General features: G+C 46.4%; 2 pseudogenes; one reads left to right on the top strand and one right to left on the bottom strand.

Annotated features, from left to right (window-relative positions):
- The first annotated feature begins 26,254 nt into the window (after nt 1-26,254).
- On the top strand, nt 26,255-26,866 carry LOC115318960 (annotated as a pseudogene).
- A 2,262-nt stretch (nt 26,867-29,128) lies between these two features.
- LOC115318961 lies at nt 29,129-32,795 on the bottom strand (annotated as a pseudogene).
- Between the last annotated feature and the right edge of the window lie 39,294 nt (nt 32,796-72,089).

Below are 72,089 nucleotides of genomic sequence, written 5' to 3'. Positions count from 1 at the left end.
TAAAAAGTTAGACACCCACTCACCCTCGCCCTCACGACCGCAGTCACCTTCAAGTCCTCACTCAGGAACTCAGGAACTTGCGGAACTCATGAAACTCACCGAACGCACGCCCCTCACCGAGCTTATGAACTCACAAACTCATGCCTTGCACCAAACACACTCACAGAACTCATGAGCTCACCGAACTTATGAACTTACGCCCCTCATTGAACTCGTGAACTCACCCACTCCTCAGTCACTCATAAGTAATTCTCGCCCTCACCGCAGGGGGGGGGGGGGGGGGGGGGGCGCCTGTGCTTTCGTTCCGCACAGGTTGCGCGGCTTTTACGACTTCGCCACGTTAGCTGTTGTCTTCCGCCGCTCTGGCACACGTCGTCACATCGCCAAGTGAAGAAAAGTTTTGTATTTTTGTAGGGCTGGGCGTCGATTAAAATTTTTAACCCGCTTAATCGCCACCCTTTAGTCGATTAATTAATTGATTAATCGGGTGCGTTGATTTGTATGAATAATATATTAAAAAGAATGCAACAACTCATCTTGCCTTTGAAGACTCTCTCTGCTGCACGGAGCAAAGGACATTTACGATTGAGGATACATACAGTTCAACGATTCAAAGACACATATTTTTGCTCCAGCTTCGAAGACAAAGAAATTTGTCCACATTCTCCGACAGGAAGACAAGTCAGGGCTTGGGCGATGCTTTCTTCTTTTTTCAGAGAAAGGGGCCTCGACGAGAAGGCGTTGATTGTTGTCTGCGTTTTGGCGGATCGTCCTTGCTGCAGCGGCGTACATGGGTGCTTCGCTCGTAGTTGATACTGAAGCGAACGTACGCTTCAAATTGGGTTATGGGGATATTTTTACAGCGTTTAGTTGGTCAGCAATTAAAGTTGCGACGAGTCACACGCTGTAGATGAGCAATTTAGCCAGTGCAGTACAACCGCTAGCCTGTGGTCTTTAACGTGCACCACGCAGTAGTGATACACGACCGCACGCCGGTACGATGCTCATCCAGATCGAAACGGGCCTGGGTGGGGCTCGAACCCAGGATCCTTGGGTTCTGCAGCGCGAGCTTTCGCTCCACGCGCGTCGAGCTGGGTGTGCGCTTTACCCCACTCGGCCACCGATCCCCCGAACGTACGCTTCCACTGTACGAAAACGGCTTTTTGCAGATGATGCAGGGGACTTCTTTCGAGTTAAAGACTTCACCACTAGAGTTTACTTTAAACCCCAAATTTCCAGCGAGATACCTTTCATACTCGTAAACTCGTCTATTTGTACGGGCCGAATACTGGAACAAGTAACCATGGCGTTGCTATAGCTTCCCAGCTTGTTTTCCTGCTTGTTTGTCTTGCCTCGCCAGGATGTGTAAGAGATCCTTAACACGTGAAGTTTCGTTGTCGTAAAGGGATCAATTGCGGGCCCGGCTTGTTCGTCTGGCCCCGGTAGAACTGTAATGTATATCCTCGAACACGTGACGCTTCGCGAGCGCGAGAATTGAAGCTTGCTCATATTCGTAGCACCTGGCCGGGAACAGAAAACCGCTCAAGACAACGTCCGGAGGCACGCCACGCAGCGTTTTCCTTAAGGGGGGGGGGGGGGGGGGGGGGGGGGGGGGGGGAGCATGAGTCACTTTTAGTTCGGGCAGGTCGTCCAGGATAGAGCCATGTCTGCGTCCAGTTGACTTCTTTTTGAGTACCGATTAAAAAAAAAACGATTAACCGGTTAAAAATTTAGATCGCGATTAAAGCCTTAATTGATTAATCGGAAGGTTAATCGATCAATTGCCCAGCCCTATATTTTTGTTTTCCCTTCGACTCCTTCGGTGGGCCGGCCAAGCGCTTGAGCAAGGACTGATGAAGTATTGTTTACGGTGTTCACTGTTTGTTTCAAGCATTCGCGACAACATCGTGCATGGAGTGAGAGTCTGCGTCGCTGTTCATTGAGGCGTGAATTATTATTATTCCAACACGCACCACCGGGGGTGTGTATTTTGTCTCATTCATTGTCTGCCGCACTACCCTTTCATTTTTGGCGGCCATGTCTCGTGGTGATCTGCCATGCTTTGTCAGTATTGGCGACGTGCGCGATCAAAAGCGTCGCTGTGGTCGGCCTTCCACGATTGGCCGAATGCCGCCTATGACGTCGGCAAAGGATTTCTCATCGACGGAAATAAAAGTAATGTAAGAACTTTAATTTTGACGCTGCTGGCAGTGTTGGTTTCAGGGCGCTATAATTTTGAGCTTCCACCATGCTCATTAGAAACACCATCGAACTTGTTGGTCGCAAGGTAATGACGTCACGAAAGGTAACCATACGAGGGCGCCAACAAAAGATCTCGCGGCTAATAAAGGAGGATATGCCATGGGCACGGTGGCCCTGGTTTATGCAGCGCGAGCTTTCGCTCCACGTGCTCAAAGCTGGTGCTCGTCGTCACTATAGGAAACAGCCCCGTCTCCTTGGTTCCATTTACTAGAAAAGGACGTGAACGAAATGAGAAAATGTTGTCGCCCAGTATCGCAGACCCTTCTTCTCTTGTGAGTATCGCAGCTTGCCGCACAATTTACGTTGTTTTTGGGGAAGTTCAATTTAACTGATAGGTACAGATTGTTGTGCGAGTTTGTACTGGGTATTGAAAAACATGGTAGCGCTTGAGCCGAGGGTCAGTGTAGAGGAGACTGGACAGTACAGAGCGCTTACTTCAACTGTTTAATCATCGTGGTTTGGGAAGGATATACACTACGATCATTACACTTTCAGCCAATCCCTGGCCTCGCGGCCGCTCGCAAGAACGCTATAGTCCGTTTCACTTGAAGTGTGAGCGTAGCAGAAGCTACAACAGCAAGCTCCGGGCTTTCAGCGTCCCTGTCAAGCACGAGCGCTCGTGCAATGCAAGCACTGTTCACGGCCACATGTTCGCGTTTGTAACATCGACTGCGTCTGGATTTAAGGTGAAACGAGGTCTATCTCCTTATCAGGTCCATGGAGGCAACGCTGACACAGCCTGCACCTGAGGCCAGATTCACAAACAGCTTTTTAGGCTACAAAAACTTAGCTAAGAAGTTCGTAACTTACGAACATCGTAAGATGAGAAAATAGTATTCACGAACGCGTTCTTAAGGGAGAGGAGAAAAGCGACGTTCTCGTACGGAAAAACTAGAACTTCCGCTGTCCCGCAAGCTCCCGATCCCCGCGAGAGCGGGCTGCTGCTATGGCGACAGCGTCTTCGGCAACACGAATAACCAATCGGAGAGGTCGGCATAGTTCGGAGCACGTGGATTTTTATTAACAACAAACACACAAGCGACCTTTCCGCTAACGGGTATCTGGGGATCGTGTCCATGCAGTGAAATGTCGACCAGAATTTAAACGTGCCCGAATGCCAAGGCCAGTATAACAGCCTTTGTCAATCGCTACGAGCTCGATCTCTACGAAGTGAACACAACTGTTACAGTTGCTAAAAGAAGACGGCCGTGCCGCTCGTTTGCAAAGTGACATTCGTAAAAACAAATCGCCGCGGCGTTTCTCGCGGCCTCGACGACGCAAGAGCGAGTCGATGTCCAAGAAGATACGTTTGAGCCGCGCGTGTGTCAGCAAGAGCCACGTAAATATCTGTTCACACTTGGAGCGGAAGCGCGCGTTTGATCGAAGCACTGGATTCGCGCTGCGGGACCGCGTCTTGCTAACCGCTTCGAAACCGACCTTTTACGATTGGAACTCGATGTTGACGTGACACTCGGCACAGAAAAGTTGGAACGGCATCGAGTAGCTTCCACGAAGCGCTCTATAGCTCGACAGTGTTGGCGTACACTGCCGTGTTGGAATAATAAGGACACACTAATACAAAGTGTACATGCCATATGTTGCGAATGTAATCCATAGGCGTTTATTCAAGCTGTATTTCGCACAAAACAATAGCATAAAATCGATGAGGCTCTTTTCGACGACAGCGTTGGTCACCGCTGCCTTAGAAAGCAAGAGTACGGCAAGGGAAAGAGACTGACCTCTTAATCTGAAATTGAAGTCAGCGACCAAACTCTTCGTACGGGAAGGGTTCACAAAGGTCAGCGTGGACCATTTCCGTATTCCATTCAGCACATCAGCGGGTCGTGGGCAGACGGCCTTGGCCAGGGTCCGTCGGAGCGACGCTGCGTCGTAGCAGGACGGAGTGCCTCAAAGTGAAAGCTACAAAGGGCGGACACCTTGGCGTTTTCTTCTCGGCCAAAACACATAAGGTAGGGGTAAGCTTTGGTGCCATTGTCTCCGACAAGAAAACCTGGCAAGCTCATGTGTCAACCTACCTTGCAAAGTACCTGTCCATGATGCTATGCGATGATCCGTACAGAATTCCAAACTCAGAAGAGCTTATTTCCTATCTTGAGGAACATGGGTCCCAGGTAGTATCTGGATTTTCCATCGACATCCAGGACATGTACCATTTTATTCCTCACACCAGCCTCATGCCAATTTTACGAGAGACCATCGAGGAACACGGCGTAACGCCTTTTCAAACCGCAGCAGGGATTAGCATAGACGCCTTCTTGGAACTACTCGGGTATATTTAAAGGCGACCGTGATCCCGTATGAAGGTCTAGACTACGTCCAAAAAGGTGAGATCTGCATTGGTTTTAGGGTGGCGCCACAACTATGCGATCTGTTCTTAGCGGCGTGTGGTAGGCACATCCACTCCATACTGAACGATGCTAGAGTCAAAGCCATCTTTAGGTGCGTCGTCGATTTCAAGTTCTTCTTTCTTTTTTCTTGCTGCTTGACGTCGGGACGCGCGTGAAGAGCATGTAGAAAAATAAATGTTCATTGGGCGTCGCGACGAAGCAACTGAGCGACGCTATCGGCCATTATGATTTGATCGTAAAAAAAGTGCGTAAGACACCGAGATCTTGTAGGATTTCATCGTAATACTTGCGATAATTTGGTTTCGTGAAAGCGAATTTGTTCTTAGGTTTTGTCGTACGCCCATTTTTGGCGTAGATCGTTTTGTGAATCTGGCCTCAGAACTTTTGACCACGTCTGATTCGATTATCTCTCTTACGGTCTTATCCTTATGTTTGGCAAGAAGAGTGCACGTGTTGAACAGAGCCCTGCAGCCAAAGTCTTGACACTGAATTAAGAGATGGCCGTCTCGATAGCTGTTAACGTTTGGGCTGTGCTCGCGTACCCAATCATTTAAACAACTGCTTTTTTGTCCAACGTACTTCTTTCCGCATGAGAACGCAATCTGTAACACGACCCCCCCTGCGCGTGCAACAAACGGGTTTCTGCGTTTCTTCACACAGCACAGCGAGCCTTTGTGGAAAGGGTTCATCCATTACACCACTTGGCGAGCTTTTCTTGTGCAGAAAGAATGACCTTCGTGTTTATAGGATTAGCTATATTCTTAAGATTATGCGCAATCTTGTGCATATATGGCACAACTGCTATGTTTTCTTTTGGTTTTACCCGGACTAGAGTACTTTTCCTCGCAGCCCCTTCAGACTACTTCTGCAACCGATATCACAGCCTCCGGAAACCCGGCAGATAACAGACGTTCAGACCAGTCCATGAGACTCAAATGTATCAGATGGCGGCCTGACCTAGTAAGGGCGTTCATGAAACACAAATCTGCAATCCCGCTTTTAATCATTTTAGAATGGGGTGTGTTATATGGTAACAGGGGCTTATGGCTCTAGACTGGCAAGTCCAACATTCATGATGCTTATGAAGGTGAGCATGATGTCGAGAAACTGCATTATATGATCTACTAATACCTCACGCGAAAGTTGCAGAAAAAAAAAGGGGCATCACCAAAAACGGTCAAGAGATTGCAGGTCCCTAGCCGAGTGGAAGTGGGGCGTATCATCAACAAACCTAAAAGCCTTGCTTACAATGATAGCTTCAAGCGTTCCGAAATGGCTTTGTCATGGTGGGTTAAAAATATATCACTTAAAATCGGCCCTAAACACGAGACGATACAGGCCCTCAGTTTTTGATGATAGATGCCGTTGTTCCATTCCGCAAAGGTTGAGTTAAGATAAAAGAGCAATTCTAAAATATCATTCACTGTCATGCCAGCCATATTTTGAAGAGCTATTATCCCGGAACTATCAATACATTCCTCCACACAACTTAGTAGTTTGTCATATGAAAAAGACTACAGATCTTTTAAGTCCAATGAATGGGCTAAAGCCTTTGCCGGTGCTCGTCTTCAGAAAATCTATAACCTCGTTACTTTTTCTTGTTCATGTTAACAATATCGTGAACATGTATGGCTCTTCAGAATTAATAATGTATGCGGACGGCACTAATATTTTAGTGAATCTGCACTACAATGTCTAGAAGAAGAAGCAAATTTTTATCATTTGAAGCCTTCCGAATAACTGCGGCTTAAAAGATTACCGTTAAATCCAAGCAAAACAAACTATGTGAATTTTAAAAGAGCAACAAAACTGTTTTCTAGACACGATCAATATTATATATCAAACTGAAATATTAGAGCAAGCAACAGAGCAAATATTTCTGGACGTATGGTTTAATAAAGAGTTTAAATTGATTACACATATAAATAAACTGAAGACTAAATTATCCAAAACTTTTTGGGGCAGAATTAATAAAGTAGAAACCCTGGTTCCTAGGTGGCTCGCCGTGAGGTGAAGGTGGGGTGCGTTTCTTCTTTTTCTTATTCCTTTGTTTTGTCTGATCCCCCCAAGGTCAGCCTGGTGGGTATTTCCACCGGCCCGGTGATGGCTGCAGAAATACAGACGGAAGAAAATCAAAAGGAGGGGGGGGGGGGGGGGGGGGGAGGTATAAAGATAGCTTACGCTAGGTGGCGCAAGCTACCACCCGATACAAAGGGTACATCCACTGACATCCATCTATACTTCCGTTAAAACCTTGTATTACTCTTATTTTTCTCAAAAGCGTGCTATGGAAGCCTTGTTTTGGTTAGAACATCTAATTATATCAAATTACTAACTCCACAAGGAAGTGCTATTAATAATGTAATAGACCCTTTCCGAAATTCAGTATGGCCACTTTGATCACTATCATCATCATCATCTGGAAAATGGCGTGTGTACCGTACTAATGGCGGTCTTTTGTTTACTGATGAAGGAATAAGTTGAAAATACTCCTAAGGTAAGGATTCGAGACCTATACATTCGAGACGTTCGCACGTTCCGAAGCAGGTATTTTATGAAAGAGATGCGCTAGCGTTCATTTCTATAAATCGGGCCCGGTCAATCTGTTAGTAGCACAGAATCGTCTTCAAGCCCCTTGATGTATAGAACTTTTTGAAGGCGTCTATCTGGGTTGGCGCTTCGTTCTGACTGGTTGCATCTTTGTGGCCATCGACACGGAAAGAGATGATCGAGAAATAATTCTACACAGAAGAGCAGATTCTCGTTTGCCGTTGACTTGCGAAAGTGACGATGCCCGATAAAATGCAGGAGGCTACAGGTTCATTGCCGCCATTGGCACGGCAAAAGTTAAACCAGCATTTCAGCCACCAGATGGCATCTAACTTCGGAAAGGGTCTATTAACGCAAAGGTGCAAGCGAGCTGGACAAGAATGACGATAATAATAGGTGGAGGAGGGAAAAATGGGGAGGTCCTTGGTTCTAAACCAGGACCAGGCGGATTTTTTCGGTCCTGCACCAGTCACCTAGCTGTGTTTGGAGATTTGTCTTTGCCCTTTGTCCCCCTTGTTCCCTTTTTCTAGGGAGTAGTATCGTCATTCTTGTCCAGCTCGCTTGCACTTTTGCGTTATCATCATAACGTTAAAATGCAGGCCGTTCACCCTTGTTGGTGTTAGACTGGTGGCAGCTGATAAAACCCGCTTGCTCTAGTGACGTCTAACTCCTGGTTAGCTCAGTTGGTAAAGCACTCCAATGGAAATGAAGACTTACCTGGTTAGGTACCAGGACAAGGCGGACTTTTTCGGTCGTGGACCAGCCACCTAGCTATTTTGGAGGCTCGTGTTTGTCCTTTGTCCCCCTTGTTTCTCTTCTCCATGGACTATTATCGTCATGTTATTAATACTTAAAATTATAGAGGAAACATAGATAATTGCGCACTCACTTATTAAATATAATATCTTCAGAGAAAGTCAAGCATATTATTTTAAATGACTATAATTAACTCATGTAAAAAGGATTGTATATTACTGCCGGCGAAATAAAAAAAATCGTCGTATACGTTGCGTCATACTGCACGAAGGACATCTCATACTTGGACTAAATACAGAAGGCAGAGTACACAAGATAAACAAATTAACTTCACTAATAGCACACCCAATATAAGCTAGGCACAATCACTTGCTATATTTCAAAAGGAATGCAGAACACTACTGGTAGGAAGCGATAAGAAATTTCAATACAATACGAACCGCGCTGTATTGTAAATAAGAACATCTAACGTATAAGCATTTTGTTCTAGATGTTGTTAGGTGTTTTCCGTTGTCTGTTTACCATCATATATTCCATCGCTCCTTTGTCTTGTGTACCTTGCATTGTTTTGTTCTCTTGTCGTTTATACTACATTTGTAAGTTATTGGGAAGATGCCAATTAGTTTGTTTGGTTTGTAACTTTCGACTGAATGCACTTTTTCTGTTCATTTATGTAACTATGTGAACTGTAAGGGACCAGTGCCTCGTCAGGCTTCCAACCTTTTGTATTAACATCCTGTCCGAAAGAAAATGAACTTAATAAAAAAGCATAATCTGTCATAAAGCTGGATGTCGCAATCCCGACGGTTGGGTGCAGAAGTTCTGGCAAAACGGACGAGCGAATGCAAATGCGCTGTCGTCGCTGCGACCCAACCCCGTGCTGCTGTAGCTCCCGTCAACTGTCAAGGTGAAGAGCGACTTGCAGCAGAGCAGGCGTCTCTGGTGGTGATCCCCGCCGCTGTGCCACCGCTAGCTGCAGCGTCAGGCAACAACACGAGCTAAGAGTGGTGGGATCATGTAAAATCAAGGAACCACAAATGATTGCATGGTATCCAGTCGGAAACGCGTTCCAGGCACCCTACTTCTTGTCGCGTTTCCCGAAAGCACTGTCCTTAAGGGGATACTTCAACGAAATTCAAAATATACCCGTCGTGTTCAAAAGTGGGTTGAATATGATCCACAATATCTGTAAATGACAATCGCACGTTTGTATTTTGAGCCTGGTGGCTGTATTTTTCGTTATAAACGGCCCATTCTGGCAAGCACTTGGAAAGCAGCCAGTGGAAACCACGCGACGTCTGCCGCAATCGTGGCGTAGTTCGTCTTGGGACGAGCAAAGCTGCGGCGAGGCTGGCGTCGAGAGGATGTCCAAGTCGTTCCAGCCACCAAAGCGGCTGCTTTCGTACGAGTATTGAGTGATGGTTTAATCTTCTATAATCTTGTAGAGGGGCAATAGTGACTTGTGGGCACACAAAAGAGATTTTCGGGGAGAGGAGAGTTCCTCCTTCCCCTGTTCTCTCGTGGTGGCCAGAAGCGAGACAGTTACCGTCACTACCTGTCAAGGTGCCTAGACGGATATTACAAACGAGGCGTTAGCGATATCCACCAGGTGCTCAGTGCTGATCGTTTAATTCGTAACTGCTCCTTTGAAAACATATAGACCAAAATATAAGCGCGAAAATGCAGTTGTAGTATGCTTTAAAAGGGATACTACAACTGAATATCCCTTTAAAGGTATACTATAACGAAATTTGGCGCTCATTGTTAAATGAAAAATACAGCCACCAGGCTCAAAATACCAATGCGCGATTGTCATTTACGAATATTGCGGATGATATTCAACCTAGTTTTGAACACGACTGCTATATTTCGAATTTCGTCGAAGTATTATGAAGTTATTGAATGTACAATTTCGGTCCTCACCGTGTTTTTCATACTGAAAGTTTACTGGCAACAACTAAAAGTGAAGCCAGTGGAACGCATGGGTTCACTCTGGGCTGTAGATTTTGTTCCTAACTGATTACAAACAGTTTCATGGTGTCAAACGAATGCTCTGTCAGCTCGCTCCAGTACCCGCGCACCAGCACGGAACAAATGCTTGGCATAGTCCATTTTTTATTCTGTTTGCTCGACTGGAAAGCCAACTAGACTGAAAGCTGGACTGACGTCACGGCACTGAAAAGTGTACGTTGACTTTTATTGTCAATTTCACAATAGGTATTATGAATTTCGCGAAACTAAGTAGCATAACGAAAAGGGTAAACACCGAAAATTAAAAAAAAAAATAAAAAATATATACATATATATATAAGTTAGTTTAGGTACCTTAAGAAATTGCCGGACTACCTCACCAGAGGAGGCATGAAATGAATTCCGGGCTGGGATAAATTATTTAGATGGAGATTTCACCAATCGCATATCGTTTAACGACCAAAAAAAAAAAAAAGAGGGTAGAAAGTCAAAAGCCTGCTTTTCGGTAAGAAAGGTTCAAAATGTAGCGGACTGTTTCGCACCCCCTTTCCTTCGAAAGCTCTCCGCCTTTTCACTGTGATACATCTGTGGTACCCAAAGCACGTCAGCTGACGCTACTCACGGATTAGATACGGGCACTGCGTCACTCGGACGTTCGCGCTCGTCAACAATAAATCCGTCAAGGAATATTTGGATTCACTTTCGGGGCCCATGAGTGCCGCGATGGCACTTATCACATGCGAATGACAAGTTTCATAATGTGCTTAAAAAGCGTGCTGGAAGCATGGTTGAAGCTTGGAGTCATCGGGCCGATGCTCAAGAAAATCTGAAGAAGAAGTTGAAAGATCATTTCATGGCTTCTTTAACTAAGACTGTCTGAAAGGGAGTTAAGGTCTGTTCACACGATGCATCTTTTAGGCGCGCAACAGTTTCGCGACACTCAAGTTTCGCGAAATGTGCGCGTTCACACGTACCGCTTCACGTGCAACAACAATGACGTTTAGACTCGCGAAAATAGTTTGGGTGTTGACCATAAAGTGGCGCTTTAGTTGAAAGCCAACATCATCATCATCACCATTAGCCATTCAGCGTCGTGTTCTCCATCTCCCGCCTTATACTAAGAGTCGAAACGCAGGCGAGCTGGTGAACAATTATAATTAAGAAATAAAACCTTAAGGCAAGGAAACAAAAAGGGACATACAAACCACCGTCTTAAAACCAGCACAGCATACAGCTGTCATTTACTTCCATTTACTTAATTTACTCTTGAATTGTCATTTACTAGTTGTTGAATTGTCATTTACTGCAATTTACTTTATTTACTGTTGAATATGTATAATTTGGATGGAGGGTGACAAAGAAGAAGACTGTTGTGGAAGTAAATGAGAGTTGTACGCTGTGCTGGTTTGGAGACGGTAGTGTACGCCCATTTTTGTTTCCTTGTCTCAAGGTTTTATTTCTTAATTATAACTAAAAATAGACGCGAATTATCATCATCACCAATTACGTCTTCGTACATCGGTGGATTTTTTTCCGATATGCTACTCACTTTTCCTTCAGTGGTGCTTGCGGAAGCGCCGGCAGTATCCATCGTTCGCGGTTTCCGTTTTTTTCGGATTTGGCTCGGCTACAACGCCGGCAGTGAAGTGGTCTTTTCAAACAGCTCGCTCCCCCCTCAAAGGCCACGTGAGAGCGTTTCTGAGCGGCCATTGGCGGCGCCCTCAGAGTGATTGACAGGACTCGGCAAAGTTTCAGCAAAAGCTCACTCCAGAAGCGAGGTGTGCGCGCAACTTTTTTTAGATGCGCGCGTCCTTTTCGGACTCGTTCAGACGGCGCAACCATTTCGCGAAACTACGTTTCGCGACACTAGATGCGCGAGAAAAATGCATCGTGTGAACGGGCCTTTAGCGAAGACTATGATCATATCAAGTCGACATTGACCACTGAATGAATTCTGACGCAGCCGGAGAGGCAGCCTGACCAGAGGCCTGCCCTGCTGGTCGCTGAAGAAGACCAGCCGCCCCTTCGCAAGGCCCTAAGGCCACTGTTCTTGGCCATCGTGGTCTTCCTGTTCATTGCCTTGTTCATGGCCTTCCTGTACCGCAAGGAACTGGCACAAGCCTACCGCGAGAAATTGCCGACCCGCCGCGTCCGTGTCGTGCCCGAACCGACGTTCACGATGAACGCGACCTCTGTACCATAGCAGTTAAGGTGAGCCCTGAGACGAACACACTGGCTGTCTGAAGCAAGTCGCCACCTAATTCAAAAAGCTCAATCGTATTCATTGATGTATCCATCCATCGGGTGCGCCTCTTTTAAACATCATATCAAACTCTGCGTGGCGCAGCTTGCGCTTTTGACATTGGTTGGAGGCGTTCAAACTAAAACGATTTGGTGCAGTTTAGATTTATTTATTTCAAATACCACAGCAGCAGCGCTGCCCAGGCAGGAAGTGGTTACATCAGGTGTGACAAAACAAGACGCTCAAATGCAGGTCCGTATATTGAGAACGTTTGGCTATGGTGCCTGGAACGCGTCTCCGACTGGTGTGTTTACCGCCTCCAAAAAAAAGTGGTCCCTCGATTTCCGCCTGATGACGTCATAGAAGTGTCATGCTGTCGCCGATCGCGATCCTGGCGGTGTCTGAACAGTTGCGGTGTATGTGTCAGACGCGTGTCCTGCTGTAGGTCGCCCTCCACTTTGACAGTCCACGGAAGTTAAAGCAGCCGGAAGTTGGGACGCCTGGGACGCCGTGACGACAGCGACACTCACGTTCGCTCGTGCTTTTCACCAACATTTCTACGGCCAAAAGCCAGGATCGCGACAGGAAACCGCATGACACTCCGGCTTCTGGGACGTCATTTGTAGCCAGTTGGGGACAACTTTTGATGTATGCGCGGGATAGGACGCTGAACACACCAGTCGAAGACGCGCTCCAGGCACCATAGTTTGGCCATTCATTGGGAAGTATAGGAAGCAAATGAGGAGGCGTCAGTGGCCGAGAGTGGGCTGGGCGTGTTCCAGGGCGTCTTCACAGGTTCGAATCTGGCCAGCCAGAAGCCGCGAATAATCCCCTGGCGGTGGTCGCGAGAAACAAAATAAGTACGTTAGAGTAAGTCTCGATGACTGAAAATATGGTGCACCTGATTTCCCAATCACAGCCATGCAAAATCAGATTCTAGGAGAACGATCGACGTGATCCGTACCCAGGCACCGAAGACCGAGAGAATGCTGTCCAAGCCGTCAGGCTCCGACCGAACAAAAGAGAGTTCGAGCGACACATTCGACTCTTACATCTTCTAGCATGATCATAACCGAAATATCATGTGAACTATATTTTCAACCATGAAGAGTTGCTCCATTTAACTCTTATTCCCTTATTTAAATTGTTTCTCGCTACCACCGCTAGGGAATGGTTTTCGGCTTCTGGTTGTTGAAGAGAGAAAGTCACACCTTATATCTGTCTTGTGCACGCCCTGGCTCTGCCCGTTCCTCCTATTGCCAAGACTCTCACTATATACGGCTCTGTTAAATTTTATTCACATCTATGCTTTCAACAAGCAATGTCGGCGAGCAATTTCACTGTTCGATTGTGTTGGAAAAGAACGCTTTTTGTAATAGGTTAGTTCTGGCAAGGTATGGTCAAATCACTTTAGAGTGATTTAGTTTTGTTGATCTGTGATGAGCAGGGAATAATTATGTTGCACTTGATAAGCCAGATCTGTTGTGAACGAGTAAATAAAGAAATTCTAGACTGGCGACTTGTCGGCGTAGGAGTAGCGGGTGCAGTTCCAGCTGTTCTAGCACATAAGTTACTGATGATAAAGGTGATAGTCTGATGAGATAACACGAGCAGCAAAACGTTGGAAACGCTCCACCTCCGTAATGTCTTTAATGAAATACGGATCCCACACAATTGTGGCGTATTGTCGGACTAGGAACTAGATTGGTATGCTTGAAGATTGGTATTTGAGGGACACCCCTTTAATTTTCTTCGTAAAAAGCACAGTTTCTTGAATGCCCTAGAGCATATGTTATTTAGATGCTCGTCCCACTTAACTGAAAAAAAAAACAGTCTGAATGCAAGGATGCCCAATGTGTTAGGTGTACGATACTGGATTTTTATTCGTTGATACGGTCATCGCGACTATTATGGTAAAGTTAATTTTTATACTTTGCAGTTCGCTCTAGTCCGCAAGTTTACAAATATTGCCATTCAGCAGTGTCTGACAGGAAGCCTTCGTGATAACAGAATAAATGACACAGTCATCAGCAAACAATTTTTGGGAATACTTTCATTGATATATTTGGCAACATATTTTATATAAACTTTAAAAAAAAACGTAAAGGCGCAAATAAAGGCCGCGGCACTCCAGACAAAACCTGCAGGTCATCAAATTTAGACCCGTTATATTCAACGAATTGCGTTCTATTTGTGCAGATATGCTTGTATTCAACAAACAAGCCCATCAGAAAGTCCTGACGTTTTTAGTCGATAACCAGCAAGTCCTGAGGCACACTATCGAACGCATTTGAAGGATCTAAAACAAAAATAGCATCAGTCTGTTGGCGGTTGCCAATCACTTCGACGAAGTCGTGGACCACAGATCTTAATTGCTTTGTTGTATAAACATTTCTCCGATATCCGTGTTTATTATGGTCAAAAAAGTTAATTGACTCCAAGTAGTTGAAAACATGATTACCAATTATGTGCTCAAGAAGATTGCAGCATGTACGTGTTAAAAATATAGGTCTGCAATTCACAAAGGCTAATTCGTCACCCGTTTTAAATAGAAAGACTACTCTAGCCAATCGTTTGACAGACGACTCTGGTTGAGGGAGGCCTTCAAGAGCACGTAAAGGTACTCAGAAATCATATCAGAGTAGCGCAGTACAATAGCGCTAGGTATACCGTCAGCACAAGGTGATTCCTTGACTTTGATATTCAACAGAAGTAAAATAGGCTCTCACGACTTAGCATCACGCCAGGTACAGAACCACGACCTGATGAAGCTACATACTTTGCATTTTGAATGGCAAGAAATTTTGCCAATTAAAATAACAAAATGTTTGAATGACAAGAGATGTCGACGATCGGCGTTTATTTACCTGTCCAGGGTAAAATGATAGCAAAATAACGTATGGCTCGTTGCTCCAACACAATAAGTATGTTTCCATAACTTAATTTCGGTCATATTAATCAGACTAAAAACCATTACTATTTGCAGAGATGTTTCGGTCGCTTCCTTTTATGGTCACAATATGTGACTTCATGACCGGGATTATTATTTGCCATCGACAATTTCAATGGAGTATGTAAACACCACGGTGCTTGTAATTATCGCGCTCTAAAAGGAACACTGACAGCCCCGAAACATTTTTTCATTTTTTTTTCATGCGATTTAATATGGTGTAAGATGGCTACCCAATCAATATCTTGCTACAGTGGCACGCATATTTTAAATAAAGTAAAAGAAAACGCAACTGCATGAAACCGATACCTAAACTGAACTGGGGAGGAAGGAGAAACGTGGAGGCGGAGGGAGTCGCCCGAAGTCACAACCTTTATTAATTTGTTCCCTTCGTGTTTTTCCTTCTTTTTTTTTTTTTTTTTTTTTGGGGGGGGGGGGGAGGGGAGGGGGGTGGGGGGAGTGGGGAGGAGACGAGAAACTCGCACGTCGCATGTTGCGCGTTTTTCATGTTCGAAACACGAGCGATGTCTTCAGCCAGCAGAAGGGGCGATAACTCGGCGACGTCTTCGTGCTAATCAGCTTGCTGGTCGGGCGTGTTGTGCGGAATAAATCCTAATTGCTTTGATCGGTAAATGATTTCCCTTTCGACACTAGACAGAATCGCCAGTACCGCGTCAGCAGCTCTGAAGTAGAGGTCCCACGCCCGTCGTCCGCTGCCATCGCTTAGTCTGCTTCGTTCAGCCGTCCAGCCCGTGACTCCCGCAATACGACGGCATGTTGAGAACTTCGAAGATAATGCACAGAGAACTTCGGGTTCTCAGCGCGAACTTTTTTTTTAATCAGCGTATTTTGCGGTTTTTTAGAAACCAAAAATTGGATATCATAATTTTTTTTTTAAATATTCAGGTGTGGCTTTGATGACCCATGACTTTGATTATATTTGGTGGTTATGTCTAGACCACCGTGGTCTAAACCACAAAGAACGGCACGTGATCAAGGAGAAGAGAGTGAGCGCGACTCAAACCGGCCAGTTCTCAATCGGCGGTTTTCGTGCGAAAAGAAAACGAATTTCGAGCCGCAAAATGCTTTTTGGTAGTTGGGCTCTCGTATGTCATGTACAAATAAAAACCTTGGCAAGCATAAATTCTCTGTCACTGTCTCTTTAAAGCGAAACCGTCAGAGTCGTTATTCCTCGTATTTATATTAACGAAAGTAAACTCATCATATTTCAGGAGTCAAGACGTCATTGTGAGCGTTTAACCAATGATGGAAGGCCGACCACAGCGATGCTTTTGGTAGCAGACGTCGCAATAAACTGATGAGAGTGATGGCAAAAGAGAATAATGTTCGAGTCATCGCCAAAGGCAAAACGGTCCTTATTACTTCGGGCGGGGGGGGGGGGGGGGGGGGGGGGGGAGAATGAAGAAGAGCTATAATAGAAGAAAAAATGGTAAAATGAAGCGTGGAAAATAAAGTGATATTGCAATTAATCTTAAAGAGAAGCTGAAACGTATTTTTTTATGAGTTTGCTTTTTTTGGCACAGTTTAAGAGAGAGAATCTTTGAAGAATCTAAATGTCACTATCATTTTTCCTCACGACAGTAAACAGGAAAAAAATCAAAAAACAAGCAGCCCCTCGCCGCCGCCGAATGTCATTGGTTGGTCAGGCAGTGGCGTAATAAAATGACCAGTCGCGGTTCTAATTGCATCTTCCGCACAACGATCAACTGGCAGTCCTTAGCTCGCTTCGTCTGCGCTTCGCCTAAGCTCCTCGGATTCGCTGAGGCGCCTGCATTTTCTTTAGAAAGATGCTCGCAACTGCTAGACTAGCAGCCATTTACTGAAGATAAATCTTTTCTTCTTCCGGATTTATTAGTTCACTGATATAAAACTAATGGGTATGGAGAAATCTTCAGTAACTGTTTGCCTGTCCAAGAGTAGCCGCGTTTACATGAATGCGACTACGGCGCATCGACTTCAATCGTCAGTGGACTAAAGGCGACGCGCCCTCTTTACATGGACGATGCGTTCCCGTTTACATGGAAGCGCATGAAGTCCTGCGCGAAGGTAGCGCCACGCCGTGTCACATCTGAAAATTAAAGCTGCATTTCTGGGATTTCCGGCACCCGCTGCACCACGCGACAAGTAGGGTTCCGATGTTTGGCGTCGGACGGGGAAATATGGCGGCCGTGATCGTTCCCAACGGCTCGTTGAAAACCGCCTCGTCTCGCAAATCCATGCCTGTACCCCGAGGTGGAAGTGTTCCTGCGCAAAAAGGAACAAAAAACGCTCGACACCGCGGAACGAATAGTGCCTACGTCGGCGACCCCTTCGAGATACACAAGTCGAGATCCTCAAGGCCAAGACGGGCGCCGCCCTTATAACTAGGGTGTGTATTTTCCGGTTTTAACCGAAAAACACCGATAAACATCCGTCGGTGACGAAAATATAAAATCGGCTAAAACCGAAAAACACCGGTGGTTGGATATTTTTGCCCTGGTTAAAACCGAAAAACACCGGCCGTTGCTAGTTTCCGACCTAGCGCAACTCTTTCCCCGTAGAGGTTCGTCAAACGTGTTATCTCGTGGATCCTGCGTTCGTCCAGTGTTTATACATGGCTTGCAGGTGGCGTCAGTCCGCCCTCCTTTCTGGGGGTCAAAAGCGTCTGGTGAACGCAGTGGAAGCTAAGCTCTCATACGCCTTTCCCTTATTGTGTCTCCCATGGCCCCCTTTTGTGAAAAAATTAACACAGTGGAGGGTAGGTTCTCACGTGCCTTTTCCATATTGTGTCTGACCAAGTGATGTCGGTGCAAGCCATATATTCAGAGGTTGCTGTGGTTCCTGGAAGACACTGCCAACGTCCGTGTCGCACTGGAGCATGCGTTTTCATAATTGCGGGTTGCGAACCGCAAGGATGCTGCGCAAGCGTGCTTGCGTGTAGATGCAAGCATGAAAGTATGCTTGCATCTACTATAATAACCAAGTGTGAGAAATAGTTGCTTCCTAGAGAAGAAGTGTATGAACTATGTGAATTAAGTTGGAACTCTCTGTCTGTGATCAATCGCTTTTTTTTTTCACCGATATTCACCGATTTTAGCATCGTCGCGAGACGTTTCATCGAAATACACCGGTGTTTTGAAAATTAATAAACACCGAAAAACATCCGCCGATTTTCCTCACAAGTAAACACCGGAAAGTACACACCCTACTTATAACGACGACTTGTTCGCCGAATTGCGGGCCTACACCTTCAAGAAGCGCCACAACCGGCCACCGAATGACAGCGAGCAGGAGGAGCCGCCTTCGGACCCCACCCCAGCGAACGTGACGTGCAATAGGTGCGAAACCGGGGCCCGCCCCACGGTCCAACATCTCGCGCGACTGGCCCGGTCTCGAACCCCGAGGAGCCGGCATGGACCACACCACGGACTGGAGCGCGCCGAACATGAAGCCGGTGTAACCGTTGTGCTAACCCCTTCCCTAACCTTTTCCCTTCTCCTGCACCAACATTGTTTAATAAATGCATTCTGTCTCTGTATTTGTCTCGTGTAGACATGAACGCGACTGTCCGTTTGCACGTGTTGCTGCTTTTGTCGGCGTGGACTAATATCCACCTACTCTTCTTCGCTACGGCACTCGTGCAGTATCAGCAGCGTTGCCGTCAAATACGGTCGGTTTACAGTCAAACGTTGCTCCACAATTCCGGTGGAATTGCAAGTTCTCTCGATGAATATGCTCTCATGCAAGGTGAGAGCATCTGAATGAAGTTTTTAGTAATAAAAAAGTTGTTCTTGAGCGCTGCGCACGCTCCTATAAGCTGAAGCTTGTAACTAGGATGTATATTTTCTTGTGTTTATAAGAAAAATCGGCAGGTGTTCTCTTGAATGGGCAGATACTAATTGCAACAAAACAAACATTCCAGCATTACTTAGATTAGCAACATGTATTGCATTTCTCCAACAAGCGCTTCAGCAGCAAACGAACGACGCAGGAAAAACCTGTGAAGACTCGATTAAATGACTGGTGGAGCCGGATAGTTTTAACCCAGTTCACCGACGACGACCTTCAGCGAACTGGTGTCACATGTCGCACTTTTTAAGTCTCCTAAGCCGGACTGTGCGAGAGCCCCCGTGCCCTTAGAAAAGAGAGTGGCTATCGCTCTCTACAAAATGGCTAGCTGTTGTGAATACCGGGTAGTAGGAAATCAGCTCGGTGTTCACAAGAGCACCGTAAAGAAATGCGTCTGCATGTTCTGCCGCACCATCGTGAAGTATTACCTGCGGGAATACATACGACTGTCTCCGACAAAAAAAGCAGAAATCATTTCCCGAAATTTTGAAGCGAGGTGCCACCTTCCACAAATTTTTGGAGTCATTGATGGCACTCATGTCCCAATCCTGGCACCCAAGGAGGGATATCGTGATTTCTTCAACAGAGAGCTGTGGACTGCCTTCAACGTTTAAGCTATAGCGGATGATTGTGTCAAGTAAGTTTGATTTCAGGGATTTTTTCACATGTGCAGCAAGATTTCTATACAAAGTTGCTGTAACCTAGCGAGTGCTTGCTCCATTGACCACTAAGCTGACAGAGCGGTTGAAGCTACATGCTGACCGGAATGCAAGGCGCAAAATCTACAAACAAAGAAGACACACACACAGGCACGTGTGCGTGACTTCTGCCATGTTTCCAATGTTTTTGAGCCTTACACCTTGCTTCATAACGTTGATTGATTATTGGGGGTTTAATGGCGCAAGAGCAACTTAGGCCATATTGCGCCAAAACAGAGGTTTTTATAGGGAGCTTAGAGATGCAATCCAAAAGAACTGCAGGCTACAGCTGGTGTAAAAGGCCAGTTTTATGCAGGAAATTTATAACTCGATTGAACGGCACCAAGGGTTGGTCGCCAAGTAGAAAATAGGAATGGAAAGGAAGGTGATCTCGGAAAAGTTCTGGAAAACATAATCGGCGCTGTTGATTTAAAGATTTACAATGCCACAGGATATGTAAGACAGTCACAGCTTTACCACAGTTGTCGCAAAGCTTAACATCCTCATCGCAGAGCAGGTGCAGGTGAGTCAAACGGGTATGCCCAATTCTTAAACGGCAAAGAAGAACTTCAACGTGACGATCTTTAAGAAAAGAGCTCTCCCATACCCCCAGAAGGGGCTTGATAACGTGGAGCTTGTTCTCGTTTTCCATATCCCAATCCAGCTGCCATGACTTCATAATCAGTTTCTGTATGAACAGTTTCAGGTCTTGGTGTGGCAGGCCAAAGGGCAGTTTTGGGCATTCGTTTGCAGAGGCAGCAAGCAAGTCTGCTTTCTCATTGCCAGGAATACCCACGTGGCTTGGGACCCAGCAGAATTTGATCAGGTGTCCTTGTTGAAGCGCTTGATTTAACCAAACCCGAAGACGTTGCACAAGAGGGTTCTTGCTGTCCGTTAAGGACAAAATTGCTACAAGAACGCTCTGAGAATCAACAAACAAAATTGCTTTCATGATATTGTTCTCTAATAAATACTCCACAGTCATTAAAATGCCATACAATTCAGCTGTAAAAATACTTGCAAGAGTGTTGAGTTGTCGAACTTTCCTGAAAGCAATGGAATAAACCGCACATCCCGCAAAAGTTGATGTTTTAGACCCATCAGTGTAAAAGTGCAAATAGTCCTTGTATTTCTGTTCCAATTCGAAAAACTCCTGTTGCAGAACAAATGGAGAAACAGCTCTCTTTCTGTACTTGGACAGTGACCAGTCACAGGAGATTGGTAGAAGGTCCCAAGGTGCAACTCTCTCATTGCTCCTCAGCAAAGCAGCCTCACTAAAGGGAAGATGGAGCAATGTTGCCATGCTCTGCACTCTGAAACTCAGGGGCCGAACAATGCTCGGCCTGTTTTCAAAGAGTCGGAAGGATCTAGAAGGTTGGAGGGCATCAAAAGTAGGATGTTGAGGATAGCTGTATATCTTGTAAGCATAACAAAGACTCAAATATTGCCTTCGTCTTTCCAGGGACATTTGATGTGTATCAGCATACAAGCTCTACACAGGTGATGTTCGAAATGCCCCCGTGGCAAGTCGGAGCCCCAGATGATGGACCGGGTCCAACATCTTTAGGGCGGACGAACGTGCCGACCCATAAACAATCGCGCCATAGTCCAGGCGAGACCGCACCAAGGAGTTATAAAGTCGCAAGAGGCACTGTCTGTCAGACCCCCAGGACGTATGCGACTGGACTTTGAGGATGTTTGATGAACGTAGGCATTTCTGCTTCAACTCTTTCAAGTGGGGTATAAAGGTGAGCTTTTTATCAAATATTATCCCTAAAAACTTGTGTTCCTTCTTTACAGATATAGCAATGTCATTCAAGTGCAACAATGGATCTGGAGACAAGCCACGGCGGAGTGGAAAGGGAACACAGATTGTCTTTTCGGGAGAGAACTTGAAGCCATTTTGATCAGCCCATTTGCTCATCTTATTGATTGTGAGCTGCAATTGCCGTTCACAACTGGACAAGTTGCAAGCAGAAAACGATATCTGCACATCGTCAACATACATTGAATAAAATACAGATGGTGGTATAACTTTAGCCAGACTATTAATCTTCACTGCAAAAAGTGTAACACTTAATACTCCACCCTGAGGGACGCCATTCTCCTGGAGAAAAACATCCGACAGGATGGAGCCCAAACGCACTTGGAAGGTCCAACCCGTCAAGAAGCTTTGAATACAGCGAAGCATGCGACCTTTGACACCATATGAGTGCAAGTCTCGAAGTATCCCATATCTCCAAGTAGTATCATAAGCCTTTTGGAGATCAAAAAAGACAGAAACACAATGCTGGCGATGGACAAATGCTTCCCGAATAGAAGTTTCCAGGCGGACAAGGTGGTCAACCGTAGAACGACCCGCTCGGAAGCCACACTGATTCCTATCGAACACACCCTCTGCCTCTAAAAAGTGTACAAGACGGCGATTAACGAGTCTCTCATAGGTTTTGCCCAGGCAGCTTGTCAATGCAATTGGGCGATAGCTCGTCGGTAAAGAGGGGTCTTTGCTGGGTTTCAGAAGAGGAATTATGTGTGCCATTTTCCAACAGTCAGGAAAACAGGCAGCATCCCACAATAAATTAAAAAAGGTGAGCAAACTGTTTAGAGATTCAGACGACAGTCTCCTTAGCATCTCGTATTGAATTCTATCCGGCCCAGCCGCAGAGTCTTTTTTGACGCCAAGAGCCAGTTCAAGCTGACACCGTGTAAATGGCTTGTTATAAGGAGCACCCTGACCACCAGACAAAGGAATAGTTTGTTTTTCTGCTACTGATCGAAACTTCTTAAAAGATTCACTATAATTGGCCGAGTTAGACACTTCCTGGAAGTGTTTACCAAGAACATTTGCTTGTTCCTGAAGTGATGTTGCTGATGGAAAAAGGGGTATCCTAAAAGACCGATAGTCTCCCCTGATCTTCCTAAGACGATCCCACACTTCCTTTGAAGAAACAAAACTACTCAAAGAGGTCACATACTTTCTCCAAGAACTGCCTTTGGCTCGCCTTCGCGTCCAGCGAGCTTTGCCTCTTCTTCTCTTGAATTCAAGTAAATTCCTAGGAGTGGGATAACGTCTGAAGATGCACCATGCCTTGTTTTGCGACTTGCGTGTTGTGGAGCAGTCCTTGTTCCACCATGGCTTGCATCTCTTGGGGAGTCGTCCAAAGGTCTGGGGGATACTGTGTGATGCAGCATTTATAATCGCTTCAGTAACATACAGCGTGGCATCTTCAGGGCTCATGTTTACAAGAACAGACGAATCGATAAAAGCCTCCAAACAAAAAATAGACCAGTCAGCCTTTTCCAATTTCCACCTTGGGAGTCGTGTCGGAATAGAAGGAATTGGCATTGTACTTTCTAAAACAATAGGGAAATGATCACTTCCAAAAGGATTATTTAAAACTTTCCATGAAAAGCATGGAAGTAAAATTGGTGATGCAATGGAAAGGTCAATAGATGTAAATGATTTATGTGCTGCACTAAAAAATGTGGGATCTCTCCCATTAAAAAGACACAACCCAGATGATAATAAAAAACGCTCTATGATGCCTCCACGTGAATCCTGGCGAACACTACCCCACAAAGGGTGGTGGGCATTAAAATCGCCCAAAATTAAAAAAGGTTGAGGTAATTGTTTTACAAGTGATTCAAGTTCACACATATGCAGTGCAGAGTTAGGTGGCAAGTAGAGAGAAACAACTGTGATCAAGCGGTCAACAAGAAGGCGTACCGCTACAGCCTCTAAGGGCGTAGAAAGGTGTACCTCCGAGCAAGCAACACCACTCTGCACCACCAGTGCCACACCCCCCGACGTATTTGGGGAGAGTCTATCTTTCCTAAAAACTTGGTGCCGACGTAAAATCTGTGTATGAGTGTCATTTAAATGTGTTTCTTGCAGGCTGAGGGTGATTGGTCTCAACTCGTCCATAAAATAATTTACATCATCTATATTTCTGATAAGGCCACGGCAGTTCCACTGCATAAAATGGAAATTGGTCATTGTTTAAAAAATGAGATTAAAATATGAATAAAGAAGAAACACTGGGCGAATAAATGAAAGTTCTAAAGCTGCTGCATGTGGCATAAATTAATTTACAATCTCACGTTGGAGGGATCACATTTTTTTTGCTTTTGTGTTTGGTTTTAGATGTCTGCCACTCCATGTCGTCTTGGTCAGACGCATGAGTGGAGACTTCTCCACACTCATCCATGGCTTCACTTTCCTGAGGCGGGGCTTTTCCTGCAGGTTTCTTCAGTTTCGGGGAACGGGGCGCCATGCGCCGCCCGCGACCAGGCCCAGCCAAGGCGGCAGAGGAGGTGCTGGGCGAAGCGTCGCCCAAGTCCACCCGTTCCTGTCCCTTTGGCGCTCCAGGAGCGGCACGAGAGCCATGCCGCTCTTTTGATGATGCTCTCTCCAGGGAGTGTGGGCGAGAGTGTCTACCCATCTCCCTGGAAGGAGACTGTGGAGGAGGGACGGTTGCGGCAGCCACCGGCCCATCCTGGGTTTGGGAAGCAGCCTGAGAAGATACAGGCTGTTGCCCTGTTGGAGTGCGAGGGTTCGCACTCTGGCTGGGAAGGTCGGAGGACCGCCCAGCCGAGATTGCACGCCCCGGAAGCTGAATCTTCAGCTGGGGCGTGGGGGACTGCATTGGCCTCCCATAGTCCAGAAAGGATGTCTGGGTGGCCACTGCTACCATCAGTGGTGCAAGTCCCCGCTGCACCACCTGCGCAAAACTGCCTTTACGTAAGAATCCGAAGCGACGGCGTGCCTCTGGGTAGGAGAGGTTTTCCTTGACTTTAAGTGCAAGTACCTCCTCCTCCTCCTTCCACGTTCTGCATGATCGAGAATATGCAGGGTGGGGATCACCGCAGTTCACACAGTGTGCGTCGTTGGTGTAAGAGTCTGTGGTGTGGTCATTCTTGGCACATTTTGCACATGTAGCTTTTCCACGGCATTGCTGGGAGCCATGGCCAAACCTCTGGCATTTGAAACACCTTCGAGGATTAGGCACATAGGGCCGAACCCTGCAGTGGAGATAGCCAGCTTTCACGGCCTCTGGAAGTGTGGCGGACTCAAATGTTAAGACTATGTGTTTTGTCTTGAGTTCTGTGCCATCACGACGAATTGTGATTCGACGGGCGGCGACAACTCCTTGGCTAGAGAGGCCCTCCACCAGCTCTGCGTCAGATGTGTCCAACAGGTCGTCTTCGGAAATTACTCCTTGGACGGTGTTCGATTTGCGGTGAGGAGTAACAGTGACTTTATAGTCCGACACAAAGTTAAGACCCAAGAGGGCATCACTCTGCTGCTTTGTAGTGATTTCCACGAGGAGGTCTCCAGACGCCATTTTCTTTGCAGTGAAGTTTTTGCCAACAACTCCTTCTAGTGCCTTAGCAACAAGGAAGGGGGACAGTTTGCCCAGTGGCTTTTCATTCTCAGAATGAACAACAAGAAATCTTGGAAATTTTTCAGAGACAGAGGACTTTTCAGACTGGAGTGGTACCTCGGTGCGGACCCTTTTCGGGGCCCGATCAGAGGTTTTTTTAGTTTGCAGACCCATAAAGATGGGAAGAAAATTCAGTGCCCGGGTGCACCGCCCACCACGGAGCCCAACAAGGGGGTAGGTAATGTGCCATAGCAAGAAAGGCTTGGCTGACACAATTACTCTACCAGTGCTGCCAGGGCACTATACCCTAGTGTGGTTGCAGGGACAGGACCTGTTTCCACTCAAGGTTGGCCCTTGCCGCCTAAGAAGGTGAAAAAGGAAGGAAGAGAGTGTAGAAGAAAAGAGAAGGAAGTGGGAGGAAAAGTGAAAGAAGGAAGAAGAGGGTAGAAGAGGCGACTGACTGAATCATCCTGGTCGGGCCAAGCCAGGACACCCGTCTACGAGAAGCAGGGGTCGAAGCGGTGTATTGCCTCGCCCGGGGGGCCCCGAAGGGTCCAAACATACCCCGGGCTCAGCTCAACCACCAGGGTCCCCCTTTCCCCGGACACGGGTTAAGCCACGCACAGCCAGACGTGGGTGGGCGAACCCACATGGCTCGGGGTTCGTAGTGACGCCACTCACTAAGCACCTACTAAAGTAGGTGCCCCCTGCGTGCGGGTATGGTGGCTCACGCGGCTGGGGTCCGTGGTGACGCTACTCACCAAGCACCTAGCACCTAAGGTGCAGGTGCCCCCTGCGGGGCTCGGGGTCCGTGGAGACGCCACTCTCCAAACACCTGCTTTCACAGGTGCCCCCTGCGGGGTGCTTCATAACGTTCAACAATAGCCAAACTACAAGTTCTTCTACAGCTCGCCGGAAAAATTAAGTGGCAGGCTTTTACTCAGCCTCAATCTTCGCACATGAGTACGCAGAAAGGGTTTAATCATGTCGAAATGACACTTAACTGGCCCGAGCATGCAGCTTCCGGTTCGCCGAACAGTCTAGTGGGCGAATATGGTATTGTACCTGTTTTGTTTCTAGAAGCATGATCAGCCTGTTTTGAGCAACAGATTATTGTGTCCAAAGTAACCAAGGCACAAGAAAGATTAAACACACCCACTGGTGGTCACCCTCGCATGTCCATTTTCCAGAGGTGTTACATGTGCAGTGACACACCATCAGTCATGGTATTTGTAATTTTCAGATCCTGCAGCATCACATGCAATGTTCCTGGAAGTGGACATGATGCTTCAGTTGTAAGGCTGTCCACGGTGTACCTTAGGAGCGAAGAACTTCTGCCAAGGGAGGAAATAATATTTCATGGACGTCCAATGCCATTCATGCTGCTCGGTGACACTGCCTATCCCCGGCTGCCATGGATTTTGAAGGGCTATACCTGGTCAAGTGACCGAAGGAGGGACAGGGGAACAAACAACGAACAGACACAAACAGGACAACAGACAACATGTGCAAGAGGACTTACTAAAGAAGAATCGTTCAATCTGTACCACAGCGCCGGACGCAAGGTAGTGGAACATGCTTTTGGAAGGCTCAAGGCACGGTGACGCGTGACATTGAATGGGGCGGACATTTACTACAAGTTTATGCCCAGTGTTACGGCAGCGGCATGCATCCTGCACAACTTTTGTGGGCAGAGGTAGGAAGGTGTTAGGGATGCGTGGACTGCGGCTGTGAGAGATTGTGAGCTGTACCTTTATCAGCAGCCCGCCAGTAGTCCTCGCGATGCTAATGCTGTTTGTAAAGTGCGAGGCTTCTTGAGAGACTATTTGGCATAAAAGTTTCCATAGCGATCTACTTCCTGGTAAATTACGCTTGTCAGCTGAAGCATATTTAAAAGTCTATGTGACTGGCACTTATTATGTTGGTATCCAGTTAAAAAAATTTATTAACCATTTTCGCACTGTTACAGGTAATAGTGCACACAATACCATATTATTTTTTTTATCACAGAAGGGCAACTCTGCCAAGAATAGTTATCACAGAAGTGCAACTCTGCCAAGAATATTTATCCCAGAAGGGCAACTTTGCCAAGAATATTTATCACAGAAGGGCAACTTTGCCAAAAATGCTTATCGCAAAAGGGCATTAAATTTTGGAATACTGTTAACAAAAACGACCGTTTTTCAATTTCTCTTACAACTTCTAGTGGCGACAGCGTGCCCAGTGACGAATGTGCTAATGTCTTAAATAGTATATTTATGGAATCTTTCTCCGATATTCACAACATAACTTACCTTTCGATGAGCTGTTCCTGTTATCTGCCAATGGATTCTATCTTTGTTGATCCTGCTGGTATTGCAAAAATTATAGATGAACTGAAGTTATCATCCTCATCAGGAGTGGACGGAATTAATTCCAAGTTTTTGAAAAACACTAAACTATACTCGTCTCTTATTCTCTAAAAATTGTTTGAAGAGTCGCTGCAAGATGGTATTTTACTTTGTGATTGGCGAGTGGGGAAGGTGGTTCCAATTCGGAAAGGTGGCGATAAGTATTCCCCTAACAATTATCGTCCCATTTCATTAACCAACATACCATGTAAACTTCTGGAACACGTTATCTTTTCCCAACTCGTACATTTCCTAGAGTCGAATAATTTTTTCACCGAAGCACAGCACGGATTTCGTAAATCATTATCTTGTGATACTCAGCTCCTATCTTTCACTCATGACATTCATTCTATTCTTGACCGAGGCTCCCAGGTGAACTGCATTTTCTAAGATTTCGCCAAGGCATTCGATAAGGTGTGCCACGAGCTATTACTGTTAAAACTTTCAAAACTTAACATTGACCCTAACGTTCTCGCATGGATTCGGTCTTTTCTAAATAACCGTTCACAATTTATAACAATTAACAACGAAAATTCTCCTCCTGTGTCTGTGAATTCTGGAGTTCCTCAAGGGTCCGTTTTAGGCCCACTACTATTTTTAATCTATATTAACGATCTTCCCATTAATGTGTCTTCATCCTAGATGGCAACCTTTTGGAGCAAGTGGCAACGTACAAGTACCTTGGTGTTCACTTAACAAATAACCTTTCATGGAAACCCCACATTCAGTATGTTACTACCCGTGCTAACTGCATGTTGGGCTACTTAAAACGCAACTTTTCATTGGCACCTATTTCACTAAAATTGATCCTCTACAAAATATTAATCAGGCCTAAATTAGAATATGCAGCCTCCATCTGGGATCCCGGTCACGATGCTGTAATCACTGCAATAAAATCCATTCAGAATAGGTCAGCCCGTTTCATTCTTTCCAACTACCATCGTACTGCCAGTGTCACATCAATGAAAAATAGTTTATGTTTACCACTTCTCTCCTTGCGACGTAAAATTTCACGCCTATGCCTATTTCATAAAATGTATTTTCATAACCCTCTCCTACGCAATCATATGATTACTCCCCCCTTTTACATTTCATCCCGTCTTGACCATCAGCATAAAGTTGGAGTTCCAAGTTCGTTTACCACAACATTTCAATCTTCTTTTTTATCCCGCACAGCCGAGGAATGGAACCACCTCCCCGGTTTGATTGCTACTATAACTGATACTAACCTGTTTAGAAATCCCATCACTAGCAATTTTAGCAGTGACCCATGACCTATTATTATGTTTCTTTGTTTGTTGTATATTTAATATTGTTGACTTGTTACTATATTACTATCTTTGTTTCATGTATGTGCTCTCCCCCTCTGTAATGCCTTCGGGCCTTGAGGGTACTTTCGATAAATAAATAAATAATAACTCTGCCAAGAATACTTATCACAAAAGGGCAACTCTCCCAAGTGTTAAAATGACTTATATGGCACTGTAAAGGCACCGGTAACGTAAAAATGCACTATAAATGATGAAAGCAATAAAATTCAGCGCTTGCATTTCTAAACACAGACCTTTCTGTGGGCTAGTTGAGGGCAACTTTGCCAAGAACACTTTCTACCACAGATGGGCAACCCTGACAAGACACTTTTTTATCACAGAAGGGCAACTCTCCAAAGAAAAAGTTTAGTAAACCACTAATGTTTGTTAAAATGACTTATATGAAACTGTAAAGGCACACAGGTAAGGTAAATTTGTACTGTAGATGATGAAAGCAGTAAAATTCAGCACTTGCATTTGAAAACACAAACCTTTCAATACACTAAATATTAAGCTCGGCTAGTTGGTTTATCATACTAAATATATATAGCGCAAGAGATAGACGAGGACATGAAGGCAGGACAGCACTTCTCTTGATTTTCTATTAAAACGCCACTTGCGAGTACAGCACTGTCCTGTCTTCTTTGTATTTTCGTATGCCACTTGCGATTTATGTATTTAGTATTTTGGATACACTGCGCAAGTCAAACAGTTTGTTCGCCCGTAGGAGGAACCGCATTAACCTTTTCATGCCCATAACTTTACATGAAACCGGAGCTTTACAAACCCTGACATAGTTTTAGAATACACAAAACAGAAATAGTGTCCCTTTGTTTTTTCCTTCCTTTGTGTCAATTCATTTCGTTAAAAAAGAAAACGACGGTCGAGTCAGCGGGAGATTTTTGGCCAAGTCTGTTATTGTACCACACATCGGAGCGAGTGTAGCAAAGGCTCGTGCTACAGAACCCAGGGACCCTGGGTTTAACACCCACCCCTGCCTGTTTCGATCTGGACAAGAAGTGTACTGCGTGTGGTAGTGTATCACTACTGTGTGATGCATGTTAAAGGCACAGGTTAGCAGTCAAACTGCATCGGCTAAATTTCTCATCTACAGCGTGTAACAATATTGCAAAGAGTTAACGAGGCTTGCAAGTTACCGTACAAATTTTTCATAAATGTGTGGCTATACCCTGTTGCAGGTTAAGAAAAGCGTGACAAGTGCCTCCAGGATAATCCTCCACTCTTTCCACTTTGCCACAGTAAATGCTGCAAATGAGGCGAGTGTGTTCGCTCGCTTGCCTGCTCTCCATCATTTACTCTTCTAAAGTGAAAAGAGTGGAGGATTTCGCCGGAGGCACTTGTCAAATTGTCTTAACCCCCAACAGGGTATGGCCGCACATTTGTGGAGCATTTGTGCAGTAACTTGCAAGTCTCGTTAAAGCAGTTCCTTCAAAGGGTGAATGATCTATTTGACTTGCACCATTGTACTACCAGCTAGTTCTAAATAAAGTATGAAAGCACAAAAAGTAAAAGATATTGACACCAGATCAAACCGTTCCACCTCTCGAGGGATACTTATAGTCGGTTACAGGTTAAAAAGGTAGCGGCAAATGCCCCTCCCAAAGGGAATCATATATCCCTCCGCCACTTCCGTATCCAATAGCGACCCATCGTTTCCGTGACATCGCGGCCAACGCGCGAGGAGGGTCTTGCATTTTGTACATATTTGCTTTATCTTTCGACTTTGACTTGGCATTGTGGAAGCCACGAGAAGAAGACTAGAGTTTTCCCCCTCCGATGGAAACAAATACGACTCGCGGGGATTAGCTTCCCCCACCGATGCACACAAAAGCTGCTTTCGGAGGCTCGGTTCCCCCTCCAATAAATACAAATGTCGCTTTCTTAAAAACTTGGATCAGAGACAAGTTGGAATCCATTGAAGCAGAACAAGGAGCGTTTCCAGTGAACTCTTCTTTCTTTACTTCACTTTATTACCTTAAAGACCCCCCATCAGGGGGAAATACACAAGGGTGGGTACACATGGATTAGTTCTTGGGTGCCATAAATATTCAGAGAGAGGTATGAGTTGCTACATTGTTCATGAAGGTTGATGGGCAGGTGACGGCAGCGATGTTGTGGGAAAGGCCATTCCAGTCTGAGGCTGCGCGGAAAAAAAAATTAGAAAAAAATGTGACAATACGGGCGCGTAGGCGGAGAGGTTTGAAACGGGCGCCTCACGCTTGTGGGAGGAGCTTCTCCTACCTTCTTGGCTTCTAACCGACTATAGGCACCTTGCTGCGGCTGACTTAGGAGCAACACATCTGCCTGACCTGAGGAAGCATTGGCCTGACCAGGGGACACGAAGTTAGCTTGACGAGGGGGGGGGGGGGGGGTACATTTGCCTGACTTAGGGAGGGAAAGCTTGCCGGGAAGACAGGCTGCAGATGAGGAAAATGAAAGAAACTCCCCTGAGCTAGCAGGTCTGACATCATTGCCTGTGTGCCTTGCAGGAACGAGGTGGTAATGCCTGTTATTATTTCTCGCATGTTTTTTTGTTTTTTTTTCAATCTCTAGCACCTCCTTTTTTTGTTGAAATAGTACCTCTTAGTTTTCTTTAAGTAATTCAGCGCTAAGCTTCTGCTGCTCTGCTACAAGCTCTCCGGGATCGGTGTTCTTGCCACGTTTCGGCCGCTTTGGCTGTGGCCCAGATGAGCTGGCATTAGTTGCTGCAAATGAGCACAGAACAAAGTGTAAAAACAATCAATATTATATAACTCGGATTTCACTAAACGTTTTAAAAAGGTTAACATTTTCCATCCGTAGGGATTCCCTCGCTGCTACCCGTCTTTGAGAATGACAAAACACACCGGTTCAACAACGCAGTCATTTATTCCGTTGTTGCCCGCGACGCGATCCTAAGAACCCCCATGCAAACGCTGCGACTGCTTTTTATCAGCGGCGGAGCGCCGCTCACGTGGCTAATTGCACTTGGCCCGATCACGGTGGAAATGACTATAGACGATTTGGCATGCGGGCCACCTGGTCCGACGCTTTGGATCCCCTGTTACCCACACATTTTAACTTGCAGCCATAAGGAAAGCGTGGATCACGAGAACCTTTCTATACTCATGGGACCAAAATATTAACTTACACGATGAGGTGCCTGGTAAAGAGTATTGTTCGTCGTCTCCCAGCTCAATGTCCTCTGCAACTGGAGGAGAAAAAAAATATAATTTTGTCAGCATTCTCAACTTCTGCACTCTTGGTGGTTTGAGGAACAAGGAATTCGTGTACTTCTTTATTGTTGCATAAAAATATATTTCCAGCAATTAATAAACGGAAAATGGTCACATGCCAGGCAGTCTCCAAGGAACATAAATTTTTGCACTGCGTTTCTCACCTACTGTGCGCCACCCCAGTCCTCGTCTGCCTCGCTGTCCACACCGTACTCTCTTGCCTGGGTCATCGGGCGGTGAGCAAGCAGGGCGTTCATTTCTTCATACCACGGCCAGGTTGATGCGGCGTCCCTTTCCTGATGCACACAAAAATCCCATTCTTAGGCACACAATAAAAGAAAGTGCCACTTGTTTATTTATGGAGGGGCAGTATTGCACAGTTCCATAAGTGCATAAATGAACTGGACTTCTCGAGCTGTGACGACACAGAGGTGTCCGTACGCCCTAACCACAACCGTGAAGCCCTCGCGAACGCGTTTGCACGACTCGGTGCAGTTTAACACGCATTTCATGATGAAAACGAGAAATCAGCTTCACGGTACCTTTAAGCGGCGATGTGGCTCTCCTAAACAAAAACGAATGTCTTAATGAATAATGGTCAATTCCAAAGAAAATACACTCCAAATTCACCTTATTGTACTTTCCTTTAAGGTTCTTCCAGTGGGTTCGAAGTTGCTGCCATGTCCAATGGAACCCCAGCTGCTCCATTGCCTCGTCAACACTCCGAAAGACGACATGATTTCGCTGCCGCCGCTAGTCAAGTAGCTCCGCGACCTTTAGCTCGCTTAGAATCCCCAGAAAAGTTCGCGTTGCTTCGCGTGACAACACGACGCGGGAAGACGCCAGACCGCTCTCGGACGCCGCCATGTTCCACGTTAATCCCGCAGCAAACGGAGGTCCCGCAGTGAGCGCCTTCCCATAATCCTCTCCGTTCTAAAATGCGATGCGTCCTTCGTTTACATGGACTGAATGCATGCGCATTCGCCGTCTCGATCCACCTCTGTCTAGCGACTTCAATGCGATGCGATTTCTTAGCGCATTGTGCCGTTTCCATGACCGCATTGAATGCGACAACTGGATTCGATGCGACTAAGTCGGATTCATGTAAAGGGGGCTAGTGTGTTTGTCCTCTTTTCTCTATCTTTCTTCGTGTATCTTTCTATGTTCAGCTAGCACCTTTCAGAAGCGTGAATCACAACCTAGCTCAGTATCGACGACGCACGACGCTGGAGCACGCGCAAGGAACATTTCGTGACGTCATGTTTTCCCTTCTGCTTTCACTCTTCCTTTGCAGCGGAGGGGCGTGGTTTCAACGGAACTTTAAAGGCATCTTTTTAGGAAATACGGGCATGAAATGGGGCCTCCTTTCGTGATATTTGTGATGCTTGAAGTCCGATTAAAAGGAATTAAGTGTTTTTATTCAACTTCAAAACCACTTTAGCTTCTCTTTACTAAATAAACATGCCGATAAATATATGGCAGCCCCACCACTTTTTCTGAGCGCCATAGTAAACCGATGTATGACGCGTGGACGAATACAAGTTGAAAGAAAAATGTGGTGTAGGTTGAACCATGTATTTATTCATTTATTTTAATACCCTCAGGGCCAACGGCATTACAGAGAAGAGTGGTTTGCAGTAAGCAAAAAAAAAATGTATACGATGAATAACTTAAAGGCAAAGCACATATTAGTTATCAACAATATAAATTAGCAACAGCAGCTTTAAACAAATCATCCACGTGGATTATTGCGATGGAGGTGGGAGGCGGTTAAAATCCGAAGAAGTTTTGGGAATGAAAGATTATTGAAATGTGTTCGTGCTACATAGTGGTACAGCTACTTTTTGAGAATGATTAAGACTGGATAAGCACGTAGAAAGGTGGTGAAGGAGACGTTGACTGAAGAATGAGTTTGTGGGAAATATTTCATGGAAGAGACACAAGTGGGCTACCTTTCGACGTGAGGCAACACTAGGCCAAGATAAGATAAATTCCATAGAGGTGACACTTGCAGTGCGTTGATAATCACTGAGGGTAAAACGAGCGGAACGATTCTGAACAGCTTCTAGGGAGCTAACCAAATTTAAAAAGCTCGGGTTTTAGATAGACGACGCGTATTCAAGCTTTGAGCGTGAAAGTGTTTTATAAAGAGTTAATTTCAAAGAGGAGGGAAGTACAGAAAAATTACGTTGTAAATAGCCAAGCATGCGATTAGCGTTACTAATATCGTAGCCAATATGTATTTCCCCAGAAAGATGAGATGCTATATGTACGCCCACGTACTTGTAAGACGACACAGAAAGTAAAGGAACTTTGTTAAGACAGTAATAGGGAGAAACTGAATGATTAAGAGACACGCTCATTACCTTACACTTAGTTGTGTTAAGCTCCATATGCCAAATTTCACACAAACGAAGAATAAGGTTAATGTCTGGCTGGAGCTTGATAACATCAGAATTATTACTAACATTGAAAGCACCGCAAAAAATAAAAACGTTTCAGTGGCACCCTTATTTAAGGCCGGTTCACAAACACAGAGCAGCACCGAATCGGCGCTGGGAAACGGCGCTGATGCAGCTCAGACTTGCACGTTACTTATGGCCGATATGGTTCCACAGTGGCACACTTCACTTATGGCCTACATGCTGTGATACAGTACGAATGCACCACCGGTAAACAGACAGCTATGCACAGTATCAGCGCTGCATCTCCGTCTTTTCAGTGCAGTGATGTATGTGCGAACAGGACTTTACTGTTCGTCCTATTTTCTCATGGCTCTGAGCATGTTCTAGGTTCGCGACAATACAAATGGGTAGATCGTGTCTAGCATTATATAGTGCTTCTTGCACACCTTTCCAGTGTTCAGAAATCTATAGCCCAGCGTGGAATCTGCACAGCTCAAGTGGAAAAAGTTCGTCTCTTCGCAAAGCGAGCAAAGCATACGCAATACACTCTCAACAAAAAAGGTTGTCAAAAGGTTATTGTTACACCCTGTTGTCCCCTATAATACACCCCAAAACTTCAATTCAACGTACAGCGCCCTATAGTCGAGCAGACGGCCCGAAATTTTACGAGGGGCTTGATAGCCGCGTGGTACAACTTATTAAAATAGCTAATGTACGTTTTACTGACTACAAGAAAAATAATCGGGGTTTTCTTGGCCCTACTGTAAAAACTCGGTGTTTTCTTTCTGTGGTCTTTGATACGTACTTTAGCTATTTAAAAAGCTTCACCACACGGCTATCAAGCCCCTCGTAAAAATTGGGGCCGTCTGTTCGACTATAGGGCTCAGTACGTTGAAATGAAGTTGTGAGGTTATTATATGGGACAAAGGATGTAACGATACACCCTTTTACACCCTCTTTTCTTGAGAGTGTACGGGCGAACGCTAAACATGGCACCCGCCATAATGACTTTTTTTTAAAAGGGTCAATACACATACCAAGGGTTGGCTCGGGCGTACGTGCAGAGCGCGACATAGCAGGAACAAGCGATCCCCAGCTGTTTGTGTGCCAGACGAGTTTGCCAAATCTCGTGTTGCGAAATGTCCTAATGGGCGGTAGGATAGACCGCCTACGATAATGTCCGAATAAAGTGCAAAAAACCTTCAATGTCGCGTTTGCGCCTATTGTGTCTCACAATATACGCGTATATCGGTGCGCGAGAAGCTTGAGGGACACTGGCCCGTTACGTTATGTTACGCCGCGATGATATCAACCCACGACAAATACTGGCGACAACACGTGTCGGTGACGCCACCTCCCGGGCGCTCTCCCGTGACATAGCGGGTGGGATTCGAGCAGACGACGCGCTGAGACAGAATGGAAACTGCCGATGGGTGGTCATCCTAAATTTTCGCGCCATTTTTGCTCAGAAATATGGTGTTCCCCCTTCGCATGCAACAGGCCGCACCAACATGCTTTTCTTCTAGTTTCCCACACATCACATTGATTCGATGCCGTGACTCGTACGGAGTGGTGTTTATTTGCAGCATTCCAAAAGGGGTCATGCAACAATAGTGGCTACGCATGTTTCTCACTTCGCGCGAGCTTACTGAAACTACTGAGACCAAAGTGTACTTGCACGCAACGCCAGAAACCAAGAAACTTTCTTGTCGCCGTGTAATTTCAAGGATAAAAGCGGACGTTTTCTTCAGCCTCTCCATTGCAAAACTCGATGACGAAGTTGTGGGGTGGCACTGTTGGCGTCGTTAACTATGCGATTTCCAGGATTTCGTTCTCAAGCTTTGCGATTCTCGCAGTGAGGGCATTAAAATGGCGGCTCATTCAGTGTACACGACCATCGCATTAGCCTATTCGATTTCTGGGTTCTTGAAAATCAAAGCTTCGACATGCGTTTGGACATATATGCTCGTGTTCAATCGCTGGGATGATGGTATAAGAGCAAAGTTTTTAAAATCTGTAATATTGCCCCTGCCCTCTGCTTCGCCAGCCGTCCCTCGTACGCGGCTATGATCAACATTGGCGGCATATGATCGGCTACAGATCACTTAAAGGGCTACTCCACCGATTTTTTCATTGTCTCCGATTTGCTTGAAATTTTGCTAAACTAACCAACAAACATCGCGAAAATAGTATCTCAAATATTAGGTCAAAATATTGTTTTTTCGCGAAGTTATTGAATTTACAGTTTTGGTCCTCACCGTGTTTTTCAAGCTCGAAGTCTCTACTGGCAACAATGAAAAAGTGACGTCAGTGGAAGGCAGGGGATCACTCTTTGGGCTGTAGATTTTGTTTTAAACTGATTCGAAGCAGTTTCATAGTGTCAAATGAATGCTTGGGAAGCTCGCTGCAGTACCCGCGCTCCAGCACGGAACAAAAGATTGGCATATTCTATTTTTTGGCTGCTTGCTCGACTGGCAAGACTGCCTGCCACTGACGTCACGGCCCTGAAACGCGCGCGTATATTTGAATGTTGGTTTTTGCATCATTTTCATTTGCCGATTTCGCAATAACTATTATGAATTTCGCGATTCTAAATAGCATACCGGAGAGAGTAAAGGCCGGGGAGTCAGAAAATATAGTTAGTTGAGGTAGCTCAAACAATCGGTGGAGTAACCCTTTAAGCGCTCGTTACGGTTGTGAGTTGACAGGAAGAACGCTGCTCATTTTTCTCGAGCTTATCTTAGACTGCCACTGCGCAAAACGAATAAAAACTAATGCGTGTTTCATAGGTCATGAATGTCAAGCAAAATATTTCGCGGTATTTACTCAAATAAAATAATGTATCGCCGCCTTAAATTTCATCCTAGTACACCATGTAATCAACGATACGTGTTTCGTCATTGTTTTAATGAAGTACACGCCATTTTGACAAGAAATGCTACTTGGTGAATTTATGTCGGTACACGTGATGCCCAATCACGTGGCTTTAGGACTGTCATCCATTCATATGGCAGTTAAGAACTCCAGATGGCGAGACCGGGCTAAACAGAACTATTTGTTAGTATTTGCGCCTAAAAGAGAGGCAAGAAACGAAATACGTCTACGGTATTTTCTTCAAGGCAGACATCGCACATATAATCGAAAAACAAAATATCTCGGCGAAAAAAAAAAGTAAGCCGAATTTGAAAGAAACAAAATCTGAAAACACGGAACTCAACTTATAAAAAATGTTTCTCTTTTCTTTACAACAGGAGGCTACGGGTGTGCACCACGTGCACCACACTGGTTCATGGAATGTCACGCTAAGGCCAGGAAACTTCTTTCAACGTGGCTATGGTGGAGCCATTTGCGCAGTGTATTACGTTCCGTATAGCAACGATAGAATATATTTTGTGTGTGATGTTTGGACATGATGCGAATATAAAGGAACGCGCCGAATATTACCATCTTTTTGACGTATACTCTTCTAAATAGATTCACTAAACAGTTGACAAATAAATTATAGAAAAAAACATATTGAAGTATCTTTGTTAGTAAAAGTGTAGTGGCCCCCGCTTGCCTAAATAAAAAAATTCGAGTTTTTTTTTTTTTTTTTTTTGGGGGGGGGTGGGGGGGGGGGTGTTTTTGGTTTAGCATGTCAAAGACGTACTGAGCCAGGAGTGGTCGAGACAAGACGCAGGGAATGTATTTGGACGTAAATAAAACGTGCAGAAACCTTTCTCTCTCCCTCTCTTGCGATCGCGCGATTCAAGAGTTCAACTGCCGATAACAAAGTGGTCTGGCGCAGACATGTCCAAGTTACCCCAAAAAAGTAATTAAATACCGTTACACGTTACTCGCTCGAAAGGTAACTAAATATGTTGCTCGTTACCGATTTTCATAAGGAACGTATTACCTGGCCTCAAATATACACGCCACGTCAAACAGTCTCAACAAGTTTTCATGGCCAGCAAAGCGAACTGTGTGACCAGGTTGACTTCAAGAACTAAGAAATTACCTATGATACGAGATCGCCCAGTCCTGGCTACCCCTGTTAACAAAGCCAATATCGGCGCAGGTGCTCGGCATAGTCTTGCTTTTAGGGTCGTTCAATTACTTTTCTCGGTTAGCAAAGTGGCGGAGCAAGACGATCTGTCGAAATCTGAAACGAAAAGACGCGCGCCAAAAGTCGTACGCTATGTTCACGGACCGCTAATACAACGGCGTTCAAATGGTTTGAACAGTTCAGATTATTTGTAAAAATTCATTTTTACCGCAGAAAAAAACACAATTCAAGGGTATTGGGGATTGTAAACGAAATTTAGAAGGCGCAGTAGCGACGTCATTCAGCGTCCTCGTTGAGCATACTTCAGCGCTACAAAACATTTGAGTGCGCATAAAAGGCGTCTGCTTTTTATCCGCCGCTTTCGCGCCTTCTAAATTTCGTTTGGTCCAGACAAACTCAGTCAGCACCATCTTGAGCTGTTTTTTAAAACTGTACGGAAGAAGACGGGTAACAACAAAAACCCCACAGCACTAGAGTTTCGGTCAGCATACAGAAAGTGCTTGTTCGCCAACGTCCTGCCCTCAACATGCGGCGACTGCCACGTTTACGGGACCAAGACGCTTTTTGTAAGCTCTTCAGCGCAGCACCAGCAAGATCAGAGAAGGGCTGAGGGTGCAAGAGGCGAAGGGGCCAGCAGTACTGTCTCCTACAAGTCGCTTTCCGAGTTCGCCGAATGTGCTGTAGAATACATTGGTGGAAACGTGGCAGTCAACAGTGCTAAAGTGATCAAATGCCCAGAGCAGGGTGACCACTTTTCTGCTAGCGAAATGCGGGACACTGGGAGGGCGGGGGGGGGGGGGGGGGGGGGGGGGGATTTATTAACACACACACCACGAACTGAGACTCTGTTAACACATTTATTATCCTCTGCTGTTTATACACCTGCTAATCGTATTACAGCAATTAAGCTCAATTAAGTTTTACTGCGATTGAAGTATGTTTTGTGCCAAATGTGTTAATAAATGTATCGAAGTTGAAAACATACAAATCGATTGTAGCGGAACTCAATTTTTCAAATGGAAATAAGAAACAGTAAATCTCTTTCGGGGTATTGTTTTCTGTCAACGCCTACTTTTATCAGCATTGTCGTACACAAATTTTTAAAATTATGTTATTTTCCGACCGTTGCGAGTTGCAGGGTTTCTGCCTTGTGTGGCTGTGTTCACTAAAACAAAGATTCACAGCAATCCTGTCGCATTGACAGAGCGATATCAAAATAATTAGAATATTTTATGTTGAAACTTTGGCGAGCAATTTTTCTTAGAATATTTTGCCACCAAGGGGAGAGTCACAACGGAGCATGCGCGTTGGTTCTCCTGCAAGGACGACGGTCGCTTCCCGCAATGGTTGGATAGAAAATCGCATACAGTTCCGATTCACACGATTACCAGCGACCTCCGCGCTTCCCCGTGCCCCGTTGTTCGGCAGCGCCATGAGTTGCAGGGTGAAGTTTACTACAGAATGAAATCCGGGACATTTTGAAGAATTGGGAATTTCTTGCGGGACGCGGGACACGAGCCCTCAATGCGGGACAGTCCCGCGAGTCGCGGGACGGGTGGTCACCCTAGCCCAGAGTGCCCTAAGATTGCACCTCTTACAAGGGCCAAGTGCGACCTGATGCTGATCAAGGATGCTGGTGGGCTCCATAGCCCCTCACAGGACGTCCTGGGCCTGTGCAAGAGAGCGGAGAAGGTGCTACGTAGGCACTTGGACAAGGCGGCCAAAGGAGGGCGAAACTGGCTACAAAGACTGCAGACAGAGGCATTGGCAATCGTCTTTATGACCCCGCTGTTTAAAAGGTTTGTCCAGCTCTTCTTGGCACAGCCAATAGAGAACTAGTCCCACTGCGAAATTATGGTCAAGACAGTGCTAGAGTACATCTTCAAGCTGCGAATCTACCATATCTGCCGACAGCAGAGTGCCACAGAAAGAGGTCGCACAGTCCAACAGTTCTTGACGAAGTCGGTAATCTTTCGCGGACATTGATGAGGCCACGGCTCCACTGCAGCACCAAGGTATTTCCACTGAAGTGTGAGTTCTTTCTTTTACCCAGAATACATTCCGTTGAAGGTACATGCACTGGTTTTGAGTATTAAGCCTCTAAATATGCTTAAAAATGATTATGTTCTGCTACGAAGATGAATTTCTCTTTAAAGATATAAAATTTCTCATTTAAAAATCTAGGTTTCCAATAGGAAGTGTATTTTACACTAATGTTTTACAATATTACACTTCGATATTTCTAAAGTAGTATAGATTATGTAGTGCATAGGGTTTAGGCTTGAGGCCTCTCCAATCATGGCACCGGCGTAAATTGCCTGAAAACCCGCTTTCGGCATTTGAGATTTTATAGTGTTTACACGTTTGGAATTGCCAACTTGTTATTATAAGCCTAACGACATTATTTATTCAACCACCCTTAGATTATTACAGTAGAAAATAAAATATACAGCTATAACCCATAAACCCACCATCAGAATTTTTTTACCATAGAGGCCTAAAACTCAAAACTAGTGCATATACCTCTAACGGAATCTATGCTGGCTAAAAGTGTGAAAAAACGCAACGCCAAAAAAAAAAAAAAAAAAAAAAATTACAGCGTGCTGAAATGGAACAAAAAGTGAAAACTTTTTCTGTCTCGTCATTTATTTCTCAGTACTCGTACGTGATTAAGACAAACTTTACATAATGTGGAAGGCAATGAAAGGTTCTACTCGTGGTATTTTTTTTAAAAACAAAACTAAACTTAGTCGACTAAGGAAAACTCCGCAGTTTAGGTAACAGTTGCTCGCGGAGGCATGTTTGGGGATTTTTCACAAAGATTGGATCAATGAATAATAAATATTAGTTTAAATGTCGTTTTACCGGCTTGCATATTGGCGACGTGCGCGACCGAAAGCGTCGCTGTGGTCGGCCTTCCACGATTGGCCCAAAAGCTGACTATGACGTCGGAAACGGTATAACATCGACGGAAATAAGAGGAATGAAAGAACTTTCATTTCGACGGTGTTGGCAGTGTTGCTTTGAGAGCGCAATGATTTCAGGCTTAATTCCACCGTGGTATTTACAAACACCATCGAACTTGTTGTTCGCAAGGTAATGACGTCACAAGGGGGAACCATAGGAGGGCGCCACCAAAACATCTCGTCGCTAATATACACCTTTGCAAGTGGGATCCTGGCGTAACCTCGAACCGCGCGCCAAGGTGAGGCGGACCTACTCTCCAGCCAGGATGTTTGCTGGTTGTCGTACAATGTTGCCAAGCGTCTCTCGCCGAAGCGTACACCACTGAGCGCAGAAAGAAATTTAAAAAATAATTATAAAACGTACACGTGTCGTCTTTGACCGTGAAATAGCACGGACAATTAAATAGAATGCCTAAACCGGTAACAAATAAAAAAATTTCAAAAATATCTAAAGTCTTGAGGCGCTCTTCAGAATGCGCCACAAGTCGCATGGCCTTGGCATCAACGATGGCTGCGCTCGCGGCACCTCTGGCTTCCACAACATGCAGGAAGAGAGGCTACGATCGTTATAAAGTCAGCTCCAATCCTTAAAGATGTCCCGTCCTACAATATGTGATGCTACGATACTCTGTGGATACCTCCTCCTGCGTTCCGAGACAGTAAGTGTGCCGCTAACGTTAGCTATCGGCGTTGCAGCAAACGGCATCACCATGTCATCGCGCACCCCAATGACGTGCCCCTGGCGCACCCCAGCATGGCGGAAACGGTACGGGGCGCCAGCATCGCTCAAAATGGCAGCGCACAGGAGCCTTTCTTGCAAACGTGTATATCACAATAAAAAAAAATATAGTAGCACTCTTTTGAATACTTTGACTAAGAGTGGTTGAAAAACGCCACACACGAAAATCGCCAAAACCCACCATCGGCATTTGCTCTTTTTCACCATATTTATAGACATAAACCTTAAAACTAAGGCAAATACCTTTAACGGAATGTATTCTGGCTTAAAGAACGGTGTAAAGAAAACGCGACGCAAAAAAAAATAAAATAAAAATGATTTTCTTTTTTTGTTTTTTTTTTTATGCAGCGTGCTAAAATTGAACGAAAAGTGAAAATCCTCTTTGTTTCATAATTTATTTCTCAGTCCTCGTACGTCACAAAAACACAAACTTTGCTTAATTTAGAAGGTAATGAAAGGTTCTACACGTGGTATTATTTTAAAAACAATACTAAACTATAGTTGACTAAACAAAACGCAATTTAGGTCACAGCTGTTCGGAGCTAAACGGTTATTTCGTCGGATTTTTTGTTCTCAAGTTATGTACTGTTGAAGCGGTCAAGGTGGAAATTGATGTTTTTCCAGCCTATCGGAGGTGCCATATTTCACTCCATCCCTTTTCCCTACATTTTACGCTACATCAATATAACTTTTTGGGAACACTCTAGACATAGGCTTTTTCATGCTAATTAAGCGTCTAGGTCATAACATTCTTGATGATTTTTTTTTTATTTGTCAAACCGCCTCTCTGTGACGATATTTGACGAAGTTCAGCAAGCTGTGCTGTGTGACCTAATCAACATATTTTTATGATCTTTATATCACCGTAAAGCACCGATCGTGCTCTTTCTTTTGAGTGTAATTTCAATATTTTTCCACAAGTATATAATGCGCTACATGTGGCTGAAAAAGGAATATTTCGAAAAACTAGCAAGTTTGGAGTCGATTTTCTAAAAAAACCCACTTTTTATTTTTTTTCATTTTTTTATTCACAGTTTGTTAATATAGTAGTCTATCAGGAACTACCAACAGAAATTGTAATATATTGTTTGTATGGCCGCTATTAAGACTCGAATCTCGTGCTATGAGCGTTTTGAACGGGACTTCGGACAGGCGCTTTGCTGAGCAGAATTTTGGCCAATGTAAAGTTTTCTATTTAATGTTAGTACTTACCACAATATCTGAGCGTAAAAGCAAGTGAAGTAACAATATTTATCCTTACAATATTTATTTACTTGGCACTGGGGTGATTTGAAAGGTGTGAGCTTCGCCTTATGTATTGACGGAGAAGTACGTAACATCTAAACTCGCGGACAAACTTAAGTCACGAGGGAAAAGTCTAAGTAACCTGGCATGAATCACTGCAAATAGAAATGAAACCTAAACACATGACTAACGCATCTGAAGCCTTACACGCCACGAAATGCTCGTCCTTACACGCCACGAAATGCTCGTTATTACACGAAAGAGCCCGTATGTGCACAAAATAGACCGTACTTCCTAAGCGTCAGATACTAAATCGCACATATGTATATGCACTGCATCTCTGTGTGACATAAGAAAATATGACAATTACATATAAAGTTCGGAATTTTAAACTCAAGATGCGACACGTAACCAGAGAAGGGAAGTAATATTTCATGTTGTAGTCTAAACATGTTCATTTCATAAAATATATCAAAATGTGTTGACCAAATGTCTCATATACTCCTAATTAACATAAAATACACTCAAAGTTAATACAAATATAAACTTTAAAACGAATTGAACACCGCCAAATTCCGTCTGGTTTACGGATAGACGACGCAGTACCTTTTCAATACTACACGGCGCTGCTCACACAAAAACAGTGATAAACACCTGGGATAGGGATAGTCATCTTTCGACGTAGCACATTTCGAGACAATAGGTTGATGCGATTCTGATCCAGTTTTTGCTTTGTCCAAATTGCAGTCAGTTCAGTGTCAAAGTCTATGGCGCGTCGTCTGATCACACAGCGCGCACTCACAGGGGGACAAGGATGAACGCACTGTTGAAACGGTCCGGCCTTTCCACGGTCCCACCATTTAGCTCTGTCTATTCTGGGGTTCGGTAAACTCTTTCTAGGACCACATCACCTCCCCCTTCCCCCACTGCTTTGCTCCACACATGAGAAGATTGGATGCCTTTCGATGGGGTTACCTTCTCCCACTCCTTCCTTTTAAGCTCCCGATAACGGGACAGCTCCTCTTGGTCGATGAAGAGAAGCGTTATCCCCTTGATTTTCTGGCCGAGAGCTTCAACGAACGTACGCGCGTTAGTTATGGAGCTCAGCTCAGTTGTTTTCAAGTTATGCAGTGACGCATGATGCTTCAGCAGACCACCCACTCCATCGCACGCGCTTTTGCCGCGCCCTGCCGACAAGTATATCCACCTGCTGACAACAAACTTCTTCTGAAATTCGTGTAATTGGTGCCGATTTTTGAAATGGCTTGGAGCGCCGTCCGAAACATAGATTAGCTCCAAAAAAACGGGCAAGAGTTCCTCGAGCCTGTCTTCAATCGTTGTGAGCGCAAAGAGCGCGTGTGCAGAATCATGACAGGTATCGTCACTCACGACGCCGAAACTTAGTGTTCCCTTCGTGGTCGTCGCAACGCAGGTGAAGATTGTCACCATCTTGGTTTTCCAGTGGTATCCCTGCACTGCACGTTGGAGCACAATACTCCAGTTTTCGGCGAAATCAAAGTGGAGGACTACGACACGTGGCTTCACATTTGCTTTTTCAAGCCATATTGCTCTCTGTTGCGCGCGCCGAATATAATAGTGGGGTATGTATTTCTTCGTCCACTTGTTGAGTTCGTTAAGAAAAGCAGCGGCCTCCAAATGTTTTTTCACCAACTCGCCACCAGATTCCCACAGTGCCAACTCCAGTTCATCTTCAGCGCTCATCCCTAGCATCTCGAGGGATATGTCATTCCGGTTCGAACAGGCTTCACACCTCAGCAAGAAGCAGTTTTGGGAAGGAGTTTCACAAAGAAAAATTTTCTGGACGTCTTCAAAGGTCATGGTCTTCCCCGCCGCATTTGACAGAGATGTCAGACAGAGTATGAAGTTGGCGCAGCATACACACACACACTCTTCATGTACAGAGTGTTTTTTAACCCACTTGGGCCGAAGAGAATAAAATTTTGTTAGGCCCATTTTTGACTCGGGATTGGCCGTCTTGAATTCTTTGTAGGTTTCCCCAATAGATCTCGTCATAAATCGCTTCGTGACGAAGATTTCCTGACCATCAATAAAAAGCCTTACGACATCCTTCTTGTTCGGGCTTTGTCTTGAGCAGTCTTTCGCATCTGATGTGTAGTAAGTCAACGCAAGAGCGACATCGTTTTCGTTGAGAGCATGTCCTTGGTATGGGTCAGGTGACGCCCAGACCCCCATTTTTTTTTCAGCTTTCTTGATTGGTCCAAAGCATGCTTCGTCACTTCAGGAATTGCTTTCAGGATATCTTTCTTTTTGAGGTTAGATGGAAAGAGAGTTAAGAGGCTGTAGCGTTCTAGCTGCGACGCGCTCTTGACGTAGATGTTACGTACTTCTCCGTCAATACATAAGGCGAAGCTCACACCTTTCAAATCACCCCAGTGCCAAGTAAATAAATATTGTAAGGATAAATATTGTTACTTCACTTGCTTTTACGCTCAGATATTGTGGTAAGTACTAACATTAAATAGAAAACTTTACATTGGCCAAAATTCTGCTCAGCAAAGCGCCTGTCCGAAGTCCCGTTCAAAACGCTCATATCACGAGATTCAAGTCTTAATAGCGGCCATACAAACAATATATTGCAATTTCTGTTGGTAGTTCCTGATAGACTACTATATTAACTAACTGTGAATAAAAAATGAAAAAAATAAAAAGTGGGGTTTTTTAGAAAATCGACTCCAAACTTGCTAAGTTTTCGAAATATTCGTTTTTCAGGCACATGTAGTGCATTATATACTTGTGGCAAAATATTGAAATTATACTCAAAAGAAAGAGCATAATTGGTGCTTTACGGTGATATAAAGATCATAAAAATATGTTGATTAGGTCACACAGCACAGCTTGCTGAACTTCGTCAAATATCGTCACAGAGAGGCGGTTTGACAAATAAAAAAAAATCATTAAGAATGTTATGACCTAGACGCTTAATTAGCATGAAAAATCCTATGTCTAGAGTGTTCCCAAAAAGTTATATTGATGTAGCGTAAAAAGTAGGGAAAAGGAATGGTGTGAAATATGGCACCTCCGATAGGCTGGAAAAACATCAATTTCCACCTCGACCACTTCAACGGTCCATAACTTGAGAACAAAAAATCCGACGAAATAACCGTTTGCGTCTTCTTTTATTATAGGAATTGCCCCAAAACATATATTTTTTTCGTCAAAATTAAAAATTCGACCCTAAATCCGTGCCTGAGTTGAGATGAAATCACCCATGTATATATATATATATATATATATATATATATATATATATATATATATATATATATATTTAGTTTGACATTAGGCCAATGTTATAAGTGCACCGTTCCTTGCATGTCTGTAACTATGTCTATTGTTGCTCTGCTGCTGTAGCTCTGTAACGGGGGACTGGAGCCTTGTGAAGCGGCTTTGGACGCCTTCTGCTCCAGCCTCCCAGACTTCTAGTCTAAATAAACAAACAAACAAGCAAATAGAAATGTAATTCTGCTCTCCGGCACACCCGACGGCCGCTGAGGACGAACAAGACTGCCAGTACGACCACATCTCTTGGAATCGGGTGCGACACCTGCCTCAGAAATGTAGGCATGTCACATGTGTGCGCCGGGAAGGCTGCGAGCTTCGAGTCCCTCCAGTCCGCTGCCCGACGACCCACGTGGCCCTCTTCAGTTTGGGCAGAGCGATGCCAAGGACGCAAGGGCTCAGCAACTCGCTAAACCTGCGGGAACTATGTGAGCAAAGGCGACACGACGTGCGAATGGTTGCAGAAGAGAATTCCGAAGCTTACCCCCCGAGAGAGTGCAAAGTATCTTTAAAGGCGTGACTAGCTGGGAAACTACCTGCACAAAAGGGATGGAATTCTGTTTCCGGCACTCCTCGACGTCCGCCGAGGGCCAACAAGACTGCCAGTGTAACCACATCTCTAGACATGGGCGTGCGACACCTGTTTCATAGGAGTTCACATGTGCATCCGAAGAGCTTGGAGCTCTACTCGGCCTCATCTTGTGTACACCGGGGAGGCTGCGAGCTTCGCGTCCCTCCAGTGTGCTGCCCGACGACCAACATGAGCCTCTTCTAGTTTGGACGCAGCGATGCCAGGGCTACAGCGGTTCGGCAACTCGCTAGACCTGCGGGAGCTACGTGAGAAAACATTACACGACGTGCGATGAGTGCACAGGGGCGAGGGGTCCCGCCAAGCTTGTCCCGAAATGAGTGAAACGTCGTCTTCAAGTGCGTGCCGAGCTGTGGAACTACCTGCGCAACAGAAGTGGAATTCTGCTCTCCGAGTGTATAATAAAGTGACTTGCGCACTGAACGTGACCGTATTCACGACTATTATTAGGCGCTGTGTCTAAAGATATGTCGGCCTTACCTTAGACGCGGTCTAAAGATACATCAGATGTACCCAGAACACAGAGTCTACGTCGGACGTCCCAGCGTGGGCCGTCGGGTCGCGGCCGTGGACGCTTCAGCTGGTGTATTTGCAGCACTCCAAAAGCGTTCCACGCTCGTGCCTTTTCGAACTTGCATAAGTAGCCGGCAGCCGCTTGGTCTTGCCGCCGTGTGACACGGGAGACTCTACACTACACTATGCTGCAAACTGTGTGTGCCTGTCGTGTATGTAAAGAAATGTGTGGAGTGTCCACCAAATTACTGGTTTAAAATTCCCTGACTTTTGCATGTTTTTTCCTGACTATTTGTTTATCAAATTCCGTGAGTTTTTGGGTCGAAGGATGACATTTCGGCATGTTATTCAGCATGGCCGTTCCGATCAGCAACCGCCGTGCCACTTTCACTGGACATTTTCCCTTATTTCGCCCGCTTTTTAAACGATTCCCTGACTTTTTCAGCTGATCCGAAATTCCCTTGAGAATTCAAGGTTGTCCAGGCTAGGAGACACCCTGTGAAAGTTCGGCAAATGTTTGCGGAGTTTAGTGATCGGGAAGCTGCTCGAAAACACCAACACGCAGCTCTGACGTCAAGCCTCCGCGGTGGCGCCGTTGTCGACACGGCGCATGCGCAGAGGCTTCACCTCACGCGAATCTGGTTTCTGAGCTCGCGCAGTGCGGAAACCGGGTGTGGGAAAACGCGGGCTTGTTTGTAAACAATGTGTCGGTCTATAAGAAAAGCTGGTACAGTTTAGTGCACACGACTGTCAACCCCAAAGTCGGTACTCGGCAGGCAGCAGCCGCCGTCCGTCCGGAGTAGCCGCCGTCGGTCCTTTTCTTGTCACTACGGACCACGTAGTACGCTCCAAACTTTGAGCGCCGAGGAAAAGGCGCACAAAGGTTCCTACTCACACCAGTTAGCTCAGCGCCGAATCGTTCAGAGATGTTAATACTTCCCTTGGTGCCTCAAAATCGAATCTTGATTGTCGAGTTAAGAAAATTGCCCAGGCACGTTCGACGTACCTTTAGACATCGCGCTCCGAATGCGTCTGACGTATCTTTAGACACAGCGATAATCCAGAAGCTACCATGGTTAACGAGTGCGGATAATTTAAACTCGAACGACCAAGCGATGTCCGAAGCGGCACCGGTCGGTAGCGATCCGAACCCGTACGAGAAGCACGGGACCAAATCTGGCGTATCCTGAATGCAATACAAACGAAAAGCCTCATTCCCTCGTACTTCACGTCATTTCTACGCGAGAGAGCGCAGAAATCTCTAAAAAACCGAATTCCGCACACGAAATCCACACACTTCGATAAACGCCCACAACACTTCCGACTCACACGGGACGCTGCAATCTTTTCGTTGACGCCGCAGATTTGATCTGCTCACATGTCCAGTGGTCAAATTGTACAACATGGTGGCGTCCAAGTGGGGGTCACTTTCATCTGCCAGTTTATTACTCTAAAGCGCTCTACATCGTTGCGTAACCCGGACGTGCCCTGCGGACGCGCGTGGATATTACCGCTGCCAGTGCGTATTTCTTTTTGCGATTTGTCTTGCTTGACAAATCGCAAAAATACGCGCTAGTTCCTTTTCTAAAAGACGATGACAACCGTCGGAAGCATGCAGTTTCGGTGGGCGACATTTACAACTTCCATCCCCGAGACGGGTTCATATCACATCAGCGAATGACGTTTTAGCGAACAGCGACATTTGAGCGAATCGACATTTTAGCGAATAACGGGGGCGCGCGTTAACCCATCCGCCGCGCTGCGCTTGCGCCGCTTCGCGGCGACGGTGTGCGGCGGCTCATTACAAAAATGTAAACCCATTTGGCCCACCCGAAAACGCCGCTTCGCGGCGTCCGACTATTCGCTGAAGTGTCATCCGATGAAACGTTGGCGTTCGTTAAACCGTCATTCGATTCAGTGAGTGCCTCACCCGGTGACTGCACCAACAAAATACTTCTGCTGGCAGGTAAGAACGTTTCAACGATGCTTGTATTGTGTTTTCGCAATCGCAGCTTGTTGTAGCACACCCCCTTGCCCCCCTCCCCCTCTCCCCAAAAAATAAGTGGAAGTGTTTTTTTACACTACTCCGTCGTAACGTCTACGAGCGCAGGCGCTGGTTCACGATCGCTGACGCTGTGTGCGAACAGGGTGTCTATACTCCAACGTCAAGTTGAACGCGGCGCTGCGCTGAGCGGTTTGACGCGCGACGTCGAGCTTGTGACGGACTTGGACATGCTCTACGTTTAACGTTGGACGTCGGCGTGGCCGACGCAGGCTATCCCAGCAGCCCTCGCGCGAGCGCGTGCCGGTCGGGTGGCCGGATACCAAACAGCAAAATCGCAAGATGGCGCGAGGCGGGAGCGACCTTACGACTGGCGAAGCGGAACGGCTGATCGAGGCGATCAAAGAACGCCCGTCGATTTACGACATGGGGTCCATCGAGTACAGGGATCCAATCAGGAGGGAAAACACCCTGGAAGCCGTCAGAATAATCTGCGGTTTCAAAATCGTTAAGTGATGCTTTCCTCGCGGCAGAGAGTCTTCCCTCGCGGCATTGATATGATTTTCGAGTGGCGGAGTGCGCAGATATCTATAAGAAAGAAGAGAACAACACAAAAAAAGGATGACAGAGACAGGACACTTTCTCGCAGTCTCTTCTGTTGTGCGTATATATCGCATGAAAGAGTTAAAACAAAAATACAAATACAACTAGTAGTAGGAAACGTACAAACTCGGCCAACAGTTAAACAAACTCCCAAGGGGGCGGGGCCAAACCCGATCCGACCAATCACAGCACAGGAGGGCGGGGCCAAACCCAATCCAACCAATCACAGCGCAGTAGGGCGGGGCCCTTTCCCTCTCTCCCATCCCAATGACCAATGCCAGGCAGTGGGCATCGATGGCCCGCCCACAGGGCATTAGCCAGTGACCAATCGGAGCTCAGCGAGGTCCCCCTCGAGTCACGTGCTCGGTGTAGGTGTGAAGTCACGTGTCGGGCGCGTGCCCCTTACCATGACCGCAGACCGCAAACCTCAAACCGCAAGCTTGTGGTTGACCAGGTGTTGACAGCTGCGGTCATCATCTGATAACCACCACCTCAGACCCATAGGTCGGCATTTTAAGCTGCCCTCACTCAAACTCACGATCACCATTTTTTCCTCAATCAGGACTCACGCCCACTCACGATCATGATTTATTCAAAATAGGGTCATCACCAGGACTCACCCTCACGGTTCAACACACAACCAAAACTCACTCGCCGTCATCATCATGGCCATCACACTCAAAGGTAATCACGAATCATCAGACTCACCGGTCATCACACTCACAGGTCCGCACGGTCCTCACTCACAGGTCATCACGGTCATTGCACTCACAGATCCTCACACTCGCAGCTCTTCACGGTCCTCACACTCTCAGGTCATCACGGTCCTCGCACTCACAGGTCCTCACACACACAGCTCCTCACGGTCCTCACACTCGCAGGTATTCACGGTCCTCACACCCACACGGGTCCTCACGGTCCTCGCACTCACAGGTCATCACGGTCCTCGCACTCACAGGTCCTCACACTCACAGCTCTTCACGGTCCTCACACTCACACAGGTCCTCACGCTCATCTTACTCACAGGTCCTCACACTCACAGGTCATCACGCTTACAGGTTGCTTTCTTTGTTTTTCTTTTGTTCCTCGCAAGCCGTTGGTTTGTCTTCGCGTGGGTCGTGTGGCGGGGAAACTACCCCAAAACAGTGAACTACTGAACCGCTTATACAATTTGAAAGAAATGGACTATGTTTATGCCCCGCACCTACGAAATTTCGTTTACCTGGATTAATTACGAAAGAAACTAAATGCAAGCTGACGAAATTGGGTGTGTTCAAATTTCGCCTGCTGACAAGGGCAGCGGTAAAGCACAAACGCGCCTTCCGGCAGGTTACACAGGCAACGTCGCAGTGATTAGAATATCGCCTCGCTGTGCACACCTCGCTCATTTGTACACAAATGAACGATTAATACATCACCCCCGTTTATTTTTTGTGCCACCCACACGTAGTTCTACGGAAGTTTATGCAGTATATATACACAATAAACATATGCATCGCCCAAATTACTTTTTTTCTCTTTTTTTCTGGGGGGGGGGGGGGGGGGGGGCGATAATATTAGGTAGGGTGACGTACCTCTGGTTTTAAATATCACCATAATCCCTGTTGGCAGTGGTGTCCGTCAGTCGTATGCTATTTTATAAGCAGAGACCGTTGGAGGCCGAGTTTTCGTTCTCACTCGAGTTATTTCTGCTTTTGTTGATCGACCGTGCTTGCCGGAGTAGGCTGCGATTTAAGGAATCATCAGCCGGCAATTGTTTTTCAGTCCATCTCTGCCTTTATAAAATACTGCTGCCAGTATTTATTATCTTGATACGTGCAGCCGTCCTTGGATTGGTTTCATTTGGATTGGTTTGGCATGGCTTTGTTGAATTTGGTTTGGAGTGGATTGGGGGTTTGGGGTCGTCTGCGTGTGTCTCTTTGTCGCGCTCTCGGTCACGTAGGGTACGCTACTTTTCATGTGGCAAGCCGCGTCATTCTTGGCGCGCAGTTCATTGAACAAGGTTTCATAAACATGTCGTTTCATCGACACTGCGATGTTTCATCGGCAGATCGTTTCTTCGACATTCGATGCTCGACTGAGTTTGCTATATTTCGTCAACACGTTTTTTTTTTTTTTTTTTTGGACGTTCAGACGACATTATTCTTTCTCCCTCTTTCATCGACGCGGCGTTGGATTGTTGACGTCTTGCGTTCTTCACGTGTTCGCAGCGCACTGCGGTGTGGACAGGGCGCAGGAGGGGCAAGCGCAAATGCTCCTCACTCTTTGTACGCAGTGCGCTGTGCGCTTAATAGGGGAGTTTTCGTAGATCGTTTTCGCCGTCCCGCAAGGCCCTCCTCAACCCGCTACGATAGCGGGAACTCCACAGTCAGGCTATCGGCGCGCAGGCGCAGTAGCAACTTCTTCGTTGCGGAACGCTTAGCGGAAAGGGCAGCGCGGTCTACGAAAACTCCCTAATAACATTGCTGGAGTGTGCGTGCGGCGTGGCGGCCTTTTGAATACGTTTGGCCGTACAGGCACGTGCTCGGCCTGTCTAGCGGATATTTTTTTTTACGTAAGGAGCGTGCCCTATGAAGCTGAGGCTCGGCGCTCGGCAGCCAGACGGCCGGACATAATTGTTGCTTTCTGTCGTGCTTTTGGCTGCGTACACACTCGAAGCTCGCGAGATGCATAATCGTTCCAATCTTTTTCTAAAGGGCTGTTTCTCGACGCGGTGGTGGCCTCGCATACCGCTCATTTTTCTGTAGAATCATGTTAGGCTTATTTTGGGCCCAGTAATGCACTCGAGATACCAAAACTGCTGTTTTGCATTCTCGTCTTGCAAGTGTTCCGAAAAAGGTAGTGACGTAGAGGTTAACCTGTCAGTTTCGGTAGTCCTTAAGAGTCGATGAACGAGGTTGTAGCTTGTAGAGTCGGAGCTGGCGGAGATCTATCGTCTACGTCGTCTTCTTTGCTATTGGGTAGCTGACCGATTCTACGTGCTCGAGCTCTCGCTGGAAGCGTAATCCTATTTATATTGGCGACGCGAGCGATCGAAAGCGTCGCTGTGGTCGGCCTGCCACAATTGACAGAATGCAGACTATGACGTCAGCAAAGGATTTCTGATCGACTGAAATGAGAGGAATGTAAGAACTTCAATTTTGACGGTGCTGGCAGTGTTGCTTTGAGAGCGCTATGATTTCAGGCTTCCACCATGCCCATTACGAACACCATCCAACTTGTTGTTCGCAAGGTAATGACGTCACGAAAGGTAACCGAACGAGGGCGCCACCGAAACATCTCGCCGCTAATAGTATTCAACAGTGTTCATCCGTGTGTTCTGCAGTGAACATTTCAGGTCCGATATATCAATAGTTTCTTGTTATCAACCAGGAAAACGGAATATCTGTAAACATCTCCCGACAAAGAATGAAAACCAGAGCTCGCCGTTCGCTTTGACCAATAGACCTATCTCACACTCTCACGGCTACCACAATGACAATTGCGGTAGCCGTGACACGCGAACTTAATCGCGCCGCCGCTTCGCGGCGACACGACTGACCTGTGTGAGGCATATGAATCTGCAAGAGACACAACAACCAGCTAGATTGCGCGCGTCGCTGTTTCGCAACTTGTGACTGAATCACAAGTTCCCATGAGCTATGATCTGCCAACGCTCTACATTTCCTCTCCAACTTTTCCCTCACATACGTTGGTACCCTTCCGCATATTTACGGCCAACTATTTTTAACAAACCCCTCTCACATCTTTCTTTCCCCCTTCCCCGTTGCCTATGCGAGTCTTTCCCCTTCCTGGAGGATAACAATCTTCACAGGCATTAAACCCCTTTTCCCGTTTTATACAACCCCCCCCCCCCCCCTCATCAACCGTCTGGAGCGTGCCTGACGTCGCCATAGTTGTATTTCACAGGAGGCAGCGGTAGTGCACGAGACGGCTCGTGATCGACACGCGCAAGCCTTCAGTGGCGTTGACCCTCGTGCGGAAAGACTACAGTTCCCGCAATGCATTGCGCCAGAGGAGGCGTAGCGAAACTGGCTGTGGGTCGGTCTATTACGTCAAGCCCAGTTCATACATCTGAGTTCCGAGCGACAGAAAGAACACGAACGACATGACACCGGGACGATTCTGTTCGCATTATATAGGGCGTCACAGATAATGCAAAGAGCAGCTTTATCAAGCAATCATGTGTCACGGTTGTCCCGGTGTCATGTCGTTCGTGTCGTTTCTGTCGTTCCTGTAGCTCGGAACGCAGATGTGCGAACCGGCCTTTACGAGCCTACTCTAATGGTACGCTTGAACGTCACAAAAAAAAAAAAAAAATCGGTCTTCCCGTTTTTTCGAGGCGTCGCCACGGGTACGAATACTAGCGGGGTCTATTTAAGTGATTTGTTCGGCACACAAGCGTCAGTACAGGTTATGACTAGGGATGCCGCGAACTTCTTTCGAACCGAAGGTTCGGTGATCGAATCAAGCAGTTCGGAAGGTTCGAAAATTTCGATTTTCGTACTTTCCATATTGAGAAATTCGACGGAAGTCGAATTTTCGATCTTGTTAAACTAAGAAGTTCGACGCTTTTCGTTCGAACTTTACACGTTCAGAAACGCAATGTTTCTCGAACCTTCGAACTTATTACGCTGCGAAATTCGATGCTTGTCGAACTTTCGTTCTTGATAGACTAAAAAATCGATAATTTTTGAACTTTGGATTTTCTTCCACTTAAATGTTCGAAGCTTTTGGAACTTTCGAACTCCCTACGCTAAGAAATTTGATTATTTTCGAACTTTCGAAGTTATTTATCTAAAGAATTCGAAAACTTTCCAACTTTCCAATCCTGAGAAGTCAAAAGGCCGCAGAACTTTGAACTTTTAGGGTAAAAGTTCGAAGTCGTCGAACTTCGAAAGACGGGAAAGCGGTTTCATTTGGATTCAAGCCGTGATGTATGTACATTCGTTATATTTTTTTTTTCGAATTTTCACATGCGGTGCCGCATTTCTTGCGAAAAACAATGCCGTTTATTTCACTGTTCTGGCATGCTTAGTTTTAAATAAATGAATTCCCGAAGGGAGCAAGCAAGGACGACGGGTTTTTGACAATTGTCGTTTGTGCTATCTTTGAAGCGCGCTATAGCCGAAGCTATTTATGGTAGAGATGTTAAACATCTTAAGACTTATCTATGTATAGCCTAGGTAAGTGTCGTCTTAAGATATGAATATTGCTGTTCAAGATGAGTTTCGAAGGAATGTCCAACTTGTGTCTACGGGCAATTATGCCCTAAACTTGGTAATTGTTTTCGTCTAAATTGTTTGAGGTATCGCATTTAAATTAACACCACAGACAGTACATATTATTGCCATCTGCAGAATACAAAATGATGTATTTATTTTTTTTTGTTTTTTTCACGTTGAGGAATAAATTAGCTCACGGGGGAAAATTTCTAATATTATGCAAGTTCAGGGCGTCATTAAAAAAAAATTTTTTTCTTCTCTTTTTACGTTTTTGGGACGTGTTTCTTTTAGTCTGTACACATTTTGGTAGAAAAAAACTTGTTTCTAAGTTCTGGGCCTTCGAATATGCAAGAATGCAAACTTCCGGCGCATTCTTGATAGTTTCTTTTTTCTCGTCAGCTTTTTATTTTCGCATTTATTGTTATTTTTTTATTATTATTATTAATGGCACAGCTATTTAGGTCGCAAAGACATAGCTTTGAAGGCTTCCGAACCACTAAGCATGTGACGACTAGTGCCTTCTGACAACGAGTTTCTAACAATGACCCTCTACGCGATCTTTTATGCTGTGAAGAGCGTTAGTAGCTATACATATGCATAAACAATTTCAGATTAAAATAAGCTCGACCACGTCCTCTTTCTTCGTATTGTTTTCTTTAAAAGTCCGAAATACATCCCCCCTCCCCCCCTTTTTTTTGACCCCAATTTTTCCTCTTCTGACGCCACCGGTATGGTAGGACGCTCCTCGACCTCGAGTTGTGTCGGCTTCTGTGTTTTTTGCTCGGCGTTTCTTCCGTCCCGGTAAATAAACCTCCAGAGCAATTACAAACCAAAAAATTGTCACGGTGCAGGCGAGCTGGTGCATGTTGATCATGACGCGAAATCCCGAGACTCGGAATAAAATTCGCCAGAAATAGTGTAAGAAGAAAGAAAAAAAAAGGGACCAGACAACATCTTAAACTCAGCTGAGATTAGTTGGAGACGTTGTCCTGAGCTGATTTTTCAACTGAGTTGAGTTTGAGACGTTGTCCTGTCCCCTTTTTTCTGTCTTACACTTTTTCTGTCAAATTTCATTCCCAGAGCTGAGTTTGAGGCGTTGTCCTGTCCCCTTCTTTCTGTCCTCTTGCACTTTTGCTTTAAAATTTAATTCCCAGTCTCAGGATTTTGCGTCATGTACAAACTAAACTTACTATATGCCAGCGTCACTCGGGCGGCGTTCGGTCAGATTCCTACCAGCGTGCAAGGGGGTAGGGGGGCAGTTTGACAGATCGCTTCAAGGTTTTTCTGAGCCTTAACCACCTGCCTGCCCCTGACCGTTTCGAACTGGATTGAGTATCGTTAAACAGAATATTCACGTGATCACCACTTCGTAATGCACGTTAAGAACACCCCCCCCCCCCCCGGGCTGGCGGCCACAATTACTGATCTATGGTCACATATCACTCTGCACTGGCAAATATTGCAGCACCTCCGGGACACTCGTCGTCTAATTAATTGCCTGACCAACTTTGCGCAGTCTAAATATCACACCCGAACTTTTCTAAACCTGATTTCGTGAGAACCACTAAGGCGAGAAAACGTTATTTGAAACTGAAACTGTGGAGGAACATGAAAACCGGACTTCGAACTTTGCGCAGTTGGACTTTAAAGAAATTCGAAACCTTCTCAATTTTTTTTTTCGAATTTAGCCCTAAAAAAAAATTGAAACCTTCGAACTTTTCGAACTTTATGTAGAAATAAAATCGAAATAAAATTCTCTGTCGCTTGGTTAACAAGCCTTCAATGAACGCGGTAGCGTACTTAAACGACCCGCTGATCAATCTTGCCCTGTGCTACACCACTGTAAAATTTCATTGCGGGCTTGAATCATCGCGAAATGTGTCATAGGCCTTCAAGCGATAAGAAGTATTTAGAATTTAACTGTAAAAAGTTGATTCTCAAATATGACGAAGGTCTTTTCTGCTATTCTTTCTATAGCTTGTGCTCTGTATGTATTTTATACTGTGAGTATCACGCTGCTCTGCTGCTTGTAGGCGGTTGGGGACCTCGTCAAGCTGTTTTCTACAGCTTTTTGTCCCTGGTCGCCACCATAAAAATCTTATGGTGAAATAAACGATTATTATTATTATTATTATTATATTCTTTTCGTTCTACAAGAAATTCTTACCACCCTCTGAGTACCCTTGCATTCAACCATAATAACGAAAAAACGCAACATGAGTAAACAACGGGAAAGGGGAGCGCAGCTGGCGCAGCGTCATGCACGAAGCCCAAGAATCCCGGGCAATTGGCGCCTCGCAGTCGCGCCGAGCCGGAGCGCCGGCAACCCGGTCGTGGCCGTGGGGCAGGCGCCGCGACGTTGCGGCGCCGCGCGCCGCCGTCATCTACTTCTCAGTGTAAGCAGGCACACGGCACACGGCCAATTCTACGAATCCCGATGAGCCAGTAAATTCGTTGGAGTTAGAGCACTATATAGCTCCTACGGAGCAGAGTAGCGCAATCCTTTGAACCCCGTGTTTTGCCGACAACATGGCCGACAGAGCGGCTCGGCGCGAGTCACGTGGTACTCAGGGTTCCAAGAGGCGGCCCGCCCTATGGGAGAATACATGGAGATCGATACAACACGGCTGATTAAAAAATGAACGGCGAGTTCACACTTTTCAAAACTAGTCTGCCGTGAAGTTAGTAAAGCACTAAACACTTTATCAAAGTTTTAACAATATCGGATGCGTGTGCAAATTTTGAGAAGGCAATTTCCAAGGCAATGGCGTTTGAAGCAGACGATTTTTGCTCGCAGCGGAGATGGGCTTTTCGGGTTGGCCGGAGCGGGTCACGTGAATGGTGTGACGTCGCCGTGTCGTCTGCTGCATGATGCCGCTCAGGCAATTTTTTAAAAAAAGTCAGGTCCTTGCGGGGCACAAAACTTAGCGCAAATTATTCTAAAGTGTTCCATTATTATGTCAAAAATGATTGCGATTCCGTACATTCCCACAATACTGGAGAAACAACGATTTTCTCACGTTCTCCATGCATTTCTGACCGCAGTTGGAACCTCCGGGCGTTCGCCGCTAGTCGCCGAGAGGCGGCGTTCTAGATTGCGCTACTCTAGAGTGCCTTCATACACACGCGCGCTTTTGCTTGAGTGGTGCCATCTCAGCCATTTTTCCGCCCACTCGTTTCTTTATGCGTTTTGAAGCGCGCGCAATCCGGTGTCACTCAGCTCGAGCGCGTAGCTTTGGCTAATGCATAGACGCCGTTTTACCGCCCAAGTCACGCACCGAGTGCACGGGAGCGTCACGCGCTGGCATATTCAGGGCAACAATGGATGTCTTCACCCTGAGACAGACAGACATGTAGGCACCCTACGCTACTCTGAGTGAGACACGTGGGTAGGCCAGGGCGACGGGTCGCGCGGGGACTGCAGGCGGGCGCATTTAGAAACCACGTGTGAACGTGGCATTTCGCATTGGCGTGAGCCTTTTTGGAACTGTTTTTCGTAAAAGTAAGCATCAACTTCACGTCTCTATGACCTCACCGGGTTCCTGTGACATCTCGCCCTACTCCTAGAGTTTCCGCAAAAACTAAACGTCGCTACTGCTGCGTGAAAGACTGCCACAGTCCCGAAGGTGACTCAAGCGTCAAACTTTACTGCTTCCCTTCGAAATCTTGGGAAGCGACACGGCGATAGAAGCGGATTACTGCAGTGCGACGCATCAAGTAAGTGAATTTTACATTAATTGTTGAAGTGAACGAAAATACATGTGCAGGTTTGAAAAGTGGTCTGACAAACTCGTTTTGCAGACTACTGGGCAAAATAACATTTATACAAGTTGTTTTACGAGTCTCTGAGACAGCTTATAGAGAAATACGGTAGGAAAAATCGGGCCGATTGTTGCTTCGCTGTGACATCGAGGATCAGGCGATCGGCTCTTCAAGCGAGATGCCCGTCGCCCCGTTCCGGTACTCGTAGTTGTAGGCGTGCATTTGCTTGCGACCGCGCGAGCCGTTCGACACGCGCGGTCGCTAGGGTGACCACCCGTCCCGCGACTCGCGGGAATGTCCCGCATTGAGGGCCCGTGTCCCGCGTCCCGCAAGAAATTCCCAAATCTTCAAAATGTCCCGCATTTGATACTGTCGTAAACTTCACTCCGCAACTCATGGTGCTGCCGAACAACGGGGCACGCTGGTATCGTCTGAATCGCAATGGTACGATCTATCAAAATATTGCGGTAAGCGACCGTCCTTCTTTCAGTAAAACCGACGCGCATGCTTTGTTGGGCCTCTCCCTATGGGGGCAAAATATTGTAAGAAAACTTGCTCGCTAAAAATTTCAATATAAGATACCGTAATTATTTTCAAATCGCTCTGTCAATGCGAAAGGGTTGCCGCTGATTTTTTTTTTTTATTGAAGACAGCTACACAAGGCAAAAAGCCAGCAACTCATAACGGTCGAAAAAGAACATAATGTTAAAAATTTGTGTAGGACCATGTTGATAAAAGTAAGCGTTGGCAGGAAACAATAAGACAAAAAAGATTTGCTGTTTCTTATTTCCATTTGATGCATTGAGTTCTACAGTCGATTTTTGTGTTTTCAACTTTGACACATCTAATAGCGCATTTGGCATAAAAATATATCACTGGGAGTGCAAAATATTTGAGCTTAAATGCTGAAATACAATTAGCAGGTGTATAAACAGCACAGGACATTAAATATGTTAACGGAGTCTCGGTTCGTTCTGTGTGTGTTAAAAAATCCCCCCCTGTCCCGCGTGTCCCGCATTTCGCTAGCAGGAAGGTGGTCACCCTAGCGGTCGCAACCAAGACGTCTTAAAGCTGCGAGTTTTTAAATAGTGGATTTTCGTAGAAAAAAATGTTTTGTTCGTTTCGGCTACCAAATTTAATCCTCAGTCTGGTAACAAATGTGCCGGCGTGCAAAAAATAGGATGCAAATGTTTTTCTTTAGAAAAAGCTCATGCGAACAAGAAGGTTAGAAGTACTAGGGGGGCACATTGCAATATTGGTGAAGCCTAGTCATAAAAATTTTAAACGATATTGTGGCCAGCTTGACCGTAGACCTCTCTGACAATTGGTGCGCGCGACATGTCACGTGTGAGAAGGATGGTTGATTGTAGAAGGATTCCTTGCAGGCTTGCGCGCGCTCCGTTCGGTAGGTTTTATCAGATCGAAGGCTCGACTGTGGTGTATTCTAGTATTTATATAGCTAGACGAAGGCTTGCTACGGTCACGTGATGTGGTCACGTTGGCCTGATAAATGAGGAGAGTAAGGAGAAAAATGAGAAAGAGGCGAGGCGTCAAGGGAGCTTGGCTTGTGGAGGCTGCGCGGGAGGCGTGATGCCCTCTCCTAATCTTCTATTCTCCTTGCATGCGAAGCTTAAATATCCTCACACGTGCACTTTATTGCCTGTCGCCTTTTTAAACCAGGCTTGTGTACTGTTCTCTAGCATACAGAGTTCGATTCTAATTATCCACATTTTATTCTAGTGTCGTGGGGGCGTCGGGAGAAGAAGACGGTCGAGCGAGGCGCGAGCGGGGGCCAGCCGACAAGGAAAGAGGAAGAGCGTGCTGCACGAGGCTGGGGCCGGGCAGGAACGATAGAACCGTTCTGGCTGGTTCAGCCCATGTCGGTCCCCGAAGCATTCCACCAGCGAGGTTCGGGTCAGGACTGGCGGAAATGGCAAGGCCTGGCCATACCGTCCTAGGCCATGACGATCCAGGAGTGGTTCCGCAGCTCGACTCTGACTGTGATAGCCCAGAACAGCTAGGGTATACGCAGCGCTGGCGTGGGAAGGACGATCCGCAGGCCTGGACACGGACTCCGACTGCGAGCTATGAACGACAGGTAACAACTAGGGTCGGCGGGTCGGGACTGCCGGCTGTCGAGGACGGGCAACCGGGAAGTGCATTAAACCCATTCGCTGCCTTCTCATTGTGTTGTGTCACTTCCTGGGAGACGAGCGAAGACCGATCGGGCGGCGATTATTATAGAGCGACCCCACAAGTGGTGAAGACAACTTAAACTGGTGTTCAAATGACAACTCTAGAATATGCTCTAAGCACCTCGACCTATCAAGGCTCCGATGGTCTTAAAAAACCGTATGAAGTAAAAAGGGACATGGCGCGCACGTGCACACGGGGACTGCTGAAATTGGGGTTGCCGCCGCTCGCCAGGGCTCGCGACGGGCAGACTGGCCGCCCCATGGGTCCATATCACATGAGCGAACTGCGACATTTGAGCGAATCGACGTTTTAGCGAATAACGGGGGCGCGCGTTAAGCCATCCGCCACGCTGCGCTTTACGGCGCTTCGCGGCGACAGTCTGCGGCGGCTCATAAAAAAAATGTGAACCCATTTGACCCACCCGTCCGACTATTCGCTAAACTGTCATTTGGTGAAACGTGGGCGTTCGCTAAAATGTCATTTGGTGAAACGTGGGCGTTCGCTAAAATGTCATTCGATCAAGTGAGTGCCTCCCCTGGCTATCATGCGCTTGCGCTTTCTTGCCCCGAACGACACATAAAAGCATATGATAGCGCAGAATGTAAAATATATCACTCGAAGCTTCGGTCTATCATGACACGGCCTTCGTTGAACTTTTTGAGTGATGACTCGTACGCGAAAGGTACGGTGAGGTGCGCGGAAAGATAAAGTTGTTTGTTCGACTGGGTGCTGATGAGGATCATGCGAGTCACATAATTTTGTCGCAGCCGTGCGAACGTTATAGTTGACGCAATCATAAAATTCTATGACCACCGGCACCAACTTGGCAACAGGAGCCAAATCCACACGAGCTTTTCTATGCCACAGAGAGAGGAGCGCTAACCGTTTGGAGCGCTCCCCCAACTCCGACGTCACCGTGCCGCCTCGAGGCGCCATCAGTCCGTTGGCGTCTCACCGTCTCACGGGAAGCGAAGAGCGAACGCCGAGGAGAGACGAAAGCGACCCCCCCCCCCTCCCCCATACTCCCTGTGCCTTCAAGGACAAGCACTCCCACCCCCCTTCCTCCTCCACCTTCCACAGGACCCAGCGCGCTCACATGGCGGAGGAGAAGGCGAGCGACACTCAAACCAACCCTGAGCCCCACACAGTAGTTGCAAGGCGGGAGTCTCCTCGCCCACTAAGATGACCCGGGAGCTCACGTGACCAACCCAGCGCTCACAGCGACCCATCATGGCCATCGTCCTCACACTCACGTCATCAAGCAGACTAATCACCGGACTCATATCTACCCTAAGACTCACGTCTTGATCCAGGCTCATGCTCATGAGCCTTGAAACTCACAATCACACTTAAGAGATCTCAGAACTCACGTTCATGAGTACTTCACTTAAAACTCAAGCTCACACTCACACTCATGGGCCCTAAGAACTCACGCTCATCAGTTTTCAGAACTCACACTCAAACTCAGGAGTTCTCAGGAGTCAAACTCACACTCAATGGTTTTCAGAACTCACGATCACACTCACGATCAAACTCACGCTCATGTGTTCGCAGGACTCACACTCACACTCATGAGTTCTCAGAACTCAGACTCACGATCAGGCTCACGCTAATGAGTTCTCAGGATTCACACTCACACTCATGAGTTCACATAACTCACGATCGCACTCACACTCACAATTTTTCGAGACTCGCGGCCTTACTCACGATCACCTCAAATCTGACGGTGAGCGTGGGTGATCGTGAGTGATCGCACTCATGAGTGAGAATGCCGAGGTATGCTGAGACCTCAAACCGCAGACCTCAAACCACAGACCAGGTGTTGACAGCTGCGGTCATTACCTGATAACAACCACATGATGTCACAGGGTCCGACTTCCTTCGACAGAGGGCGCCATAGGACTTCAATTGCGGCGCGTCTCACGTGTGATGTCACAGGGTTCGCGCTGCGTTCGACAGAGGGCGCTCACGCGATGTCGCACAGGGTTTGTGCAGCATCCGTAAGAGGGCGCTGCGCTCCGGTCACATGACGGTCACGTGTTTTGAATCGCTTGGCGGTAAATGCATTTTAATGCATTTACCGCCAAGCGCTTCGCGGCCGACTGGGAATCGACCTCTCTGCCTTCTGCTCAGAGGTCCAACATCCTACCCCCTGAGCTACGAGCACATTTTTTTGTTTTTTTTTTTGGCAAAATGAAACAAGTTTATTTACATGTTATTTACAGACATCCTTGCTGTAGGTTCCGTGCTTCCGAGGCCGCCTAAGTCGTCTTAGTTGTCCATGTTGACAGCTGTCTGATAACAACCACGTGATGTCACAGGACTTCGTTCGACCGAGGGCGCTATACACCAACTCATGTTTACAAACAAACCGGAGCGCCCCTAGCGGGCGCCACCGGCGCCGCGCATGCGCGATGGGGGTGTGGGCAAGAATCTCGCCGTCGCCCATAAACAAACCATTGAAATGCGATGTTATCGGCGTTTGTGTGAGTCCCCCTGCCCTTTTTCGCGTTCGAATTGCTGATTCTACGTCTTCATGGCAATGTCTGACTACTTCAGCGGCCTCAGCGAAATTAACAAGGCTCGTTACACCGCAAAATTCCGCGTCAATAATGTAACATGCGGCGATTCATTCCGCGTGGACGCCGCAGAATGTACGCTAAAGCCTGATTCACATGATGAGATTTCGCTCGCAATTTTCAGTCGCAACGTCGCTCGGGCTGCAAAAGCGTGAACCGTAGCTGAGATGGTCGACGTCGATATTGAAAATCTAAAGCAGAATCGGACCATGCCAATCAGGCCTAGCAAGTCGGTGATGGTCACTGGTAACAATGATCAACATCTCCTTGTATCTGCGGTTTACATCGAGCCTGCTTACCAACCTTTAAATTTAAGTGCTTTGAGGCGTGTACTTACTTCTTATCGCAAGTACCTGGCCAAGATTTGGTCTACGGGCCGACGTCCTCTAAGAGAGCAGACGACAAGCAGAAACGTTTGAAAGAGCAGACGACAATTCGAACGATCAGGTGGCCGTTCAAACTTGAAGACGCGCTGAACGTAGTCGGCAGGTGGTCCGCACAACTTGACGGTTTTCTGGCGTACATGTTGGAACAAAACAAATAAATCTGATGACCACAAGTATCCGTGAATTCAACCCAAAGTGCATCCCGCCCGAGCAATCGTTGTCCGACGGCGTCTGCTTTTCCCTTTTCACGGCACATATCCATATTCTCGGACGAACCGAGCACGTGAAAACTGATCTTCAAACCTTTCTCGACACTTTTGGTACGGCCCCAGTCGCAGAGTTTTGACGAGAAGGCAAGTTTTCGTCTCGTTCCTTTCAGAACAACGCAGGAATACACGTCCGGCATGGGGACTTCTGCCCACAGCTCCAGACCGGAAGTGCGACCGACGCACCACCACCGCGCCAGGACGTAACAGAGATGAGTTCGTGTCAACGTTACTAAAACACTCCGTTGGGAAACTCCGATAGAGACAGCTTTGAAAAAGTGGCCCCAAACTGTCTCCGAGCACCGAGCTAATGACGAACACAACGCCACCATTTCTCCCGCAGCGGCCACTTGAGGAACTGCACGTGAATTTTATTTTGGCTTTAAGAACAGACAGCGGTAGAGGTTACAGGGGCGCCGCCCCCGTCTCCGCGGCGGCCGCGCCGCGTTGAGTTACTGAAGTTAAAATGCACCTAGGGCGGGACGTGCTACCTGAAAGGCCCGCTGAGACATGGTTTAATAAACACAATATTGATTGTTCCGCAAAACCTTGCGAACTAAAAATGATAAAAACATCACGCGCCCATCATTTGGTACTAAACTCCAATAAATTTCATACAAAAAGAGTCTTTTCCGTTTGTTTTTACGCAAAAACAAGCTTTCAAAAAGCTCGAGGCGACCACAGTACAGACAAATGATAAAGAGTGGCGCTGTTGTCGCATTTAGCTCGGTCTCGGTGGACGCTAGCGGCCCAGGTTTCGGCGGCGAGTTTCCCAACTGAGTGTTTTAGTAACGTTGGTTCGTGTCATAGAGTTATTATAATGTACGCTAGAGGTTCAACTGGCGCTAGTGTGCTGCTGCAAATTGAAGCACACAGCAACCAGTCCGAAATTGACTTCCGGTAATGCATTTCTAGGGGAAAAAGCAAGTGCATTTTGTCTCTGCGCTCGATTATAAGAGCAAATATCACGAATAATTTGTACTTACAAGGCAGATTGGAACATTTCTCATTCATGCAGACGAAATAACTGGTCAGTTACAGCATTTTTATTTGAAATTCGTGGCATGAAAAACGGTGTTAAAACCGCTTCGTACGTGTATTTATTAGCACTGTCGGACACTGTTAGCGCGAACGCGGCGTCGGCGCTTTCCAGCATGGGAGATATACGTGCCGAAACGAACGAATTACATGTGAAAAACCAAGAGAGACGGCAAGAACTACTCAGTAACACTGGATAAGTAACTCCTTATGCATGCAGACGATCAAAATAAATTGAAAGCCACGTAATATACTAGTAGTCAGATATGCAATAAATAAGTACTGCTTTATTCTTTCTGCTCGTGAATATGTGCGAAGATGCTTGTTCTGGGTTCAAATCATCAGCCGCACGCTCCAAATCTTTGCAAATAGGGAGAAGCAGAGAACAGGTGCCTGATTAAAACTGCCCGACATAAGAAATAATGAAAAGACGCACCTTTCGTAGCCTACATACTTTATTTTTTTAGCAGATTGTCAAGATGCACGACGGAGTCATTTTCATATAGTGAGTGAAAGAACGGGCATATTAGCAATATATAGAACATAGGATGCGTCATTGTCGCAGGTCATGTGACCATGGTCGCCTGACGTTGCTCGTCTTCCTATCACGTGATTTTGTGCGCGCGCGATTCAAACGATACTCGCGAACTCGTAGCCTCGTGGTGCCCCCTTAGCTGTTGCAAATGGGGTCTTCGACCCGCTGAATTTCGGTCTCATGTGACGGTCCCAAATAGAAGCAGCAGCTGGGTCCCACTAAATTGGGGTGAATGTGAAATTTTGAAGCTCGCGGACCGTGATTGATGTTGATCTTGCGTAAAGCTTTAAAGTGGCCCTGTTAAAATTCGGGGGCAAGCTCGTAAAACTTTGCAAAGACCCAGCGAATTTCGGGAATAGGCGCCATCTAGTGTTCAATGTGTGAAGTGGTCCTCGTCAAAATTGGGTGCCATCTGGTGGTAAAAGCTTCGAGCCGCTGTAAATTTAGGGTGACATGTGAAGGTCCCAGTTAGCACCAGCTTGGTGCCGCTAAATTGGGGGTGATGTCACGCTCACGAACCGTGCTAAGCTGAAAAACAGCGTAAAGTTTTGAAGTGGCACTGACATACTTGGGGGGCTAGCCCCAGCGCGTAAAACTCTGAAGTGGCCCTGATGAAATTTCGGGCCCAGCGGGTAAAACTTTACACAATCCCAGCCAATTGTGGTGTATCCGACACCTAGCGTTAAAACTTTGAACTGGTCGAAGATTATTTTAAAATTCAATGAGATGAAGATAGCATTTCCTCTTCTCGATTTTGCGCGAACACAGTTTACATCTGGGATTTAGGCGTACGAGTTGTCAGCTCCGTTCATATATGGTGCGAGATTTTGTTGCTAAGCGTCTTCGTTGTCAGGGCATGAGTGACATCTGGCGGCCTGGGTGTGACCTTGTGACATCTTTTGCTAAAAAGTTAAATTGCTCGTGTAACTAAGGCGTGCCATCCGTATTTTCGCGCGCGCGCAATTCAAGTCCGGGCTTTGTGAGTTGCCGATTCCGTTTGTAGATGGCGCGCACCTGAATCCCTTGGCTGGCGTGAACCATTATCACGCGAAATGTCTCCCTAATTTTAGCGCCAGCTTGGTAGATGGCGTCAACTCTATCGCGCGCGCGATATCTCTCGCTAATTTTATCGTCATCTGCAGCTGCTGAACTCAGCACTGTGGTAAAATGGAACGGAGCGTGACCGCATCCATACGCGCTAAAAATGAGACAGATATGGTGTTTCACTTTTTTTATTCTACGGCACTTAATTTTTTTTCCACTCTACGCAACAAAGACGTGATTGGAAACGCTTTACACCAAAAAATGTACAACACAACCACAGTTTCGAGACACATCCGAGGCAAAAAAGTTTTGAAATGACATCTCACGAGCAACGCGCGCGCGATCCTCGCATCGCAGATAACTCCTTGACGATGTCGCTCACAAATATTTTACAATAAAAGGGACCACGAGACAAAAAACAAAAAATGGATCCTCTACATCACGTAGACGAAGCAATGAAACACCTCTTACCTATTTCTTGTGAGAAACGAGGCGAATTCGCAGGTTCCCACCCGTCTTTTTTTTTTTTTTTTTCTAGGAAAACAGCTTCGTTGGTTTCAGGCTCCAAACCCTGCAAGCTTGGGCTGCAAGATCCACACTAGTTTCTGTGACTATCTCGACACTGGAGAGGTGCATACATAACGTACCTACTGTTAAAAGAAAAATGCGAGATAGGTCTGACTTTTTCTTCGGAGTCCACCACAACTAGAAACCCAAAATGGTACGGCTCTTCAGCTCGAATACACTTTCGGTTTAATTTGCATATGACGCGGTTCCGTCAAGCAGAATCCGACCTTGGAGAAATCCCGTCCGCTCGCTCCTCACGATAAATGCTCACACGCGTCGCAACAGTGCGGTTTATAGCGATGCGGCGAACGTATACCCAAATCACAATGTTTACCCAACGAAGGATAACCGATGAAAGGAAAAAGCGGATGCTCCCCAAGCTCGGAGCTGACCGCGCGATACAACCTAACAGGAACAAGTCTAGACATGTTTGCACGTGACTCGAGAGCTCGGAATGTGATTTTCTTTTTATATACAAATTAAATAAGTTGTGTTGATGTGCCGCTCGTTCGCTTTTGTGTTTCAGTCTCGTGTTTTTCTTTTCTTTTCATATATAGTGACGCACGTGTTGATTCACGGCGAGTCGTCATTTCGCAATCCGCTTGGTATAAATGTCGAGGGTTCATCCGCGCTTGTCTCTGCTTCACTGCTGCCTCTCCGCGGAAGACTGAGGTAATGCGAGAAAAAGGCCTCACAGGTCCGCAGTGTACTAATGTGATTATTCTACAGACCTGTCATCTCACCTCGAGCCATCGGCGCCGCCCTCTCCGCGGCCAATCCAAAATGGATGGGATCCTGAACAAGCTGTCTTCACTGCGAGCGTCGTCATCCTCTGTCTTCGTAAGCATGAGCACCATCCCGCGTTGTGTTAAGATACCCGTGCTGGATGTGAGGCGAATGGACACCCGTTACGGACCATCAGTTTGTCTTACTCTCCAACTTGAGAACGACGTCGTAAAAGTATTTTCACCGAAACGATTCGCCGAGCTCAACGAGGAAGACATCCAGAAGATGAAGACAGTGACCGGACTATTAATGGAAAAAACCATCGGTGACGAGCGGTCACCCGTTGTTACCTTCTCAGGCTCTGACTAAAAACTTGTGAGTCACGCGGAACAATTAAAAAAAAATGGTAATCTGCCACTTGTGCGATGCGCGAGAGCGGCAGCACTACTCCAGCCCAGAGTCGTTACAAGTTCATCTGGCCCACGTGCACAATATCCCGCCGCAAGATTGCCTTCACTTCATCAACTCGCTGTGCGCCTTTCGAAACTTTACCGCGCGTTATGATAAGCATTTGCACGAGCGCGACGACGAGTCTCACGATGTGTCCACGCTTTTTCGCCTTCAGTCCGACGCAATGGCCAATGTTTTTAGGCATTATGAAATTGCATTGCGTTTTTTCATCACACTAACCGTGGAAATGACTCGTCTCACTGGCGACGACGAATTCGAATTCAGCGTGCACTACTTTCATTGCTTAGTCCACACGGTCTGGGCCGAAGGTAGCATTCGCGATGCTCTACAGACTGCATGTGCCGAGATCTCTGCTCGCCTCGAACAGTATCAAGAACGAGGATCTGGGCTTGTCGTCGTCGCCATTCAGACCTGCACCATCACCGTTGGACGTTTCATTCCGCCCACGGTAGGTTGTGCGAGCTTCGTGTTACCCGGTGAACTCCCAAGCGCAAAGTGCCTAGTGAATGTGACCGAGCAACTCACTGACTCGAAAAGAAACATGTGCTTTGTGTTTTCTGTGCTCGCCGGTCTCCATCCCGTACTCTATAATAGATCGAGAGCTTCTTGCTACCGAGACCATATGACCAAATACTGGTTCCCCGCCGCGTATCCAGTGACGTTTCCGCAAGACGTACAGGCTTTCGAGAGGAAAAACTCCGTGTCCGTGAACGTGTACGGTTGGGTCATTCCACGTGAAACGTCCCAGACGTTGCGCTCGACCACCTCCGATTTCTAAAACAAAATTCATGGGCTTCGGCCACAATGTCCGTAGCCATACTTTAAAATAGTTTTGACAAAAAAAATTTGTGATGACGTGAGCGCGATTTTAATTTTGGGAGTGTCTGCTCCGACGGCCGTCGCTCGAGCCATGTCCACACAGAGACGGCTCCTTCGACACCGGAAGTAGTAAAACGTCACTTCCGGTGTCAAAGTAGCTTGCCCTGTCTGGGCATGGCTCCTTCGACACCGGTAGTTGAGGGTGACATCACTTCTGGTGTCGCACTCTCGTGTGGCTGTCACCGCTGTCACTGCCCTTCCCGAGTCTGCGACTGGTCAAGTTCAGGGTTGGTTTCACGCAAGCTTTTTGCACTCATTTGAAGCGTTCCATTTGTCATTTGCCTGATTACTTATTTGTTTAACCATGTTCATTAGTATTTACTGCCATTGTCTGTATTTTGCGCTTTGATCGCGTTAATTTGGATTTTGTATCGGGTTGTAAACGAGCGTGGTAGCACTCCCAACGTGCGTCGTGTTTTGGTAGCCGGTGATTTTTACTCGAACCAGTACTTCTCGTCGATTGACCGGAGGGCTACTGAGGTCGCCGCATCTAGTGGGATTAGGATTGAGAACTTGTTTCACGGTCTGACAGGCTTGCCGTTTTTGACGTTGCCATCGTGCACGTCGGCACTAACACCAGCGTTAGTGCTAGCCTGTGCATTTGTCTGGTCATTGGAACGACAGCGTAGTCACGCTGCCGAGATGCAGGTTATGAATGACTACTACCGGGAGCTAAGCTCCCCGCAGCGCGAGTTTTGTCGCAAAGAGGGGTTCGAGTTTCTCGGCGGCTTGGCCAACGAGTAGCAGCAGTGGATCGGTCGCGACTGCTCGGAACGGACGACAGCCAAGTGACAGCAGCCCAGCTCGTGGCCACAACAAAAAAAAAAAAGAAAGTCCTTTTCATTTCCACGCGCCGCTCCTTATATAAGCGCTCTATAAATGATGGTGTCCTCTGGCGAACAATAAGATAACATCACCTTAGTAGTGCCCACTACATCTCCCCTTAGGATCTATAAGTCAGTCGCCTTGGCGGTCCAATCACACGACCGCAACGTGTGCGTCTCAGCCGAAGCCCTTCTTGCTGAGGCTCTGGCGATGATGCTGGTTGACCCTCACCAGGCGTAGACTGCTGTAAACTTGGTCCTTGATTTTGTTCACTGGCTGGCAGTTCCTCTGTTGACTGGCCTTTTTAGAACGGGATTAGATGCCTACGGTTTCACTGCAGTGTTCCCCTGGGCGTTTCCACCACATATGATTGTGGTCACTGAGCGGGGCTGAAAATACTGCCTCGGCAATTGACGTCCTTAACCCACACACCCTCCCCCAACTTCAAGGAAGTCGGAGGACTTGAAGTATGCCGGCGACTGTGGTTCTTTGCCTGTTGCGACGTGTTTGCGGCATCTCTTGCCTTGAAGTTCTGATGGCTTGGCAGTGATGGCTGAAGTCGTTCTGGTAGACCAGGAAGTCAATTTAGTTTTCTTCCCATTAACAACTGGGCAGGAGAAACACCACTGACACTGGGTGTGTCTCGGTACAATAGGAGAGCCAGGTATTGATCGGTGCTCTTTGCAAACAAGTTCCTCACAATACGCACCATGCTGTCTACTTCGCCGTTATTCTGGGGGGTATCGCTGGCTCCTAGTCTCGTGGCGAAATCTGTGCCTGAGCAAAGTCTGCAAACTCTGACGAGATGCGAACTGCGGTCCAATATCTGTCCACACGACGTTCGGGATTCCATAGCAAGCCATGCAACTCTTGAGAGCTGAGATGGCTGCTTGCGCAGATGTAGATCCGAGAGAGATGACCTCAGGAAACCTTAAGTAGTAGTCTAAAATCAGAACATAGTCACATCCTTTTATCTGGAACATTCGGAATGGACGATGGCGAAGAGACAGCAGCCCGTGATACCCCCAGAGTAACGGCGAAGAAGAGCGCATGGTGCATACCGTGAAAGACTTGTTTGCAAAGAACTCTGATCCATACCTGACTGTCCTCGTTGCAATCCAAGTCGGCCATTCCGCCGGGCTGGTGAAAACGAATGGTGCTAAAGGATGAATTCCCGACGCTCCGACGCAAACCA

The sequence above is a fragment of the Ixodes scapularis genome, unplaced genomic scaffold (assembly GCF_016920785.2).
Source record: "Ixodes scapularis isolate PalLabHiFi unplaced genomic scaffold, ASM1692078v2 PGA_scaffold12__126_contigs__length_90152505, whole genome shotgun sequence".
NCBI classification, from domain to species: domain Eukaryota; kingdom Metazoa; phylum Arthropoda; class Arachnida; order Ixodida; family Ixodidae; genus Ixodes; species Ixodes scapularis.
Note: the sequence above shows the minus strand (reverse complement) of the source record. Positions and strands in the feature narration are given on the sequence as shown.